Below are 70024 nucleotides of genomic sequence, written 5' to 3'. Positions count from 1 at the left end.
AGGCAGAGCCACAGTTTCTAGGGAAACAATTTTTGTTGCTGACACCAACCTCCATGCAAATCAGGTTTGCTTCACGGGGGACTCAGAGGCGGACAATAGGGTCCTCCCCCTGCAGTGCTTTGCCTTGCACCCCTTACTGGTGTCTTTGCCCTGCCACGGTTGGATGTCTTGATGCATAATTCTGAGTTTTATGCCATCCGAAAAGGGGGTCTGTCATCCTCAGGTTCAGCCATGCCTCTGTCAGCCAAATCAAGTCTGTGATAATGTATTTGCAAAGGTTTTAATGCCAAGGAGTCAATCTGCCGTTTTATAAAATCAGTAATCTTATTAAAAATAAAGGGTCCTAAGGTAATCATTAACAAAAGACTAATAAGGGTCCCATAAGGGGCTCGTAGTGATTCAAGACTATTTGTGGTGGAGTCTATAACCTGTTGTAATTTGTCAGAAAATTCATGGGAGGAATATATAGAGTGTCCTAGCATGTCACCAGCAAGTCTAAGGGAAGCAGTCAGTGGATGTGATGTCCAGGGGAAGAAACACAGCACGTCTGGTCTTCTGGTCAGCGCCAACTGATGAAATTTTCTTCTTCTGGTCAGATGTGGAACAAGCAAAACTAGGAGGCAAGGACCAGGTAGAGAAGAATTGACATGAAAATATAGGATGGTGTTTACCAAAACACAGAGGAGGTACATATACATTAGAAGTCAAGGTGAAGTTCCTTGAACATCGAGGAATATTTTGAGAAAAGTGAGCAGTCAATGAACATGCAAAGATGAAGTCAGCAGTGGTAGGTCAGCAGAAAGAGAAGACTTGGATAGGCTGGTGCGGTTAGCTGGAGTATATACTGCCATGGCGTCCTTTGTGGTAAGGACTTGCCAACAGGGACTCTGTGGATTTTGCAAGAGCAATGTCATCCACCATAATAAAAGGAAAACAAACATGGACATCCAGTGTTGAAAAAGAGAAAAAAGGAAATATGTCTCTGTGACTGGAAAAGTGGGTGGCTTTGTCAATGAGATACAATAAATGGACAATTCAAATTTTTGTAAGTATTAAAAAGGTTTAGTATGTTACTTCATTGACACTTTAGCCAACTGAATCCTGGGGGGTGCATTCTCCTTTTTTTTTAATTGACCTTAAGGGTTTTAGTTTTTCTTGTTTGAGCTGTAGCCCACATAAATTTAGAAAAAATATCAACTGAGAGAAAAAAAAGTTTTTGTTTACTAAACATGGGCAGGTGAATTACATCAATCTGTCAGAGAGCATTGGCTTTTATCAATGGAGATTAATCTTAAAAGTCTGAATAGCAGGATCTTAATTAAACAATGTAGGAGCCAGTAAAGTGCTCTCACTATGGCAGGTCAAGCGTTAAAATTTTAAGAGGCTTGTAAAAAAAATGAGAAAAATTTTAGGATATGAGTGACTTTAGGAGTCATCACACACCCATAAATAAAAAATTAAAAATGTTTAGTTTTAAATCTTACCATATGAGCAGTCAGTTCTTCATGTGCAGATGTACCTATAATTATTTACTTAGGGAGAGAACTTGTACCAAGTTAATTGATGATCTAATGGTTATAATTGACTTGAGTTTTTTTTATATGATTTTAGAAGGCTCTTTATTAGAATATACCAATATGTTATAGAAAGTCAATACCTAATGTGTTGACATGATAAAATGTTTACCATTTTTAGCATTATTTTAAACTGATTAGACAGTTTAAGCACACTATTATACCTTTAGTTTACTAAGATCTTTACTCATCACAAAGCTATCATAAGTAAGCATAGATATAAAACTCTTAATAGATTTTACTCCTTAGAACTCTAATATGGCAACTTAAAAGGCTAAAATAAAACCTCATAGTTTAAATGTTCAAAATATTAATTTTGTTAAATCAGGATTTGCCAAAACAAATCTTTTATCAGACCAAAAACACAATGTATTACCTTAATTTATCAATAATAAACCTCTGGCAGTGTCTTAAAACAAACCAGATAATTTTTAAAAGCAGAAAGATATAAAGAGGAAAACCAGAGAAAAAGCCTCTGGCATGTAAATAATTAACATAATTATTGTGTTATCTTTTACTAACCCAAGCCAGTCTTAAAAACAATTTTAAGTAAAATGTTAAACTTTGTTTGTTAGGATCTTTCTTTATCACAAAGCTATCACACCCTTAGGGCAGCTATGAACAAGGGTGGGTACTTAATTGGTGGGTACTTAATTGATCTTTCACTTTGATTTGGATAGGTAACTTAAAAAGCTAACATAAACCTTATAGCTGAAATGTTAAAATAAATTTTTACTGTTAACATTTCTTTTAGATGACCATTTTACACTAAATAATTTTGTTGAATCACATCTGTTGAATGAAAAATTTTTTATCAGGCCAGGAATAGCACGTTTGACCCTTTTTTTTTTTTTTGGCAAGGCCACTGCTCTACACTGACTGGGTTATTAGAAAGTCAGTTCAAGGATGGAATTAAATTAACAAACAGTGGCAGTTGGTATTGGGGTGCTGGAAATATCTACAATTTTCACAAGAGTGAGAGAGACTGCAGAGGCATTTTACCATGTCTAGATATCTCAGAAAATCTTTTAATTAATGAATTGATGTTGATATTAGCTATCAGAAGGACGAAACTGTCCTATATTTTACTCTGGTAAAGGTGTGCCAACTCTATGAGTCGGGATCTTTAAAACCACATTTAGCTTAACTAAATCTTATTTAAAACTTAAAACAAACTTTAGTTACTTAGGGGTTAACACACATTAATGAAGACAAGGTTAGCACAGACCTAAAACATACATTTTTGGTGAAGAGAAAAATTTTCCCTTTGAAAAACCGCTTTGGTTTTTGGATTCCTAACTCACAGCCTATCTACCCAGGAGGGGCGTTTGTGGCTAGGGAATGACTGACTGCAGTCTTTGCCAATCTGTGGAGCAGGGGCTCTGTGCCACGATTGGCTGTGCGGGCGGAACAGGCGGGCTTAGTTTACCGCCGCCGCGCAGAGAAAAATCTTTGAAATTCTTTTTCTGGGCTAAGGTACATTTTACAGTTTTAAAGAAAGTGGTCTAATCAGTATTATTGGCCAAGTCAAGGACCGGAGCACAAAACGGAGGGGCGGTGGTGTAGGGAGGCAGTCTGGACAAGGAAGAGCGTAGGGGTTAGGGCTAGCCAGTTTGAGCCTGGCGCTGAGTAAGGGAAAGCCAAAACCGGTTTTGATTTGGATGGTTTAGTCTTAGTTTTAGTTTTAGGGATTGGGTTTAGGTTTTTTGGTGAGGCTAAAAATGTAAGTTCTTCTGTAACTGCAGATATTTCTTTCATTTATTGAAGCTGCTCTCTCCGGTCAGCAAGGACCTTGCGGAGGGTGGAAATTCCTGTAAGGGCTCCTGAGCGTGCCCGCCTGACAGAGGGATTGTCAAGGAGAGGGTCAGGCTGGAGAGCAGGGGCACGGATATAGGGAGGAGAATTAAAGGGAGGAGGACACCAATCAGGATTGTAGTATCTGGCAGCCTCTTTTTCTAGCAAAGCCTCATTCTCTGCGGGAAGTGCTTCAGGAGAGGGAGGGTTTTGTAAAACTGGATAGAGGTGGGGGAAAGAATGCTGGGTTTCATTCTCATGTGAATTAGCAATAGGACGGTCAATGGAGGGAACTTTAGTGAGTGCGGTGTAACCTGTAGGGAGGGGGACAGGGCTTTTACATTCATTGGGTGCTGGGAGGCTTTTATTTTGACTGGGTACTGGGGGATCAAGATCAATAATCACAGAAGGGCATGGGGATGGGGACTTTCTCCTGGACGGCAGACTAGAAAGTTGCCGAGGACCTTTTCACCCTCTGTAATAAGGTTTTTAATATCAGGGTGGTTATTATAGATTTTTAAGATATCATTAATTAAATTCCAGTAACAAAAGGCAGAAACAAGTACACGTTCAGGACCAAAAGACTAATAGTGATCGTTAAGACAGTCACCAATTTTCCTCCAACGTTTCTCATCTATAGTGCCTTCCTGGGGGAACCAGGGGCAAATATTTCCAATATAATCTAAAAACTTCTTTAATTCTTTCTTTTTAACCCTATTTCCTCGTGTCTTGAGTGACTCCTTGAGTCCTTTAATGAATAAATAGTTTGCTGAATTCATGTCCCATGGTATTGCTTACCTCAGCCGCTGTGACACTCTCCTCCAGATGCGACTCACGGTCGGGTATTTCCGTGGCGATCTATGCGAGTCTTGGCGTTACCCCCCTCGGGCCGCGGTGACTCAGTGAATTCGGATAGGCCTACCCTCTCTATCAGCGGAGTTTCTAGGTCCAGAAGGCTTCTGCGCCCCATGTTCTGGGCGCCAGAATGCCCCGACCAGCAGGGCGGTGAACAGGGGCTAGGAACCCAATGAGACCTGAAATGATAGGGACACGAGACAAGAAGAATGACAGCAAGACAAGTTTCTGATCAAGCTGCAAAAATTTATTGTGAACACAGGCATTATAAGGCTTTGGGGAAGGAGAGGGAGTGCTGGAGGAGGGGGGAGGGGGAGCAAACTTCAAAGCGGAATGTTCCTTGCAACAAATGGCAGGAACCAAACTGTGTGTTGACTCACTTGTGTTGACTCACTTGATTACTGATAAATGGTTTACCTAAGGGGAAATGGCCTGCCCAGGGGGGAATTAACACTTGTCTTGAGGGGTTCCGTTGTCTCAAAGCTTATCATCTATCAAGCAGAGAAATGGCTCATGGCACACACTCACACACACACTCACACACACACACTCACACACACTCACACTCACACACACTCACATACAACCATACACACACACACACTCACACACACTCACACATACACACACACACACACACTCACACACACTCACACACTCACACACACTCTCACACACACTAACATACACTCACACACACACTCACTCACTCACACTCACAAACACACACTCACACACACTCACACTCAGACTCACACACACACTCACACACTCACACTCACTCACACACACACTCACACACACACTCAAACACACTCACACACACACTCACACACATAGTCACACACACTCACACACACACTCACACACACACTCACACACACGCACTCACACACACACTCACACAGACCCTCACACACACACAGACCCTCACACACTCTCGCACACACTCACACTCACTCACACACTCACACACATACACACACTCTCACACTCACACACACTCACACTCACACACACTCACACACATACTCACACGCACTCACACACACACTCACACACACACTCACACTCACACACACTCACACACACACACTCACACACACTCACACACACACACTCACACACTCTCACACTCACACACACTCACTCACACACACACACTCACACACACTCACACACACTCACACACACTCACATACACTCACACTCACACACTCACACACACTCACACACACTCACTCACACACACACACTCACACACACTCACACGCACACTCACACACACTCACACACACTCACACTCACACTCACACACTCACACACACTCTCACACTCACACATACACTCACACACTCGCACACACACACTCACACACACTCACACACACACACACTCACACACACTCACACACACACTCACACACTCACACACACACACAGTGCTTGCCCCCCACCCTCCCTCTTCCCGCCAAAACGCACCCCCATCCCCCTAAGAAGCAGAGGTGAGGGGGGTCGGGCTGTAGCGCAGCCGGTTTAGCGCATGTGATGCAAAGCGCAAGGACCGGCGTAAGGATCCCGGTTCGAGCCCCCGGCTTCCCACCTCGGGAGTCGCTTCATAGGTGGTGAAGCAGGTCTCTCTGTCCATTTCTCTCCATCCTATCCAACAACAACGACATCAATAACAACCACACAAGGGCAACAACAAGGACAACAAAGGGGGTAAAATGGCCCCAAGGAGCAGTGGACTCATGGTGCAGGCTCCGAGCCCATAAATAACCCTGCAGGGAAAAAAAGAGAAGCAGAGGCGGGGCGGGGAGGGGGTGCAGCAGTGCTTCATGGAGCTTGGTCAGGGGGGTTGAGTGTTTACTGAAGCCCTACTCGCCTGGTGTGCAAGCAGCAGGCTGGGGGCCGGGGCTGGGGGGCTGGCGGTCAAGGGCCAGGGCCCAGGGCTGGTGGGCTGGGGGTGTAGGGCCAGGGGCCAGGGCTGGGAGTCTAGGGCCAGGGGCCAGGGGCCGGGGCTGGGGGGCTGGCAGTCAAGGGTCAGGGGCCAGGGCTGGGGGAGGGCAGGGGGCAAAGAGCCAGGGGCTGGGGGTCAAGGGCCAGGGGCCAGGGGCCGGGGCTGGGGGTCAAGGGCCAGGGGCCAGGGCTGGGGGGCTGGCGGTCAAGGGCCAGGGGCCGGGGCTGGGGGGCTGGTGGTCAAGGGCCAGGGGCCGGGGCTGGGGAGCTGGTGGTCAAGGGCCAGAGGCCAGGGTTGGGGGAGGCCTAGGGGCCGGGCTGGGGGGCTGGGGGCCGGGTTGGGGGCTGGGGACCTGGAGGCCAAGGGCTGAAGGCTGGAAGCTGGGGCCAGGGCTGGGGGCTGGGCCTGCTTCCTCCTCAGAGGGCTGTGGCAGGAGTGAGAGAAGGGGGGTGCTGAGGTGGTGACAGGAGCTTGAGGACCCGTCCCCACAGAACAACCAAACACCTTCAGCAGCCCAGGAACAGTGGGGAAGAGGCCCTGCGCGTGAGCCTTGGCACCGAGGGGCAGCACCACGGATGCTCAGGGAAGCTCCCTGTGGTGGACCGCACCTGCTCTCACACACAACCAGAGGTGCGGGCTGAAAGGACCAGGCGGGCGCCAGGGCCGGGCTCTTCCACGTGTGTTAATGGAATGTGGATCGCCGTGTCGGGGCCCAGGGTGCAAGCCCCCGGCCCCATCAGCAGGGGGAAGCTGCACAGGCAGTAGGGAAGGGGCCGCACTTTCTCCTGCCTCGGTCTCCGTCTGTGTCCCGGAAATAAAGGTATCGATGAAGCGCGAGTCCTGGGGCGGCACGGTGAGCACGAGAGGCCCTCTCCAACCTGGGGCCCTGATTCGACCCACGTGTGCCATGGCAGGGCTCTGTCTCTCCGCGATGGGTCCTTGACGTGACGAGGAGCCAGCAGCACCAGGCAGACCATGTCTGAGTCTGGCACTCCTGAGGAGGGGGACAAGGAGGGTCACAGAAGGAGGGGAGGACAGATCAGCAGGAAAGGGGGCCCAGAGCCTGAGGCAGTGGTGGGTGAGGCCTGAAAACCTGCTGAGGTGACGTGGGGGTCCCCATCCTCTGGGCACCCAGAACCCCACAGCCCTGCCCACCCACCATGGGCTCCCTAAGTGCTGTGCCTAGTGCTGAGAGAGGAGAGACCCCACAGCCCTGCCCACCATACATGGGCTCCCTGGGTGCTGTGCAGGGTGCTGAGAGAGGAGAGACCCCACAGCCCTGCCCACCCTCCCTGGGCTCCCTGGGTGCTGTGCCTGGTGCTGAGAGAGGAGAGACCCCACAGCCCTGCCCACCCACCATGGGCTCCCTGGGTGCTGTACCAGGTGCTGAGAGAGGAGAGACCCCACAGCCCTGCCCACCCTCCATGGGCTCCCTGGGTGCTGTGCAGGGTGCTGAGAGAGGAGACACCCACAGCCCTGCCCACCCTCCATGGGCTCCCTGGGTGCAGTGCCTGGTGCAGAGAGAGGAGACACCCCACAGCCCTGCCCACCCTCCATGGGCTCCCTGGGGGCTGTGCCTGGTGCTAGAAAGGAGAGACCCCACAGCCCTGCCCACCCTCCATGGGCTCCCTGGGTGCTGTGCAGGATGCTGAGAGAGGAGAAAACCCACAGCGCTGCCCACCCTCCATGGCCTCCATGGGTGCTGTGCATGGTGCTGAGAGAGGACACACCCCACAGCCCTGCGCACCCTCCATGGCCTCCCTGGGTGCTGTGCAGGGTGCTGAGAGAGGAGAGACCCCAAAGCCCTGCCCACCCTCCATGGGCTCCCTGGGTGCTGTGCCTGGTGCTGAGGGAGGAGAGACCCCACAGCCCTGCCCACTCTCCATGGGGCGCCCTGGGTGCTGTGCAGGGTGCTGAGAGAGGAGAGACCCCACAGCCCTGCCCACCCTCCATGGCCTGCCTGGGTGCTGTGCATGGTGCTGAGAGAGGAGAGACCCCACAGCCCGGCCCACCCTCCATGAGCTCCATGGGTGCTGTGCAGGGTGCTGAGAGAGGAGACACCCCACAGCTCTGCCCACCCTCCATGGGCTCACAGGGTGCTGTGCCAGGTACTGAGAGAGGAGACACCCCACACCACTGCCCACCGTCAATGGGCTCCTTGTGTGCTGCGCAGGGTGCTGAGAGAGGAGACACCCCACAGCCCTGCCCACCCTCCATGGGCTCCCTGGGTGCTGTGCCTGGTACTGAGAGAGGAGACACCCCACAGCCCTGTCTACCCTCCATGGGACTCCCTGGGTGCTAAGAGGTGATACCCCAAAGCACTGCCAACCCTCCATGGGCTCCCTGGGTGCTGTGCAGGGTGCTGAGAGAGGAGAGACCCCACAACCCTGCCCACCCTCCATGGGCTCCCTGGGTGCTGTGCCTGGTGCTGAGAGAGGAGAAAGCCCACAGCGCTGCCCAACCTCCATGGCCTCCCTGGGTGCTGTGCATGGTGCTGAGAGAGGACACACCCCACAGCCCTGCGAACCTCCATGGCCTCCCTGGGTGCTGTGCCTGGTGCTGAGAGAGGAGACACCCCACAGCCCTGCCCACCCTCCATGGGCTCCCTGGGTGCTGTGCAGGGTGCTGAAAGAGGAGAGACCCCACAGCCATGCCCACCCACCATGGGCTCCCTGGGTGCTGTGCAGGATGCTGAGAGAGGAGAGACCCCATAGCCCTGCCCACCCTCCATGGGCTCCCTGGGTACTGTGCATGGTGCTGAGAGAGGAGAGACCCCACAGCCTGCCCACCCTCCAAGGGCTCCCTGGGTGCTGTGCAGGGTGCTGAGAGAGGAGAGACCCTACAGCCCTGCCCACCCTCCATAGCCTCCCTGGGTGCTGTGCATGGTGCTGAGAAAGGACACACACCACAGCCCTGCGCACCCTCCATGGCCTCCCTGGGTGCTGTGCCTGGTGCTGAGAGAGGAGAGACCCCACAGCCCTGCCCACCCTCCATGGGCTCCCTGGGTGCTGTGCCTGGTGCTGAGAGAGGAGACACCCCACAGCCCTGCCCACCCTCCATGGGCTCCCTGGGTGCTGTGCCTGGTGCTGAGAGAGGAGAGACCCCACAGCCCTGTCCACCCTCCATGGGCTCCCTGAGTGCTGTGCATGGTGCTGAGAGAGGAGAGAACCCACAGCCCTGCCCACCGCCCATGGGCTCCCTGGGAGCTGTGCAGGGTGCTGAGAGAGGAGAGACCCCACAGCCCTGCCCACCCTCCATGGGCTCCCAGGTGCTGTGCTGGGTGCTAAGTGAGAAGAGACCCCAAAGCCCTGCCCGCCCTTCAAGGGCTCCCTGGGTGCTGTACAGGGAGCTGAGAGAGGAGAGACCCCATAGCCTGCCCACCCTCCATGGGCTCCCTGGGTGCTGTGCAGGGTGCTGAGAGAGGAGAGACCCCACAGCCCTGCCCACCCTCAATGGGCTCCCTGGGTGCTGAGCCTGGTAGTGAGAGAGGAGACACCCCACACCACTGCCCACCCTCAATGGGCTCCCTGTGTGCTGCGCAGGGTGCTGAGAGAGGAGACACCCCACAGGCCTGCCCACCCTCCATGGGCTCCCTGGGTGCTGTGCCTGGTACTGAGAGAGGAGACACCCCACAGCCCTGCCCACCCTCTATGGGCTCCCTGGGTGCTGTTCAGGGTGATGAGAGAGGAGACGACCCACAGCCCTGCCTACACTCCATGGGCTCCCTGGGTGCTGTGCCTGGTGCTGAGAGAGGAGAGACCTCACAGCCCTGCCCATCCTCCATGGGGCTCCCTGGGTGCTGTGCCTGCTGCTGAGAGAGGAGACACCCCACAGCCCTGACCACCCTCCATGGGCTCCCTGGGTGCTGTGCATGGTGCTGAGAGAGGAGAGACCCTACAGCCCTGCCCACCCTCCATAGCCTCTCTGGGTGCTGTGCAGGGTGTTGAGAAAGGACACACACCACAGACCTGCGCACCCTCCATGGCCTCCCTGGCTGCTGTGCCTGGTGCTGAGAGAGGACAGACACCACAGCCCTGCCCACCCTCCATGGGCTCCCTGGGTGCTGTGCCTGGTGCTGAGAGAGGAGACACCCCACAGCCCTGCCCACCCTCCATGGGCTCCCTGGGTGCTGTGCCTGGTGCTGAGAGAGGAGAGACCCCACACCACTGCCCACCCTCAATGGGCTCCCTGTGTGCTGGGCAGGGTGCTGAGAGAGGAGACACCCCACAGGCCTGCCCACCCTCCATGGGCTCCCTGGGTGCTGTGCATGGTGCTGAGAGAGGAGAGACCCCACAGCCCTGCCCTCCGCGCATGGGCTCCCTGGGAGCTGTGCAGGGTGCTGAGAGAGGAGAGACCCCACAGCCCTGCCCACCCTCCATGGGCTCCCAGGTGCTGTGCTGGGTGCTAAGAGAGAAGAGACCCCAAAGCCCTGCCCGCCCTTCATGGGCTCCCTGGGTGCTGTACAGGGAGCTGAGAGAGGAGAGACCCCATAGCCTGCCCACCCTCCATGGGCTCCCTGGGTGCTGTGCAGGGTGCTGAGAGAGGAGAGACCCCACAGCCCTGCCCACCCTCCATGGGCTCCCTGGGTGCTGTGCAGGGTGCTGAGAGAGGAGAGACCCCACAGCCCTGTCCACCCTCCATGGGCTCCCTGGGTGCTGTGCCTGGTACTGAGAGAGGAGACACCACACAGCCCTGCCCACCCTCTATGGGCTCCCTGGGTGCGGTTCAGGGTGATGAGAGAGGAGACGACCCACAGCCCTGCCTACACTCCATGGGCTCCATGGGTGCTGTGCCTGGTGCTTAGAGAGGAGAGACCTCACAGCCCTGCCCATCCTCCATGGGGCAACCTGGGTGCTGTGCCTGCTGCTGAGAGAGGAGACACCCCACAGCCCTGACCACCCTCCATGGGCTCCCTGGGTGCTATGAAGGGTGCTGAGAGAGGAGACACCCTACAGCCCTGCCCACCCTCCATGGGCTCCCTAGTTGCTGTGCCTGGTGCTGAGAGAGGAGACACCCCACAGCCCTACCCACCCTCCATGGGCTCCCTGGGTGCTATGCAGGGTGCTGAGAGAGGAGACACCCTACATCCCTGGCCACCCTCCATGGGCTCCCTGGGTGCTGTGCCTGGTGCTGAGAGAGGAGAGACCACACAGTCCTGCCCACCAACCATGGGCTCCCTGGGTGCTGGGCAGGGTGCTGAGAGAGCAGAGACCCCACAGCCCTGCCCACCGTCCATGGGGCTCCCTGGGTGCTGAGAGAGGACACACCCCACAGCCCTACCCACCGTCCATGAGCTCCCTGGGTGCTCTGCCTGGTGCTGAGATAGGTGACACCCCACATCCTTGCCCGCTACATGGGCTCCCGGGTGCTGTGCAGGGTGCTGAGAGAGGAGACACCCCACAGCCCTTCCCAACCTCCATGGGGCTCCCTGGGTGCTGAGAGGTGACACCCCACAGCCCTGCCCACCCTCCATGGGCTCCCTGGGTGCTGTGCCTGGTGCTGAGAGAGGACAGACCCCACAGCCCTGCCCACCCTCCATGGGGCTCCCTGGGTACTGTTCAGGGTGCTGAGAGAGGACAGACCCCACAGCCCTGCCCACCCTCCATGGGCTCCCTGGGTGCTGTACCTGGTGCTGAGAGAGGAGAGACCCCACAGCCCTGCCCACCCTCCATGGGCTGCCAGGGTGCTGTGCCTGGTACTGAGAGAGGAGACACTCCACCTCACTGCCCACCATCAATAGGCTCCCTGTGTGCTGGGCAGGGTGCTGAGGGCGGAGACACCCCACAGCCCTGCCCACCCTCCATGGGCTCCCTGGGTGCTGTGCCTGGTACTGAAAGAGGAGACACCCCACAGCCCTGTCTACCGTCCATGAGACTCCCTGGGTGCTGAGAGGTGATACCCCAAAGCACTGCCAACCCTCCATGGGCTCCCTGGGTGCTGTGCCTGGTGCTGAGATAGGTGACACCCCACATCCTTGCCCGCTACATGGGCTCCCGGGTGCTGTGCAGGGTGCTGAGAGAGGAGACACCCCACAGCCCTGCCCAACCTCCATGGGGCTCCCTGGGTACTGAGAGGTGACACCCCACAGCCCTGCCCACCCTCCATGGGCTCCCTGGGTGCTGTGCCTGGTGCTGAGAGAGGACAGACCCCACAGCCCTGCCCACCCTCCATGGGGCTCCCTGGGTACTGTTCAGGGTGCTGAGAGAGGAGAGACCCCACAGCTCTGCCCACCAACCATGGGCTCCCTGGGTGCTGTGCAGGGTGCTGAGAGAGGAGAGACCCCATAGCCCTGCCCACCCTCCATGTGCTCCCTGGGTGCTGTGCCTGGTGCTGAGAATGGAGAGACCCCACAGCCCTGCCCACCCTCCATGGGCTCCCAGGGTGCTGTGCCTGGTACTGAGAGAGGAGACACCCCACACCACTGCCCACCATCAATAGGCTCCCTGTGTGCTGGGCAGGGTGCTGAGAGAGGAGACATCCCACAGCCCTGCGCACCCTCCATGGGCTCCCTGGGTGCTGTGCCTGGTACTGAGAGAGGAGACACCCCACAGCCCTGTCTACCCTCCATGAGACTCCATGGGTGCTGAGAGGTGATACCCCAAAGCACTGCCAACCCTCCATGGGCTCCCTGGGTGCTGTGCAGGGTGCTGAGAGAGGAGAGACCCCACAGCCCTGCCCACCCTCCATGGGCTCCCTGTGTGCTGTGCAGGATGCTGAGAGAGGAGAAACCCCACAGCGCTGCCCACCCTCCATGGCCTCCCTGGGTGCTGTGCAGGGTGCTGAGAGAGGAGACACCCCACAGCCCTGCCCACCTTCCATGGGCTCCCTGGGTACTGTTCAGGGTGCTGAGAGAGGAGAGACCCCACAGCCCTGCCCACCAACCATGGGCTCCCTGGGTGCTGTGCCTGGTGCTGAGAGAGGAGAGACCCCACAGCCCTGCCCACCCTCCATGGGCTCCCAGGGTGCTGGGCCTGGTACTGAGAGAGGAGAAACCCCACACCACTGCCCACCCTCAATGGGCTCCCTGTGTGCTGGGTAGGGTGCTGAGACAGGAGACACCCCACAGCCCTACCCACCCTCCATGGGCTCCCTGGGTGCTGTGTCTGGTACTGAGAGAGGAGACACACCACAGCCCTGTCTACCCTCCATGGGACTCCCTGGGTGCTGAGAGGTGATACCCCAAAGCACTGCCAACTCTCCATGGGCTCCCTGGGTGCTGTGCAGGATGCTGAGAGAGGGGAAACCCCAAAGCGCTGACCACCCTCCATGGCCTCCGTGGGTGCTGTGCATGGTGCTGAGAGAGGACACACCCCACAGCCCTTCGCACCCTCCATGGCCTCCCTGGGTACTGTACCTGGTGCTGAGAGAGGAGAGACCTCACATCCCTGCCCACCCTCCATGGGCTCCCTGGGTGCTGTGCCTGGTGCTGAGTGAGGAGACACCCCACAGCCCTGCCCACCCTGCATGGGCTCCCTGGGTGCTGTGCCTGGTGCTGAGAGAGGAGACACCCCACAGCCCTGCCCTACCACCATGGTCTCCTTGGGTGCTGTGCAGGGTGCTGAGAGAGACCCCATAGCCCTGCCCACCCGCCATGGGCTCACTGGGTGCTGTACATGGTGCTGAGAGAGGAGAGACCCCACAGCCTGCCCACCCTCCATGGGCTCCCTGGGTGCTGTGCAGGGTGCTGAGAGAGGAGACACCCCACAGCCCTACCCACCCTCCATGGGCTCCCTGGGTGCTGTGCCTGGTACTGAGAGAGGAGACACCCCACAGCCCTGTCTACCCTCCATGAGACTCCATGGGTGCTGAGAGGTGATACCCCAAAGCACTGCCAACCCTCCATGGGCTCCCTGGGTGCTGAGCAGGGTGCTGAGAGAGGAGAGACCCCACAGCCCTGCCCACCCTCCATGGGCTCCCTGTGTGCTGTGCAGGGTGCTGAGAGAGGAGAGACCCCACAGCCCTGCCCACCCTACATGGGCTCCCTGGGTGCTGTGCCTGGTGCTGAGACAGGAGAGACCCCACAGCCCTGCCCACCCTCCATGCCCTGCCTGGGTGCTGTGCATGGTGCTGAGAGAGGAGAGACACCACAGCCCTGCCCACCCTCCATGGGCTTCCTGGGTGCTGTGCCTGGTGCTGAGAGAGGAGAGACCCCACAGCCCTGCCCACCATCCATGGGCTCCCAGGGTGCTGTGCCTGGTACTGAGAGAGGAGACACCCCACACCACTGCCCACCATCAATAGGCTCCCTGTGTGCTGGGCAGGGTGCTGAGAGAGGAGACATCCCACAGCCCTGCGCACCCTCCATGGGCTCCCTGGGTGCTGTGCCTGGTGCTGAGAGAGGAGATACCCCACAGCCCTGCACACCAACCATGGGCTCCCTGGGTGCTGTGCATGGTGCTGAGAGAGGAGAAACCCCACAGCCCTGCCCACCCTCCATGGGCTCCCTGGGTGCTGTGCAGGGTGCTGAGAGAGGAGACACCCCACAGCCCTACCCACCCTCCATGGGCTCCCTGGGTGCTGTGCCTGGTACTGAGAGAGGAGACACCCCACAGCCCTGTCTACCCTCCATGGGCTCCCGGGGTGCTGTGCAGGGTGCTGAGAGAGGAGAGACCCCACAGCCCTGCCCACCCTCCATGGGCTCCCTGGGTGCTGTGCAGGATGCTGAGAGAGGGGAAACCCCAAAGCCCTGACCACCCTCCATGGCCTCCCTGGGTGCTTTGCATGGTGCTGAGAGAGGACACACCCCTCAGCCCTGCGCACCCTCCATGGGCTCCCTGGGTACTGTACCTGGTGCTGAGAGAGGAGAGACCTCACAGCCCTGCGCACGCTCCATGGGCTCCCTGGGTGCTGTGCCTGGTGCTGAGAGAGGAGACACCCCACAGCTCTGCCCACCCTCCATGGGCTCCCTGGGTGCTGTGCCTGGTACTGAGAGAGGAGAGACACCAAAGCCCTGCCCACCCTCCATGGGCTCCCTGGGTGCTGTGCCTGGTGCTGAGAGAGGAGAGACCCCACAGGCCTGCCCACCTTCCATGGGCTCCCTGGGGGCTGTGCAGGGTGCTGAGAGAGGAGAGACCCCACAGCCCTGCCCACCCACCATGGGCTCCTTGGGTGCTGTGCAGGGTGCTGAGAGAGACCCCATAGCCCTGCCCACCCTCCATGGGCTCCCAGGGTGCTGTGCAGGGTGCTGAGAGAGGAGAGACCCCACAGCCCTGCCCATCCTCCATGGGCTCCCTGGGTGCTGTGCATGGTGCTGAGAGAGGAGAGACTCCACAGCCCTGCCCACCCACCATGGGCTCCCTGGGTGCTGTGCAGGGTGCTGAGAGAGGAGAGACCCCACAGCCCTGCCCACCCTCCATGGGCTCCCTGGGTGCTGTGCAGGGTGATGAGAGAGGAGAGACCCCACAGCCCTGCCCATCCTCCATGGGCTCCCTGGGTGCTGTGCCTGGTGCTAACAGAGGAGAGACCCTACAGCCCTGCCCACCCTCCATGGACTCCCTGGGTGCTGTGCATGGTGCTGAGAGAGGACACACCCCACAGCCATGCGCACCCGAAATGGCCTCCCTGGGTGCTGTGCATGGTGCTGAGAGAGGAGAGACCCCACAGCCCTGCCCACCCTCCATGGGCTCCCAGGTGCTGTGCTGGGTGCTAAGAGAGAAGAGACCCAAAGCCCTGCCCGCCCTTCATGGGCTCCCTGGGTGCTGTACAGGGAGCTGAGAGAGGAGAGACCCCATAGCCTGCCCACCCTCCATGGGCTCCCTGGGTGCTGTGCAGGGTGCTGAGAGAGGAGACACCCCACAGCCCTGCCCACCCTCCATGGGCTCCCTGAGTGCTGTGCCTGGTACTGAGAGAGGAGACACCCCACACCACTGCCCACCCTCAATGGGCTCCCTGTGTGCTGGGCAGGGTGCTGAGAGAGGAGACACCCCACAGCCCTGCCCACCCTCCATGGGCTCCCTGGGTGCTGTGCCTGGTGCTGAGAGAGGAGAGACCTCACAGCCCTGCCCACCCTCCCTGGGGCTCCCTGGGTGCTGTGCAGGGTGCTGAGAGAGGAGAGACCCCACAGTCCTGCCCACCCTCCATGGGCTCCCTGGGTGCTGTGCCTGCTGCTGAGAGAGGAGACACCCCACAGCACTGACCACCCTCCATGGGCTCATGGGTGCTATGAAGGGTGCTGAGAGAGGAGACACCCTACAGCCCTGCCCACCCTCCATGGGCTCCCTAGGTGCTGTGCCTGGTGCTGAGAGAGGAGACACCCCACAGCCCTACCCACCCTCCATGGGCTCCCTGGGTGCTGTGTCTGGTGCTGAGAGAGGAGAGACCCACAGGCCTACCCACCTTCCATGGGGCTCCTGGGTGCTGTGCAGGGTGCTGAGAGAGGAGACACCCCACAGCCCTGCTATCCCTCCATGGGGCTCACTGGGTGCTATTCAGGGTGCTGAGAGAGGAGACACCCTACATCCCTGCCCACCCTCCATGGGCTCCCTGGGTGCTGTGCCTGGTGCTGAGAGAGGAGAGACCACACAGTCCTGCCCACCAACCATGGGCTCCCTGGGTGCTGTGCAGGGTGCTGAGAGAGCAGAGACCCCACAGCCCTGCCCACCGTCCATGGGGCTCCCTGGGAGCTGAGAGAGGACACACCCCACAGCCCTACCCACCGTCCATGAGCTCCCTGGGTGCTGTGCCTGGTGCAGAGATAGGTGACACCCCACATCCTTGCCCGCTACATGGGCTCCCGGGTGCAGTGCAGGGTGCTGAGAGAGGAGACACCCCACAGCCCTGCCCAACCTCCATGGGGCTCCCTGGGTGCTGAGAGGTGACACCCCACAGCCCTGCCCACCCTCCATGGGCTCCCTGGGTGCTGTGCCTGGTGCTGAGAGAGGACAGACCCCACAGCCCTGCCCACCCTCCATGGGGCTCCCTGGGTACTGTTCAGGGTGCTGAGAGAGGAGAGACCCCACAGCCCTGCCCACCAACCATGGGCTCCCTGGGTGCTGTGCCTGGTGCAGAGATAGGTGACACCCCACATCCTTGCCCGCTACATGGGCTCCCGGGTGCTGTGCAGGGTGCTGAGAGAGGAGACACCCCACAGCCCTGCCCAACCTCCATGGGGCTCCCTGGGTGCTGAGAGGTGACACCCCACAGCCCTGCCCACCCTCCATGGGCTCCCTGGGTGCTGTGCCTGGTGCTGAGAGAGGACAGACCCCACAGCCCTGCCCACCCTCCATGGGGCTCCCTGGGTACTGTTCAGGGTACTGAGAGAGGAGAGACCCCACAGCCTTGCCCACCCTCCATGCGCTCCCTGGGTGCTTTGCCTGGTGCTGAGAGAGGAGACACCCCACACCACTGCCCACCATCAATAGGCTCCCTGTGTGCTGGGCAGGGTGCAGAGAGGAGACACCCCACAGCCCTGCGCACCCTCCATGGGCTCCCTGGGTACTGTGCCTGGTACTGAGAGAGGAGACACCCCACAGCCCTGTCTACCCTCCATGAGACTGCCTGGGTGCTGAGAGGTGATACCCCAAAGCACTGCCAACCCTCCATGGGCTCCCTGCGTGCTGTGCAGGGTGCTGAGAGAGGAGAGACCCCACAGCCTGCCCACCCTCCTAGGGCTCCCTGTGTGCTGTGCAGGGTGCTGAGAGAGGAGAAACCCCACAGCGTTGCCCACCCTCCATGGCCTCCCTGGGTGCTGTGCATGGTGCTGAGAGAGGACACACCCCACAGCCCTGTGCACCCTCCATGGCCTCCCTGGGTGCTGTGCCTGGTGCTGAGAGAGGAGAGACCCCACAGCCCTGCCCACCTTCCATGGGCTCCCTGGGTGCTGAGAGAGGACACACCCCACATCCCTACCCACCGTCCATGAGCTCCCTGGGTGCTGTGCCTGGTGCTGAGATAGGTGACAACCCACATCCTTGCCCGCTACATGGGCTCCCGGGGTGCTGTGCAGTGTGCTGACAGAGGAGACACCCCACAGCCCTGCCCAACCTCCATGGGGCTCCCTGGGTGCTGAGAGGTGACACCCCACAGCCCTGCACACCCACCATGGATTCCCTGGGTGCTGTGCCTGGTGCTGAGAGGGGACAGACCCCACAGCCCTGCCCACCCTCCATGGGGCTCCCTGGGTGCTGTTCAGGGTGCTGAGAGAGGAGAGACCCCACAGCCCTGCCCACCAACCATGGACTCCCTGGGTGCAGTGCAGGGTGCTGAGAGAGGAGAGACCCCACAGCCCTGCCCACCAACCATGGGCTCCCTGGGTGCTGTGCAGGGTGCTGAGGAGAGACCCCACAGCCCTGCCCACTCTCCATGGGCTCCCTGGGTGCTGTGCCTGGTGCTGAGACAGGAGAGACCCCACAGCCCTGCCCACCCTCCATGCTTGCCTGGGTGCTGTGCATGGTGCTGAGAGAGGAGAGACACCACAGCCCTGCCCACCCTCCATGGGCTCCCTGGGTGCTGTGCAGGGTGCTGAGAGAGGAGATACCCCACAGCCCTGCCCACCATCAATAGGCTCCCTGTGTGCTGGGCAGGGTGCTGAGAGAGGAGACACCCCACAGCCCTGCCAACCCTCCATGGGCTCCCTGGGTGCTGTGCCTGGTGCTGAGACAGGAGAGACCCCACAGCCCTGCCCACCCTCCATGCCCTGCCTGGGTGCTGTGCATGGTGCTGAGAGAGGAGAGACACCACAGCCCTGCCCACACTCCATGGGCTCCCTGGGTGCTGTGCAGGGTGCTGAGAGAGGAGAGACCCCACAACCCTGCCCACCCTCCATGGGCTCCCAGGGTGCTTTGCCTGGTACTGAGAGAGGAGAAACCCCACACCACTGCCCACCCTCAATGGGCTCCCTGTGTTTTGGGCAGGGTGCTGAGAGAGGAGACACCCCACAGCCCTACCCACCCTCCATGGGCTCCCTGGGTGCTGTGCCTGGTACTGAGAGAGGAGACACACCACAGCCCTGTCTACCCTCCATGGGACTCCCTGGGTGCTGAGAGGTGATACCCAAAAGCACTGCCAACCCTCCATGGGCTCCCTGGGTGCTGTGCCTGGTACTGCGAGAGGAGAGACAACACAGTCCTGCCCACCAACCATGGGCTCCCTGGGTGCTGTGCAGGGTGCTAGAGAGCAGAGACCCCATGCCCTGCCCACCGTCCAAGGGCTCCCTGGGTGCTGAGAGAGGACACACCCCACAGCCCTACCCACCGTCCATGAGCTCCCTGGGTGCTGTGCCTGGTGCTGAGATAGGTGACACCCCACATCCCTGCCCCCTACATGGGCTCCCGGTTGCTGTGCAGGTTGCTGAGAGAGGAGACACCCCACAGCCCTGCCCAACCTCCATGGAGCTCCCTGGGTGCTGAGAGGTGACACCCCACAGCCCTGCCCACCCTCCATGGGCTCCCTGGGTGCTGTACCTGGTGCTGAGAGAGGAGAGACCCCACAGCCCTGCCCACCCTCCATGGGCTCGCTGGGTGCTGTGCAGGGTGCTGAGAGAGGAGAGACCCCACAGCCCTGCCCACCCTCCATGGGCTCCCTTGGTGCTGTGCCTGGTGCTGAGAGCGGAGACACCCCACAGCCCTGCCCACCCTCCATGGGCTCCCTGGGTGCTGTGCCTAGTGCTGAGAGAGGAGACACCCCACAGCCCTGTCTACCCTCCATGTGCTCCCTGGGTGCTGTGCAGGGTGATGAGAGAGGAGACACCCCAAAGCCCTGCCCAGCCTCCATGGGCTCCCTGGGTGCTGTGCCTGGTGCTGAGAGAGGAGAGACCTCACAGCCCTGCCCACCCTCCATGGGGCTCCCTGGGTGCTGTGCCTGCTGCTGAGAGAGGAGACACCCCACAGCCCTGCCCACCCTCCATGGGCTCCCTGCATGCTATGCAGGGTGCTGAAAGAGGAGACACCCCACAGCCCTGCCCTTCCTCCAAGGACTCCCTAGGTGGTGTGCCTGGTGCTTCGAGAGGAGACACCCAACAGCCCTACCCACCCTCCATGGGCTCCCTGTGTGCTGTGCCTGGTGCTGAGGAGAGACCCCACTGCCCTGTCCACCCTCCATGGGCTCAGTGGGTGCTGTGCCTGGTGCTGAGTGAGGAGACACCCCACAGCCCTGCCTACTCCATGGGTCTCCCTGGGTGCTGAGAGGTGACACCCCACAGCCCTGCCCACCCTCCATGGACTCCCTGGGTGCTGTGCCTGGTGCTGAGAGAGCAGAGACCCCAATGCCCTGTCCACCCTACATGGGCTCATTGGGTGCTGTGCCTGTTGCTGAGTGCAGAGACACCCCACAGCCCTGCCCACCCTCCATGGGCTCCCTGTGTGCTGTGCCTGGTGCTGAGAGAGGAGAGACCCCACAGCCCTGCCCACCCTCCATGGGCTCCCTTGGTGCTGTGCATGGTCCTGAAAGAGAAGAGACCCCACAGCCCTGCCCACCCTCCATGGGCTCCCTGGGTGCTGTGCCTGGTGCTGAGAGAGGAGACACCCCACAGCCCTGCCCACCCTCCATGGGCTCCCTGAGTGCTGTGCAGGGTGCTGAGAGAGGAGAGACCCACAGCCCTAACCACCCTCCATGAGCCTCCTGGGTGCTGTGCAGGGGGCTGAGAGAGGAGACACCCCACAGCCCTGCCCACCCTCCATGGGCTCCCTGGGTGCTGTGCAGGGTGCTGAGAGAGGAGAGACCCCACAGCCCTGCCCACCCTCCATGGGCTCCCTGGGTGCTGTGCAGGGTGCTGAGAGAGGAGAGACCCCACAGCCCAGCCCACCCTCCATGGGCTCCCTGGGTGCTGTGCATGGTGCTGAGAGCTGAGACAATCCACAGCCCTGCCCACCCTCCAAGGGCTCCCTGGGTGCTGTGCAGGGTGCTGAGAGAGGAGAGACCTCAGAGCCCTGCCCACCCTCCATGGGCTCCTTGGGTGCTGAGGCTGGTGCTGAGAGAGGAGACACCCAACCGCCCTGCCCACCCTCCATGGGGCTCCCTGGGTGCTGTGCAGGGTGCTGAGAAAGGAGAGACCCCACAGCCCTGCCCACCCTCAATGGGCTCCCTGGATGCTGTGCAGGCTGTTGAGAGAGGAGAGACCCCACAGCCCTGCCCACCCTCCATGGGCTTCCTGGGTGCTGTGCCTGGTGCTGAGAGAGGAGAGACCCCACACCACTGCCCACACTCAATGGGCTTCCTGTGTGCTGGGCAGGGTGCTGAGAGAGGAGAGACCCCACAGCCCTGTCTACCCTCCATGGGCTCCCTGGGTGCTGTGCAGGGTGCTGAGAGAGGAGAGACCCCACAGCCCTGCCCACCCTCCATGGGCTCCCTGGGTGCTGTGCAGGGTGCTGAGAGAGGAGATACCCCACAGCCCTGTCCACCCTCCATGGGCTCCCTGGGTGCTGTGCAGGGTGCTGAGAGAGGAGACACCCCACAGCCCTGCCCACTCTCCATGGGCTCCCTGGGTGCTGTGCAGGGTGATGAGAGGAGACACCCTACATCTCTGGCCACCCTCCATGGGGCTCCCTGGTTGCTTTGCCGGGTGCTAAGGGAGGAGACACCCCACAGCCCTGCCCACCCTCCATGGGCTCCCTGGGTGCTGTGCCTGGTGCTGAGGGAGAAGACACCCCACAGCCCTGCCCACCCTCCATGGGCTCCCTGGGTGCTGTGCCTGGTGCTGAGAGAGGAGAGACCTCACAGCCCTGCCCACCCTCCATGGGGCTCCTTGGGTGCTGTGCCTGCTGCTGAGAGAGGAGACACCCCACAGCCCGGCCCACCCTCCATGGGCTCCCTGGGTGCTGTGCAGGGTGCTGAGAGAGGAGACACCCCACAGCCCTGCCCACCCTCCATGGGCTCCCTGGGTGCTATGCAGGGTGCTGAGAGAGGAGACACCCTACAGCCCGGCCCACCCTCCATGGGCTCCCTGGGTGCTGTGCCTGGTGCTGAGAGAGGAGAGACCTCACAGCCCTACCCACCCTCCATGGGGCTCCTGGGTGCTGTGCAGGGTGCTGAGAGAGGAGACACCCTACATCCCTGCCCACACTCCATGGGCTCCCTGGGTGCTGTGCCTGGTACTGCGAGAGGAGAGACTACACAGTCCTGCCCACCAACCATGGGCTCCCTGGGTGCTGTGCAGGGTGCTAGAGAGCAGAGACCCCATGCCCTGCCCACCGTCCATGGGGCTCCCTGGGTGCTGAGAGAGGACACACCCCACAGCCCTACCCACCGTCCATGAGCTCCCTGGGTGCTGTGCCTGGTGCTGAGATAGGTGACACCCCACATCCCTGCCCCCTACATGGGCTCCCGGTTGCTGTGCAGGTTGCTGAGAGAGGAGACACCCCACAGCCCTGCCCAACCTCCATGGAGCTCCCTGGGTGCTGAGAGGTGACACCCCACAGCCCTGCCCACCCTCCATGGGCTCCCTGGGTGCTGTGCCTGGTGCTGAGAGAGGAGAGACCCCACAGCCCTGCCCACCCTCCATGGGCTTGCTGGGTGCTGTGCAGGGTGCTGAGAGAGGAGAGACCCCACAGCCTTGCCCAACCTCCATGGGCTCCCTGCGTGCTGTGCAGGGTGCTGAGAGAGGAGAGACCCCACAGCCCTGCCCACCCTCCATGGGCTCCCAGGGTGGTGTGCCTGGTGCTGAGAGGAGAGACCCCACAGCCGTGCCCACCCTCCATGAGGCTCCCTGGGTGCTGTGCTGGTGCTGAGAGAGGAGACACCCCACAGCCCTGCCCACCCTACATGGGCTCCTTGGGTGCTGTGCCAGGTGCTAAGAGCGGAGACACCCCACAGCCCTGCCCACCCTCCATGGCCTCCCTGGGTGCTGTGCAGGGTGCTGAGAGAGGAGAGACCCCATAGCCCTGCCCCCCTCCATGGCCTCCCGGGTGCTGTTCTGGGTGCTGACACGTGATACCCCACAGCCCTGCCCACCCTCCATGGGCTCCCAGGGTGGTGTGCCTGGTGCTAAGAGAGGAGAGACCCCACAGCCCTGCCCACCCTCCATGGCCTCCCTGGGTGCTGTGCAGGGTGCTGACAGAGGAGAGACCTCACAGCCCTGCCCACCCTTCTTGGGCTCCCTGGGTGCTGTGCCTGGTGCTGAGAGCAGAGACACCCCACAGCCCTATCTACCCTCCATGTGCTCCCTGGGTGCTGTGCAGGGTGATGAGAGAGGAGACACCCCACAGCCCTGCCCAGTCTCCATGGGCTCCCTGGGTGCTGTGCCTGGTGCTGAGAGAGGAGAGACCTCACAGCCCTGCCCACCCTCCATGGGGCTCCCTGGGTGCTGTGCCTGCTGCTGAGAGAGGAGACACCCCACAGCCCTGCCTTCCCTCCAAGGACTCCCTAGGTGCTGTGCCTGGTGCTGCGAGAGGAGACACCCCACAGCCCTACCCACCCTCCATGGGCTCCCTGCGTGCTGTGCCTGGTGCTGAGAGAGGAGAGACCCACAGCCCTACCCACCCTCCATGGGCCTCCTGGGTGCTGTGAAGGGTGCTGAGAGAGGAGGCAACCCACAGCCATACCCACCCTCCATAGACTCCCTGGGTCCAGTCAAGGGTGCTGAGAGAGGAGAGACCCCACTGGCCTGCCCACCCTCCATGGCTCCCTGGGTGCTGTGCATTGTGCTGAGAGAGGAGAGACCCCACAGCCCTGCCCACCCTCCATGGGCTCCCTGGGTGCTGTGCCTGGTGCTGAGAGAGGAGAGACCTCACAGCCCTGCCCACCCTCCATGGGGCTCCTTGGGTGCTGTGCCTGCTGCTGAGAGAGGAGACACCCCACAGCCCGGCCCACCCTCCATGGGCTCCCTGGGTGCTATGCAGGGTGCTGAGAGAGGAGACACCCCACAGTCCTGCCCACCCTCCATGGGTTCCCTGGGTGCTGTTCAGGGTGCTGAGAGAGGTGACACCCCACAGCCTTGCCTACCCTCCATGGGGCTCCCTGGGTGCTGAGAGGTGACACCCCAAAACCCTGCCCACCCTCCATGGACTCCCTGGGTGCTGTGCCTGGTGCTGATAGAGGAGAGACCCCACAGGTCTGCCCACCCTCCATAGGCTCCCTGGGTGCTGTGCCTGGTGCTGAGAGAGGAGAGACCCCACTTCCCTGTCCACCCTCCATGGGATCAGTGGGTGCTGTGCCTGGTGCTGAGTGAGGAGACACCCCACAGCCCTGCCCACCCTCCATGGACTCCCTGGGTGCTGTGCCTGGTGCTGAGAGAGCAGAGACCCCACTGCCCTGTCCACCCTACATGGGCTCATTGGGTGCTGTGCCTGGTGCTGAGTGCAGAGACACCCCACAGCCCTGCCCACCCTCCATGGGGCTCCCTGGGTGCTCTGCAGGGTACTGAAAGAGGAGAGACCCCACAGCCCTGCCCACCCTCCATGGGCTCCCTGGGTGCTGTGCCTGGTGCTGAGAGAGGAGAGACCCCACAGCCCTGCCCACCCTCCATGGGCTCCCTGGGTGCTGTGCAGGGTGCTGAGAGAGGAGAGACCCCATAGCCCTGCCCACCCTCCATGGGCTCCCTGGGTGCTGTGCCTGGTGCTGAGAGAGACCCCACAGCCCTGCCCACCCTCTATGGGCTCCCTTGGTGCTGTGCCTGGTGCTGAGAGCGGAGACACCCCACAGCCCTGTCTACCCTCCATGTGCTCCCTGGGTGCTGTGCAGGGTGATGAGAGAGGAGACACCCCACAGCCCTGCCCAGCCTCCATGGGCTCCCTGGGTGCTGTGCCTGGTGCTGAGAGAGGAGAGACCTCACAGCCCTGCCCACCCTCCATGGGGCTCCCTGGGTGCTGTGCCTGCTGCTGAGAGAGGAGAGACCCCACAGCCCTGCCCACCCTCCATGGGCTCCCTGCGTGCTGTGCCTGGTGCTGAGGAGAGACCCCACTGCCCTGTCCACCCTCCATGGGCTCAGTGGGTGCTGTGCCTGGTGCTGAGTGAGGAGACACCCCACAGCCCTGCCTACTCCATGGGTCTCCCTGGGTGCTGAGAGGTGACACCCCACAGCCCTGCCCACCCTCCATGGACTCCCTGGGTGCTGTGCCTCGTGCTGAGAGAGCAGAGACCCCACTGCCCTGTCCACCCTACATGGGCTCATTGGGTGCTGTGCCTGTTGCTGAGTGCAGAGACACCCCACAGCCCTGCCCACCCTCCATGGGGCTCCCTGGGTGCTGTGCAGGGTACTGAGAGATGAGAGACCCCACAGCCCTGCCCACCCTCCATGGGCTCCCTTGGTGCTGTGCATGGTCCTGAAAGAGGAGAGACCCCACAGCCCTGCCCACCCTCCATGGGCTCCCTGGGTGCTGTGCCTGGTGCTGAGAGAGGAGAGACCCCACAGCCCTGCCCACCCTCCATGGGCTCCCTGGGTGCTGTGCAGGGTGCTGAGAGAGGAGAGACCCCATAGCCCTGCCCACCCTCCATGGGCTCCCTGGGTGCTGTGCCTGGTGCTGAGAGAGACCCCACAGCCCTGCCCACCCTCCATGGGCTCCCTTGGTGCTGTGCCTGGTGCTGAGAGCGGAGACACCCCACAGCCCTGCCAACCCTCAATGGGCTCCCTGGGTGCTGTGCAGGGTGCTGAGGAGAGACCCCACAGCCCTGCCCCCCTCCATGGGCTCCCTTGATGCTGTGCCTGGTGCTGAGAGAGGAGAGACCCCACTGCCCTGCCCACCCTCCATGGGCTCCCTGGGTGCTGTGCCTGGTGCTGAGAGAGGAGAGACCCCACTGCCCTGCCCACCCTCCATGGGCTCCCTGGGTGCTGTGCCTGGTGCTGATAGAGGAGAGACCCCACAGCCCTGCCCACCCTCCATGGGCTCCCTGGGTGCTGTGCCTGGTGCTGAGAGAGGAGAGACCCCACAGCCCTGCCCACCCTCCATGGGCTCCCTGGGTGCTGTCCCTGGTGCTGAGAGAGGAGACACCCCACAGCCCTGCCCACCCTCCATGGGCTCCCTGGGTGCTGTCCCTGGTGCTGAGAGAGGAGACACCCCACAGCCCTGCCCACCCTCCATGGGCTCTTTGGGTGCTGTGCCTGGTGCTGAGAGAGGAGAGACCCCACAGCCCTGCCCACCCTCCATGGGCTCCCTGGGTGCTGTGCAGGGTGCTGAGAGAGGAGACACCCCCACAGCCCTGCCCACCCTCCATGGGCTCCCTGGGTGCTGTGCCTGGTGCTGAGAGAGGAGACACCCCACAGCCCTGCCCACCCTCCATGGGCTCCCTGGGTGCTGTGTCTGGTGCTGAGAGAGGAGACACCCCACAGCCCTGCCCACCCTCCATGGGCTCCCTGGGTGATGTGCCTGGTGCTGAGAGAGGAGAGACCCCACAGCCCTGCCCACTCTCCATGGGCTCCCTGGGTGCTGTGCAGGGTGCTGAGAGAGGAGACACCCCACAGCCCTGCCCACCCTCCATGGGCTCCCTGGGTGCTGTGCATGGTGCTGAGAGAGGAGAGACCCCACAGCCCTGCCCACCCTCCATGGGCTCCCTGGGTGCTGTGCAGGGTGCTGAGAGAGGAGACACCCCACAGCCCTGCCCACTCCATGGTCTCCCTGGGTGCTGTGCAGGGTGCTCCCATGCGGCGCCCAGCTTTGATCCCAGAGCCCCGGCAGGCCAGGCGTCTCCCTGCCCACTGAACTGCTCTGGCCTCTTGACCCTGAGATATTCTTTCCCTCCGGGGTTCTCTCTGGGGCTCGTGTCGGCACTAGGAACCCACTGATCCTGGTGGCCGTTTTTCCCACCTTATTGGACATGACAGAGACAGAGAGAAGGGAGACAGAGACCCTGCACCCCTGTCTCACCACCTGTGAACCTTCCCCCTGCAGTGGGACCAGGGGCTTGAACCCGGGTCTCTGCGCTTAGCACCATGTGCCCTTACCCAGGTGCCGCACTGCTGGCCCCCAAGGATACCCTCCCAGGGAACAGGAAGTGGCTGATTGGCCTCCCCATGGGGGATCTGGGGTGGGCGGCCGAGGACGGGGTGGCAGGGGCGGGTGTAGGGGACGTGGGTCACTAAGGTCACTCACTGTGTGAGCCCATGTGGCTGCGTGGGGCGTGGCCGTCCCCATCTGGCGTCTCCTGGTCTGTGGCGACCTCGTGTGGCCGCGGGCAGCACTGCAGCCCCCCGTCCACTCCCCTCTGGCCTGAGCCCCCAAGGAGGGCCACACCCCAGGGACCCTGCTCCCCCATCATGTCCCGTGGTGACCCTCGCCAGGGACCCCCAAGTGGCGCCGCATCCACCCTGAGGGGCCAGAGCGGTGGGCAGGCCCGCTGGTGGTCACCAGGCAGGGGTCCCGGAGCTCCGGCAGGTGAGGGGACTCTGAGCGGGAGGCCCGTGGGGTCGGCCTCCCAGCCACCGCAGGGAGACCCCCGTCCACCCGGTCAGCGCAGCCCCTCCCCGGGTCACTCACTGCCCGGCAGCCCTGCCCTGTGGCCATCCCCCAAGTGGGGTGCCGGCATCCCCCAGTGAGCGTGAGCCAGGTGGGAACTGCCTTTATTCCAGGGCGCTCGCAGGCCCACCCTCCCCGGGAGGCCCCTGCCCAGCAGGCCACCCACAAGCTGAGCCCTCAGCTAGGGGTGCAGCCCCAGTGTGAGGCAGGAGTGGCCAGCCCACAGTGGCAGGCTTCAGGCCGGAGAAGCTTCCAGAAGGCTGTGGACTGAGGAGCCAGGCTGCTTTGTCACATTTTCCCGGTTCCCCTTGAGTGTCTGGGGGCGGCCCCGGGGCTGCCCTCCTGTCTGACGTGGACGGACAGTCCCCGGAAGGTCAGTACAGGCGGCCTGTGCCCAGAGGGACATCCGTCCTGGCTGGAGGGTGACAGTGTGGATATGAGTGTCACTGGTCACATGGGGCAGGATGGGCCCACACTGGGGTCTGGGCAGTGGGCAGAAGTGAACAGAGGTGGACGGAGGCGGAGGGAGGCACGGTGGCCATGCGGGCAGGTGGGTTTAGTGAGGGCCAGGCAGCGCGGGGGGCTGGGGGTGGCTAGGGGACCCCCTTGGTTGGCTTCTTCTTCTTGGACTCGTCCTTCTGCTTCTGCTTCTTGCGTTTGCTGCCCTCGAGGCCTACGGAGACACGCGAGTCAGAATGCGGCCACGGGGGCTGCTGCCAGCCACGGGACCCACGGGGACTGCCACCACTGGCAACAGGCCCCAAGGGGACTGCCACCACCAGCCACGGGACCCACAGGTACTGCCACCACCGGCAACAGGCCCCACGGGGACTGCCACCACCAGCCACGGGACCCACAGGGACTGCCACCACCAGCCACGGGACCCACGGGGACTGCCACCACCAGCCACGGGACCCACGGGGACTGCCACCACCGGCAACAGGCCCCACGGGGACTGCCACCACCAGCCACGGGAACCATGGGGACTGCCACCATCGGCAACAGGCCCCACGGGGACTGCCACCACCAGCCACGGAACCCACGGGGACTGCCACCACCAGCCATGGATCCACGGGGACTGCCACCACCAGCCATGGGACCCACAGGGACTGCCACTACCAGCCATGGATCCACGGGGACTGTGGCCACCAGCCATGGATCCACGGGGAATGCCACCACCAGCCACGGAACCCACAGGGACTGCCACCACCAGCCATGGATCCACGGGGACTGCCACCACCAGCCACGGAACCCACGGGGACTGCCACCACCAGCCACGGGACCCACGGGAACTGCCACCACCAGCCACGGGACCACGGGGACTGCCACCACCAGCCACAGGACCCACAGGGACTGCCACCACCAGCCACAGGACCCATGGCTATGTGACCTATGGTTACTGCCACCACCAGCCACGGGACCCACGGGGACTGCCACCACCAGCAACAGGACCCACGGGGACTGCCACCACCAGCCATGGGACCCACAGGGACTGCCACCACCAGCCACAGGACCCATGGACACATGACCTATGGTTACTGCCACCACTGGCCACAGGACCCACGGGGACTGCCACCAGGCACGGACCCACGGTCATCGGGATCTCCACTAGGCAGGCCACAGGGACCCACAGGGACTGTCACCAAGTGGGCCACACACCTCCATGGCCCTGGCTCTCGCTGTCCCTCTGTGGGCACGCCCAGCGCTAACACCAACGTCAGAAAGGAGGGCTGGGGACAGCTCACCGGGCAGTGCCTGCCTTGCCACGTGCATGCCCAGGCTCCAGGCCCTGTAGCACTGGAAGCTCCTGAAACCCCAAAGTCTCGCCCCCACTGGCCCAGGGCAGCAGAGGCCACACCCCCGCAGCCAGGGGACACCGCGGCAGCCCACAGGCAGCCAGCCTGGCATTTGGAGGAGGTACCCTCATGGCCCTGGCTCAGCAAGCCAGCCAGTGTGGCCTCCAGGCGGGGACGGGTGTGTGTCCCGTTGCACCAAGCCCGCCAGCTCCTGTGCCCAACACCCGCCCTGCCCACTGGCAGTGCCTCCCAGCCCAGGCTCTTCCCGTGCCTGACCCCTACAGGCGTCCCACCCTACCCTGGCCCTGGGTCTGAGCCCTAAGCCGGGCAGGAGCCACAGAGCTGTCTGTCTGTCTGCCTCTGAAGGAGGGCCCAGCCCTGCAAGGGGCACACAGAGCCCTACTGAGCTGGCCTGCAGTGTGCCGTCACCCTGGCCCCCTCCCCTGCAGCAGCCGGATGGTCTAGAGAGGAAGGGGCCTTAATTCCTGCTGACTCCTGTTAGCAGGATGGAGGGTGCCCTGTCCTCCCAGCTCTGAGGGCCCTTCCCGGCTTCCTAGGGGCCACTGGGCATGGGGGGCACCAGGACCCACCGGGATCAGGGTGACAGCAGATACACAGGCTCGTCATGGCAGCGCCGACCCAGCCCCAGGGCCCTTGAAGCCACCCACCAGGCCTGCCCATACTGACCACCAGTGACCACCTCCCACCACCCTTGGAGGTCGGGTCCTGACCAACCTTGTCAGAAAGAGACTCTGGGCTTGGACGTCGAGGCAGGGCCAGGAGGGGCTGGGGGTGGTGTGGGTGAGGTGGGGAGCACGGGGGTGGGAGGTCATGGGTGGGGCTGAGGGGTGGGTGTGGGTGAGGTGGGGAGCACGGGGGTGGGAGGTCATGGGTGGGGCTGAGGGGTGGGTGTGGGTGAGGTGGGGAGCACGGGGGGGGGCAGGAGGTCATGGGTGGTGCTGAGGGGTGGGTGTGGGTGTGGGTGAGGTGGGGAGCACGGGGGTGGGAGGTCATGGGTGGGGTTGAGGGGTGGGTGTGGGTGAGGTGGGGAGCAGGGGGGTGGGAGGTCATGGGTGGGGCTGAGGGGTGGGTGTGGGTGAGGTGGGGAGCACGGGGGTGGGAGGTCATGGGTGGGGCTGAGGGGTGGGTGTGGGTGAGGTGGGGAGCACGGGGGGGGGCAGGAGGTCATGGGTGGTGCTGAGGGGTGGGTGTGGGTGAGGTGGGGAGCACGGGGGTGGGAGGTCATGGGTGGGGCTGAGGGGTGGGTGTGGGTGAGGTGGGGAGCACGGGGGTGGGAGGTCATGGGTGGGGCTGAGGGGTGGGTGTGGGTGAGGTGGGGAGCACGGGGGCGGGAGGTCATGGGTGGGGCTGAGGGGTGGGTGTGGGTGAGGTGGGGAGCACGGGGGTGGGAGGTCATGGGTGGGGCTGAGGGGTGGGTGTGGGTGAGGTGGGGAGCACGGGGGGCGGGAGGTCATGGGTGGGGCTGAGGGGTGGGTGTGGGTGAGGTGGGGAGCACGGGGGTGGGAGGTCATGGGTGGGGCTGAGGGGTGGGTGTGGGTGAGGTGGGGAGCACGGGGGGGCAGGAGGTCATGGGTGGTGCTGAGGGGTGGGTGTGGGTGTGGGTGAGGTGGGGAGCACGGGGGTGGGAGGTCATGGGTGGGGCTGAGGGGTGGGTGTGGGTGAGGTGGGGAGCACGGGGGTGGGAGGTCATGGGTGGGGCTGAGGGGTGGGTGTGGGTGAGGTGGGGAGCACGGGGGGGCAGGAGGTCATGGGTGGTGCTGAGGGGTGGGTATGGGTGTGGGTGAGGTGGGGAGCACGGGGGCGGGAGGTCATGGGTGGTGCTGAGGGGTGGGTGTGGGTGTGGGTGAGGTGGGGAGCACGGGGGTGGGAGGTCATGGGTGGGGCTGAGGGGTGGGTGTGGGTGAGGTGGGGAGCACAGGGGTGGGAGGTCATGGGTGGGGCTGAGGGGTGGGTGTGGGTGAGGTGGGGAGCACGGGGGGCGGGAGGTCATGGGTGGGGCTAAGGGGTGGGTGTGGGTGAGGTGGGGAGCACGGGGGTGGGAGGTCATGGGTGGGGCTGAGGGGTGGGTGTGGGTGAGGTGGGGAGCACAGGGGTGGGAGGTCATGGGTGGGGCTGAGGGGTGGGTGTGGGTGAGGTGGGGAGCACGGGGGTGGGAGGTCATGGGTGGGGCTGAGGGGTGGGTGTGGGTGAGGTGGGGAGCACGGGGGTGGGAGGTCATGGGTGGGGCTGAGGGGTGGGTGTGGGTGAGGTGGGGAGCACGGTGGGGGCGGGAGGTCATGGGTGGGGCTGAGGGGTGGCTGTGGGTGAGGTGGGGAGCACGGGGGGCGGGAGGTCATGGGTGGGGTGGGGCTGAGACAGGACCCCACTCTGGGCTGTGATGACAGGTGACACTGGGTACCCGTCCCCGTGAGCTGGTGGCCCCAACACCCACAGGCGGCCCCTCACCCCCATCACTGCCCTGTCTGCTTCCAGAATCTTCTTTGACCAGCAGGAAGCGGTCAGTCCTGGTTGGGGTTGCTCACTCTCCTGGCTCAGCCCTGTGGCCGGTGGGCACTGACCCTCCCCCCAGGCCCCTCTCCCCAGGCAGCCCAAGGTCCAGCCGGAGTGGACCCCACTAGAGGCCCACGGGGATGCAGGAGGGGCACAGAGGAGGGCAGGGGCAGGAGATGGAGGGAAGGGCAGGGCAGGGGGCAGAGGGCAGGGAGCAGGGGCAGCCCAGGCTGCTGCGTCCCTACAGGCCCCTTGAGCGGGTCAGCGCCAACAGCTGGAGGTGGACCCTGTCCTTCCATCTGCACCTGCCCCGGGCCAGAACCAAAGTGTCGCTGTGTCCCTCCCTAAGGGCCCCGCGGTGGCCTGGACAGCCGGTGGTGGACACGCCCCAGGTGGACTCAAGGCCTGACGACTGCCTGGGCCAGGCCGGTTTCCACAGCCCACTGGGGTCAGGGGTCATCCTATCCACTTGTGCAGGGCCAGGTGCTGAGAGGCCCGGAACTATCCGCCAGTCAGCATCACGTTTCTCCTGAGCTTATGGAAGCAGGGAGCACGGGGAGGAGACACGGGCGGGGACATGGGGAGGGGACACAGGGAGGGGACAAGGGACAGGACACAGAACAGGACATGGGGAGGGGACAAGGGGTGGGGACAAGGGGTGGGGACAAGGGATGGGGACACGGGACAAGACACAGGGACGGGACATGGGGAAGGGACACAGGGCAGGATCTGGGGAGCGGGCATGGGATGGGACATGGGGAGGGGACACAGGGACAGGACATGGGGAGGGGACACGGGGATAGGACATGGGGAGGGGACAAAGGATGGGGGCACGGGGACAGGACATGGGGAGGGGACAAAGGATGGGGAAGGGACACGGGGACAAGACATGGGGAGGGGACAAGGGATGGGGGCATGGTGACAGGACATGGGGAGGGGACAAGGGATGGGGGCACGGGGACAGGACATGGGGAGGGGACAAGGGATGGGGAAGGGACACGGGGGGGGAGGGAACATGGAGAAGGGATATGAGGGACATAGGAGAGGGGCCGGGGGGAGACACAGGGAAATGGGAGGAGGACACAGGGAGACCACACAGGCACAGCGTGTGTGTGTGTGTGTGTGTGTGTGTACACAGAGGCGCCGAGCTGGGAGAGGGAGGAGTGGTGTGTGCGGACTGGCTCCCACCCAACAACACACGGGCTGGCAGGCTGCACCCCGTTTAATGGCCTCAGGTGAGCCGGCAGCAGCAGCACAGTGAGGCGGGGGCCGTACCTGCCGCGGGCCCGGCGGGGTCCTGGCCACGGGGGGGCGAGCGGGAGGCACCCCGGGGCGGGGGCTCTGCCTCAGCCTGCCCAGCGGGGTCCCCGGGATCCTCCCCGGAGGCAGGCCCTGCCCGGGGCTCCCCCAGCACACCTGCCAAGGGCGTGGCATCCCAGCCTGGGACACGGGGCCCGGCGGGCGGAGCGTGCTTCTCCGGGGGGCGCTGGGCCGGCCGGCGGGGGGGCTGGGGGCTGCGGGCGGGCGTGCCGGGCAGTGCGGGCTGGCCTCTACGCTGGCACTCGGCGGCCAGGGCTTCCTCATCGGGCACACCTGCAAGGAAAGGGCACGTGAGGCCCCAGCACCAGGACCTGCCACCCTCCCTGTGCTCCCCGCCCGTCCCATCCGTGGGGAGGGGCCTGGCCTCACAGGGCCTGAGAAGCCCCCCAGCAGAGGTGGGGACCCCAGTCCACTCACTGCCACCATGTGCAGGGGTAGTGCTGACCTCCGCCTTCCAGCCACCCCAGGCCCCTCTGCTCTGGCCTGGGCCTGCAGGTCCCGTGCTCTGCAGACTGAGCTCTGTGACACACACACACACACACACACACACAGTGCATCTTTTTTTGCCTCCAGGGTTACTGCTGGGGCTCGGTGCCAGCACTGCAAATCCACTGCTCCTGGAGGCCATTTTTTCTCATTGTCGTTTTTGGACAGGACAGAGAGAAACCGAGAGAAGAGCGGAAGACAGAGAGGAAGAGAAAGACAGACACTTGGGAGCCGTGCGGTGGTGCAGCGGGTTAAGCGCAGGTGGTGCAAAGCACAAGGACCGGCATAAGGATCCCGGTTCGAACCCCGGCTCCCCACCTGCAGGGGAGTCGCTTCACAGGCGATGAAGCAGGTCTGCAGGTGTCTGTCTTTCTCTCCTCCTCTCTGTCTTCCCCTCCCCTCTCCATTTCTCTCTGTCCTAGCCAACAACGACATCAATAACAACGATAACTACAACAGTAAAACAAGGCAACAGGGAGTCGGGCGGTAGTGCGGCAGGTTAAGCACATGTGGCGTAAAGATCCCCACCTGTAAAGTAGTCCCTTCACAGGTGGTGAAGCAAGCCTGCATGTATCTTTTTTAATATTTATTTCCTTTTGTTGCCTTTTAAAATTTTTTTATATTTATTTTTTAAAAGACCAGCACCCTTGGTGGTCTTTCTCCTTTTGCCTCATTGCACAGGACTGAGCGAGGCTGAGGGAAGGAGAGACGCCCGCAGGCCTGCTCCGCAGCTCATGACACCGGCCCTGCAGGTGGGAGTGGGGCTCCCACCCGGGTCCTTTCACTCGGTGGCCTATGTGCCCATACATCTAAGAGGTGATGGTTGTGGCCACCTGTGCCGGAGTGGTGGGTGTCCCGGAGCTCTGGGCACAGCGCCGGATGCCAAGAGCCCATGGGCGGCAGCTTCCAGGGGTGGGCACCCTGCGGCTGTGGGCAGGGCTCAGCGGCGGGAGGGCGGGACGGCAGGACGCACAGCCTGAGGGGCTGCCCCTGGGCCTAAGCCAGGGAGTGAGCTCAGCCAACATGCACAGACCCCTCAACCTCAGACGGCAGGAGGAGACGCCCTCTCTCTCAGCAGTGGGGTAAGAGTGAGGACTTGAGGGGCGGGGGGGGGGGGAGGGGTGGATGGAGCACCGGGTCGGGCGCTCACATTACAGAGCACAAGGACCCAGGTTCAAGCCTCCCATCCCCATCTGCAGGGGGGAAGCGTCACACGTGGTGAAGCGGGGCTGCGGGGGTCTCTATCTCCCCCTCCTCTTCAATTTCCAGCTGTCTCTCGCCCATCAATAAATGAATAATAATAAAAAAGAACGCCGCCCACGCAGACTACACTGAGAGTCCCGGAACAGCCAGCCGATGGCGCAGGGAACGCTCGCGTCAGAACGCAGAACAAGGGTGCTGACCAGCGGGGCAGGCACAGACACGGCCCCCAGGAGAGGCGGGCGCCCCCCTCTGCAGGACTGAAGCCACGAGGGCTCCCCGTCTTCACCCTCCTGGGTCCGTTCTCGGGGTGCAGGGCCGACTGACTTCTAACACCATGGCCGCCCGCCCCACAGGACCCTGGGTTCGAGCCCCTGCACCACAGGAAGCTTCATGAGGGGCAGTGCCGTGGGGTCAAGGACGGCGTGACCCTGGGCTCCCCAGACTCAGCCTGAACCAGAACCCAGAAGGGGTGGGGTCCGGGGCCTGGGGCCTGGAGCACGTGGGGACCACATCCTCCTCCCTCCTCCACCCCAGGTGCCGGCACTGGCGGAGTTCTCGGGACAAGGGCCACGACCTCACGGCTCTGCACCAGGCGCTGGGTGCGAGGTGCTCTGCTCCCCCAACCCCACCCCAGCCCAGGCGCAGGGTGCAGGGACCAATCCCGACCCCAACAAGCTACCAGCCGGGCGGCTGGGCTCAGGACAAGCTGAGGCCCCTCCGCACCCCTCACCCTGCACCCAAAGGTGCCTCGCTGACCGTGAGGGCCACGGCCACGGCCACAGCCACAGCCACAGCCGGGAAGCGGCTCAGATGGTGGAGTGCACGCCTCACCAGCCCGGCCCTGCTGGGGAATGACGCAGATGCAGTCACATCTGCCAAGCTGTCCCCTCAGGCTCTGCCACTTCCCACGATAGTCTCACGTGCCTTTCTCAACCAAGCCCGTCCCGACACGTCACTCCTGGTTGTTGCCCTATAAAGCCCTTCTCCTCCCGCCCCTCGTCTCCTTGCCCGCTCTTCACATTGGTGATTAGATGCAAGAGAGGGGGTCTGGGAGGTGGCCATTTTTGCTACCTCCTCGTGGCCCGAACCACTGCGCTCTCACCCAACTCTGAGGTGCCCGTGCGAATAAAGATTTGTGTTCCCTCTTTGCTCCGGATCTCCACTCTCTCTTCTCCCCGGCGCAGCCCGACACCTGTCACCCAGTGTGGAGCTCGACCCGCCCAGACGCAGGTAAGTATACAGCCGCTTGACTCTCTGTGGCCCCGTGTTCCTCTCTGCCATGGGATTCCTTCCATTTTACAAAGAGGCTTCCCAAACCCTTTACTCTGTTCTCATGGGGACAGGCTTTCTATCTCGGAGATGTTTTACTTGGGGCTGCACCGTGGATCCTCTGGGCTATGTTTGCAGCTTTGGGAATATATATAAGGTGCCCTGCCAAAAAGTTAAGGGACCTTGAGGCTGAGATACAAGAGTTAAGGGATACTGTCTCGGCGCATACCCACCCTAAGCCCTCTGCATTTTGCACCAAGAATTCTGTTTTGGCAGACATGCGTTCAGTTTCTCTGGCTGCCGCTGCCGCTCCTCCAGTGGCTTCCACTTCCGTGACTCCTCCCCCCCGTTGCTACCTGGTTATCAAAGCAAGTCCACACCTTCCCGGTAAATGTGTCCCCCAATAGACAAAACCCTCAGGTGTGGGATCCATACTCCTCCAAAGAACTTAGGGAGCTCAGGCAGGCAGTTAAAGATGACGAAGTTCATGCCCCATGGACCAAGTCCATTTTACGAGGCTTTCTCCAGCACCTTAATACCCCCCAAGATTGGAGGGACGTAGCTTGTGCTGCACTCCCAGACCCCCTCTACCTGCAATGGGAGGCATGTTTTCATGATGAATGCTCAAAGCAATCCCAGAGAAATAGTCAGAATCAGCTGGAGTGGAATTCTGATGCACTGTTTGGAGCGGGAGAGTTTGAAACCAGAATTCAGCATGCAGAAGCCAAGTTTCCAGTTGGTAATTTTGAACAGGTATGCATCTGTGCGTCACAAGCATGGGAGAGACTAACCCCACCCACAGGAGCGGCCTCGGTCCCCATTAACTCGCTTCACCAAGAAACCAATGAATCCCTAGCTAACTTCATTGCCAGGATGTGGTCAAGCTTAGAGAGATTGATTTATAATCCTGAAGTCCGTTTTCTCTTCCTGCGTTCTATTGTCTGGTGTTGGTATCTTCTAATTCTGCTTTTAAAACCCCCTTCTGTTTCATTTGGTTTAAATCCCGCCTGCTTAACACTGCATTCTATTTACATAACCACTGCCGTCTATTTACATAAATCACTTTTACATTTACATAAAGCACCACTTTCCCTCCAGGGCATTGGTGGTTTAGTGGTAGAATTCTCACCTGCTCCACCCCCTCTCCTTGTCACACCCTGATCCTCCCCTTGTCACACCCTGATTTTCACCAGTCACTTTTCTCTCCACCCTCTCTGCGTCACATCCTGTTCCCACCCTACTGGGCTAGCATATTTATAAGGACAAGATTGTTTGCAGTTGTTAGTTTAGCTTAGCTCGGCTTAGATTGTGCTGCGTCCTGCATGAATAGATACTGCCTACAGCTCAACCATGAGTCCCTGGTGGTCTGTTACCCGCCCATGCCCGTGAAGGCAGCCCGGCGAAAACGACAGTCTGGGATGGCATGATTCCAGAATTCTGTCAGGCATGCCTCAGTCTTAAACACCAACACCCAGATAATTGGATTTTAGCGACACAGGAACTTAGATCAGGCTCTTATGAGGCACCCATTATGACACAGGCTTATGCAGTTACCTCACATAAGCAAAACAGGGCCTGCTTTCAGTGTGGTTGCCAAGGGCATTGGCGTAACCAATGTCCAGATAAGCCGCAACCACGCCTCCAGTCAGGACAACCCCGGCTCCAGTCAGGACAACCCCGCCTCCAGTCAGGACAACCCCGCCTCCACTCAGGGCAACCACGGCTCCAGTCAGGGCAACCACGGCTCCAGTCAGGGCAACCACGGCTCCAGTCAGGGCAACCCCGCCTCCAGTCAGGGCAACCACGGCTCCAGTCAGGACAACCACGGCTCCAGTCAGGACAACCACGGCTACAGTCAGGACAACCGCGGCTCCAGTCAGGGCAACCACGCCTCCAGTCAGGGCAAGCACGCCTCCAGTCAGGGCAACCACGGCTCCAGTCAGGAGAACCCTGCCTCCAGTCAGGGCAACCACGGCTCCAGTCAGGGAGCCAGAGACCACGAACACCTTGTCCTAGATGTCAGAAAGGTTTTCATTGGAAGAGAGATTGTTGGTCCATGTTTCATAAAGATGGCACACCCCTGAATGGTACAAATTCGGGGCCTGAGATTTTGTGGACCACTCCCTACTATGACAGTAAAGATTGGCAATATTCCTTTTAAATTTTTGATTAACACGGGGGCAGAAGAGATTATTTTAAGGTAAGCAGAGGTTCCCCAAAATTGGGAACTCCTCCCAGGACCCCGTTTACACGGAGTTTGAGGGTTGACCCAAGCCTTTCTCACACGAGATTCGCTCATGTGGGAAGACCCTGAAGGGACTACCAGACACTTCCGCCCTTTGGTAGCTGATATTAGCACCAACCTACAGGGCAGGGATCTTCTGGAATGTCTTGATGTTAGGATATCCACAGACGCCTCTGCAGAGCGTAACACTCGTTCCTGCGAGACCAGGTCTAATCAGCACCCCCAATACTAAATGCCACTGTTCGTAGCCAAACACCCTGCTTAAGCTGGCTTTCTAATGAGCCTGTCTGGTTGGAACAGTGGCCTTTGCCTAGGGATAAACTAGAAATTTTAAAAGAGCTCGTCCGAGAGCAATTGTCCTTGGGACACATTCGTCATTCTCGAAGCCCATGGAATACTCCTGTCTTTGTGATTAAAAAGCGCTCGGGAAAATGGCGCCTCCTCCAAGATCTCCATGCAGTAAATAAAACCATGCAGGTCTGGGGCTCCCCCCAAAGGGGTTTGCCTCTTGCTTCTGCAATTCCCACGGGAATTCCAATCATAGCTATTGATATACAAGATTGTTTTTTCTCTATCCCCTTGCATCCGCGAGATTGTAAACGTTTTGCCTTCTCTGTTCCTTCTATTAATAACGCCAGCCCTGCTGACAGATTTGAATGGGTGGTGCTGCCCCAGGGCGTGGTCAATAGTCCTACAATTTGTCAGGAGGCTGTTAAATCTGCCCTTTTTCCATATATCCATAAGGGCCTTAATGTTTTTCATTACATGGATGACGTATTAATATAGGGAAAATTAGATACAGATCTCTGTGCCCAACGTGATGTTCTCATTCCTGCCTTAAAGAAAAGCGGCCTTAATGTAGCTCCTGAGAAGATACAGCTAATTCCTCCAATATCTTTTTTAGGTTCAGAGATTTCTCTAATGCAAATTCGTCCTTTAAAACCTAGTGTTACTTTTCCTCCTAACCTTACTCTTGCTTCTTTACAAAGTTTTCTTGGAAATTTAAATTGGCTTAAGCAGTATCTTTATCTGCCTACTAGCTGCCTCCAACCACTGTTTGACCTGTTAAAAGGAAACAAACAGCCCTCCTCAAAATGTAGGTTAACTCCCGAGGCCTCCTTGGCACTGGAAAGGGTTAACCAGGCCCTCCAGGACATGCACCTTGTTCGATTCTCCCCCTCCTCTCCGGTAAACCTTCTAATCTTTAACTCTACGCCCACAGTAGTAGGGGCATTGTGGCAAGACCATGGGGTTCTCGAATGGCTTCACATGCCAGTAGGAGGAGCTCCAAGACTCCTCACTGAGATAGATGCGTTAGCATTCATGGTTCGCCAAAGAAGAAACAGATCGGTGCAAGTCTTAGGAAGGGAACCGGATTTAATTATTCTTCCATTTTCTCTCACAGATACAGAGTGGCTCATACGCCATCATTCTCGCTTTGCCATAAGTTTCACGGGGTTTCCAGGACAAATAGATAACCATTTTCCCTCTAATAAATTGATAGCTTCTTTACCTCTTCTGCCTCTACTAGCACCTAAACTTTTCTCTCGAGATCCCATCCCCTCTGCTCCTACAATCTTTACTGATGGCGGAAAAAAGGGAGCTGCTGCCCTTATATATTACCCAGACAAACAATCTCCTAAACCTCTCTTTACTGAGCTTCCTGAGAATTCCCCTCAGTACAAAGAACTTTATGCTGTTTTCCTTGCATTAAAATCTGTACCAGAATCCTTCAACCTTTTTTCTGGCAGTGTGTATACTGTTAACTTACTTCCATGGCTTGCTCGTTCGTATGTGAAAATTGATGACAACCCACTTTCCCCTCTCTTGATTCAAATCGCCTCTATGCTCTCTTCTCGAACCCAACCACTGTATATTCAACACCTTCGTTCCCACAGCCCTCTTCCTGGTTCCCTGTCCGAAGGGAATGCTGCAGCTGACCGCCTTGCCTCCACAGGAACTTTCCCAGTCTCTGTCTCTGATCCTGCTGACTTTCATTCCCTAACCCATGTTAATCTTAAAGGCCTTCGAGCTCGATTTCCTGATGTTCCGTTACCACAGTTAAAACATATCCTAGCTACATGCTCTTCCTGTGCAAGTCTCATAAAAACACCTGCTATTCAGACTCTTGGTGTTAACCCCCGAGGCTTAAAAGCCAATGCTCTTTGGCAAATCGATGTCACCCACATACCAAACTTTGGCAAACAAAAATATGTGTTCGTCTCAATTGATACCTTTTCTAAATTTATGTGGGCAACAGCTCAGACAGGAGAAAGCTCTAAAAAGCTTATAGGCTATATGCTCTCCTGTTTTGCTGTAATGGGCTTACCTCCTCTTCAACTGAAAACTGACAATGAGCCTATGTTAACCAGCAAACAATTTAAAGATTTTTGTTCCCTCTGGAACATTACTCATACCACAGGCATTCCCTATAATCCACAGGGACAAGGCATTGTCGAAAGGCCCATCAAACCCTTAAGGCTCAATTAAATAAAGATAAAGGAGGAATGTACCCCCCCAATATCCAGCTAGCAAAAGCCTTAACTACGTTAAATCTCTTTAATATTTACAATAACTTGGACCTATCTCCTATTATTCTTCACTGGCAAACACCATCTACCCTCCCAGCTACTAAGGTCAAACGGAAAGACCCACCTGATAAAATTTGGAAAGGGCCTGACCTCTTACTGACCGTGGGGAGGGGTTGCGCATGTGTTTTTCCACATAATTACTCAAAACCTCTCTGGCTTCCTGCCCGCCATGTCTGGCAATACCCGCATGATGGCGCTGCTATCCCTGAGGAACAAGAAAAACTGCAAGAGGACTGGATGCAGGATGTACCCCAGGACCCGTAATACGACATGGCGGAATCTGAAAAAATTGGCTCACAGAGCCCTCTCTCCTACCCCTTCTCTGAATGTCTCATGCTATGACTGGCCAGTTGTGTTTTGTGAGTGTGTTAAATGACCAAAAATTTTTGTGTGACCCATTTTGCTCAGAGTACTCTGAAACTTAATTGAATTTATATAAAAATGCTGTATGCAGCTAAAGTTTCTGGAGACATCCAGAAACATTCCAAAGAAATTTTTTTCCTCTCTTTTGATTTTTCCTATATAAGTCTTGGTATATAAGTGCTTAGTCTTAAATTGTGTGAGTAAAGACAGATCTAAATTTGTTTTTTAAATGATACGTTTTCATAAAAGTTTTTCTCCTCCTGTGTGTTATAACTAAATGTTTATGGGTATGCTTCAAGTTTGGTAAACACTAACTTAACGGTTAAAGTGTAACCTTGAAGCTACATTATTATCAGGCAAGGTAAAATTAATTTGCTAAAAGTAACTATTTAAGGTGAAAGTCTAAATGTTTAACGTGACAATACATTCCCAAAACTAAAATACAAATTCTCTATACAAGACACTTTTGAAGGGCCCCAAAAAGTGCCCTGTAAGCTATCTTGTGGAAATTAATCCACAACAGATCTGGCATCAATCTGGCACTGTAAATATTAAAACCATTGTCACTAACATGCATTAACTCTCTAAGTAACCTGAGTCTGTTTATAGTCCAAAGTAAAAATGGTTAAAAAATCAATATATATTTTAACTAAAATTGGTGTAAAGATCCTGCTGTCGAGACTGCTACAGGTCACATTAGATGACCTTTTAACAAAATTATAAAGATACTTAAACCAATTATAATCATTGAATCATCAATTATAGTAAACTTCTAACTTGTTAACAAGTTTTGTTTTTTTTTTCACAAGTAACTGACTACAACTATGTCAAAGCCTTCACATGAAGAAGCATCTGCTTATATGGTAAGGTATTAAACTATAAGAAGTTCCTCCATACACAACTTGTGTGAATTAACAACATTCACATATTCTTCTACACTTAACTGGTGTATCTCGTCTTGCTACTATAGGCCTGCCTTTGCCAGCCAACAATTTCAAGATGTTTCCCTTTATAACATCACCCATGCTGCAGACATCCCTTACTACCCCCAAAGACAAATGGTTGTTGAGAAGGCCCGCCAAACACCTAGGCCCAATTAAGTAAAAAAAGAAAGATACATCCCCCAATACTCAGTTGGCTAAGGCACCAAACATCTTTTTCTATAAAAAATTCAAATCAGATGCCCTGCTAACCACGAGAAGCAGATTGTGTGTGTTTCTTTCACAGGAATCCTGGGAAAAACCATCTGGACCCCTGCACACTCTGACATCGCCCACTAGACGGCACGACTACAGTGATACACCCCCCGAAACCCTAGATGTCACCTGACGCGATCTGAAGAACCTGATTCACAGACTCCAAGGACAGAACTTTCTTACTGCCTGTCTGCCTTTCCTGCTTCTGCTTTGCCTGTCACGTTTTGGCAGTTCCAGTCCACTCTCTACAGTAAAGGAAAATTCCGGTGGCTGACCTTCCCCATAGAGATGACGTGCAGCGTTTCATCCCCTGGCATTTCTCCTGGTCATCTGCATTGGACTGAGACTTCTATCGGACTTGCTGGTATACCCTTTGGACACTTTACACAATTTTACAGCAGCTTCGTTCCCTTCACGCTGCTGGTTTGTCAAAGACTGACCCACAGTAGTTCATGAACTTTGCAGCCTGTTGCCTTGAGAGCTATACAACGCCAAATAGCCCCTCCGCTTGGCAGGCCACGCCCTTCCACCTGCAGGTCCTGTCCTTTGATGCAAGAAACACCCTCCCATTACTGAGTCCTGCCCTTTGAGGCAGGAAGCGCCCCCTCATTACAAAGCCTCGCCCCCCCCAGGGGCAGGAGATGCCTCCAGAGGCAGAACCCCCCACCTCATTACTAATCCCTGCCCCAGAGGCAGCGGACACCCCCAGAGACAGGGAACGTTCCTTTGCGCACCAAGCCTCCCCTTGGCATCACACTGGCTCTTACTGCTCCCCTACTTGTCCCTTCCTGTTTTGTTTTATCATTCAGGTTTATGCCCAAAAGGTTTCTGTTCACCCCTACACCACTATTCCTCTGTCACAGATAGTCTTTTACAGATATTAAACCATCTTAATGCAATGACATGATAGATAGGGAAAGATGTAAAAAAAATTGTGAGATGGTGGAGCCTGGCAGAGCTTAACCTATGAGTCCCTCCAGGTAAGTCTCTCTCTCTACATGAATCTCACAAGGTTGGCGGCCATGTAAGTCTTCCCTCCCCCACAAAAAGGTCCTACATCTCCCCACCTGAGCACAGCATTCCTTAAAAACATTTAAGCCTGCTCCACTCTATATTTCCTATACTGTGTCCATTAGATATAAAGGAAAAGGGGAGATGCTGGGGAATTATGGAGATGCAGTCACATCTGCCAAGCTGTCCTCTCAGGCTCTGCCACTTCCCACGATAGTCTCACAGTGCCTTTCTCAACCAATCCTGTCCCGACACCTCACTCCTGGTTGTTGCCCTAAAAAGCCCTTCTCCTCCCGCCCGTCTCTCTTGCCTGCTCTTCACATTGGTGATTAGACGCAGGGGAGGGGGTCTGGAAGGTGGCCATTTTTGCTAACCCAACTCTGAGGTGCCCGTGCAAATAAAGATTTGTGTTCCCTCTTCGCTCTGGATCTCCTCTCTTCTCTGCGGTGCAGCCCGACACAGCCCGAAGCCCCTGGATGTCTGGGGGGCTCCATGAGGGCTGTCTCTCCCTGTCTCTGTCTCCAGCAGTGATGCCCAGAGACAATGGTGATGAAAGAGCAAAGATAAACGAACCAAGCCCTGGGGATAGTGATGGTGGGGAGAGGACAGAGAAGGGGGGGAAACAAGGAGGGAGGAGAGGGGTAGGAAGGGGGTGGGGAGGGGAAGGGAAACAGAACTGGAGATGGGGGACAGGGACAGGCAGGGAGAACGAGGGGGAAGGGGAGGTGAGGGAGGGTGATGGGGAGAGGGGAATGGGGACGGGGACAGGGCTGGGCGGGGGGTGAGGCCGAGTGCCCAAGGGCTGCTGCCCCCACAGCCGGGAGCACCCCCTTGTCCTTGCTCCCATGGTACCATGGGTGTGGGTGCCCGAGGGTGTGAGCCACAGGCTCTTGGCACCAGGTGGCGGGACCCCAGCGCCCACTTGGCAGGGCTGCATCCCGGCCTCACTCAGACCCGCCCCCCAATTCCACACACCATAGCTCACCCAGGGGCACACGCGTGCACACGTCTCGCAGAGGTCGGGGTCAGGTGACAGAGCTGTCCCTAAGGACGCCCCCTGGGACGTGGCCCTGAAGGGGGCAGGCTGAGGCAGGGCCCAGGCGCCGTGGACGTTAGGACAGCCCGTCACCCTGCGCAAGGTTCCATGTTCAAGCCCCAATCCCCACCTGGAGGGGGAAGCTTCTCTCTGTCCCTCACCCATCCTATCAAATAAAACCCAAAAGATAAAAATGGCCGCCGGGGGCTACGGACTCCGGGCACCAGCACCAACCCCGCGGCAGTGGACAGTCAGAGGCCCTGGCCCAAGCAGGGCTCTGAGCGCCAGCGTGCAGTGGGCAGAGCACCAAGCTGAGGCCGAGCCCAGCCCCCCACACTCCCCGAGTCGCAGGAGCTGTGAAAGAGACGGAAACGGTGGCGGCACCGGCACCTCACAGGAGCCCCACGGTGCCACCCTCAAGCCCCCGCCCTGTGGGCAGGCTTCCTGGGCCGTAGGTGACACCTGTCCCGGCCAGGACGGCGCAAGTGGCCCGGGAAGGGGGTCCACTGGGCAGTCAGCACCCTCAGGGGGAGGACAAGATGGGGCAAGCTGGGGGCCGGGACAGGGGGGTGACGTCAGCCCGTTGGTGGACGCCGTGTCCTCGGAGCCGCTGGGAGTCAGAGGCTGATGGCCAGCGGGGGGACGAGAGGACGGTCAGGCGCTGGATTCAGCGTAATCAAGGGAGTCTGACCCAGGGACTGTGGCCACAGGGACGGTTATGGGGACCCCAGACAGGGCAGTGAGGGGGCTGCCCACTCCCGCTCGGTGAGATCCTGGGCAGCTCTGGGCCCTCGAACCCAGCGCCCCACAGCACCCAGACAGGTCGGCTGAGTCCCAGGCCGTGCCCACACCCGACACCCACAGCACTAAACACAGCACCCACAGCATGGAAGGAATCAGGGTGGCCTGGTGCTCACTGAGGGACCAACCCAACCCAGCTGCCTCAGCCCCATGCCAGCATGGGGTCGCGCCCTCTGCCCCTCTGAATCTTTATTTACTAGACAGAAATAGAGGGGAAGGGGAGACCCCTGCAGCCCTGCCTCTCCACTCGTTAAAACTTCCCCCTACAGGTGAGGAGCGGGGGTTCGAACCCGGGGCCTTGAGCCCGGCCGCCTGGCCACCAGCACCACGCCTCACGGCAGCCAGCCTACAAAGAGCCAGGACGGCCCGGCACCCGTGTGTGCCCGTGCTGGGGGGCGCCCTGGACGGGGTCTGTCTCTCATGGGGTAGGAACATGGCCACAGCGAGCCCCGGGGGGACAGAACTCCGGGAGGGGCCAGGTGGGCAGTGCAGAGGGCAGGGCTCAGTCCTGGGAGTCCAGGAGTCCCGGGTTCGAGGCCAGTGCATGCGCTTCACAGCAGCAGACAGGGCGAGGGCAGCATGGGAATAAAGACAAGCAGAGAACAGCGGCCGGGGTCAGCTCAGTGGGCAGAGCACAGGCTGGCAGGTGGGGCCGGGTCTGACCCGCGCGTGTGCGGGAAGCCCCCGCCTCCCTCACGTGACGCACGGGACTGTGGAACCCTCACGGGTGAGGATTCTAAGGTTTTCCACACAGGTGCGAGTTCCCCACTCCCTCCAAGAGCCTGCTCCCCTTCCAACTCATGGGGGAGGAGGAGGGCTAGGGGAGGGGGAGAGGGAGGAGGGAGCCTGGGGGAGGGAGGGGGAGAGGGAAGAGAGGAAGGGGAAGGGACGAGGGGGAAAGGGAGGAGGGGGAGGGGGAGCTGGGGGAGGGGGGAGAGGAGGAGGAGAGGGAGAAGGGGAGAGGGAGGAGGGAGCCTGGGGGAGGGAGGGGAGGAGGTGGAGAGAGGAAGTAGGAGGGGAGAGGGAGGAGGGGAGGGGGAGTGGAGAGGGAAGCTGGGGGGTGCACCTGCCACGGAGTGGCCCCTGTGGGCTCCTCACCGCTAAGCTGTGTCCCCAGTGTGGCCACGGGAGGGAGGAGTCCCTGAGGGGCAGCCAGTCAAAGCTCCACAGGTGTGAACAGGTGGGGGGAGGGGCAGCCAGCCCTGCTGAGGATGGGAGGATGGCGATGGCCCCCAGGGCTTGCAGGACACAGCCTCCCTCAGTCCTGTCCCTTCCCCTCCCCTCCTTTCTGGCTCCTCCGGCCCCCTGCCCTCCACTCTGTTCCAACCCCTCCCGTCCCCTCTCCGGCAGAGGACAGAGGAGCCTGGCCGCCCGTCCCCCAGAGCCACTCGGGATGGCACCGTGTCTCGCTGTCCACACCCACATCCCCGACCCCACCACACGCACTGTGCTCGCCACGAGCCGGCCTCAAGCCCACCTGGACTGACGACCAGCGCAGCGCAGCGCAAGGCCAGGCGCCGTCCTCGGGGTCCTCACCCTCCCGGAGCGCCGTGTCCCCCACAGCCGGCCGGGACCCCGGGACCCGGCACGTCCGCACAGGCCACAGGCCCCACTCGGGGAATAATGCACCAAACACGCATCCATTTATTGTCGTTTTCAAAAGCGAATGACAAAAGACCCAATGAACCAACTTTACTTGTTTAAACCTAAGCTTAACGTTACATTTTAGACAATTGTCAAAACTCACTGAACCGCCAGCAATCATGCACAGCTAGGAAACATCCCGACTTATGTTAGACCAGAAATGTGTCCCCATCCGCGTGTCTCATCGTTCGCTACTAAACACGGAAAAACCGAGCTCTGCGGGTGGCCCGCCCGGCGGCTTCACAGCAGGCCGACACACAAGCAGGTCCGTGCTGGCGGCAGCGCAGGCGTTCGCGGCCTCGGATCGCGCCCAGAGAAAGCAAAGTGCGGAAGAGATTTACAACGGTTTCCGAGACAAATGGTCCTATCACGTGGTCCCAAAGATAAACTCAAAGTCTATGACAAGTGGGGCTCCGGTGAGGCTTATAAACACTGAGGCTACAGTCAGACTGAGGCGGGTGCGCCTGGGGTCTTCAGAGAAGCTCCTGCCGTCCTCGCCACGCTGCTGTTAGGCTAGCGGCTACAGCCCGGCTACTTGCTATCCAAGCACAGCAGCTGCTCCTTACCGTTTATCGTCAAGGACTTTAACTGGCCGTCTTCCTCCACCTCCACTCTCTCCTGACCGTTCTCGACGACCCTGCGGGCGGACGGAGGGTTCAGAGCGTGAGTCGTGTGCACGGGAGCCCGGCCGGGGAGGCCAGCGGCTGCCGCCTGTGCAGCTCCAAGCCAAGTCTCCTCGCTCAGAGGCTGCCGTGCGCGGGCCAGGCCGGGCCACCGTGCTGGACGGTGCCCACAAGCGTGCTGGCTAACAGGGGCTGCCCCCCCACCCCACCCCCTGGGCCGGCTCTCAGGCCGCCACCAAGGTAAACCGCTCAGTCCTCACGGCTGTGGAGAAGCTGCTTGGCGCCTCCCCACTAAGACACAGTTTACTGTCAAAGCGCAAGTTCCCAGGCCCGAGCGCCAGGCGAGACACCCAGAGCACATCACACGGGGCGGGCAAGGGGAGGGGCTGCCGCCCGGCCCTGCCCACCATCCCCTCCGTGAAGCCGGACTCGAGACCACGGTACCTCTTTGTGGTGATTTTTCGGCCGTTGACGATTTTCGTGGAGGTGGACACAGACTTGAAGGAGCCCGTCCCCCCACCTCCACCGAATGACGTGGAGGAGAAGGAGGTGATACCGCCCTGGCCCAGGGATCCAAAGGAGCTGAAGCCTGCGGGGGCGGGGAAGAAGTCAGAGCTCCCTGTACTGGGGTCACGGCCACCCGCCCGGCCCTCCCGCCACCCAAGAGGGCCCCCAACCCGGCAGCAGGCCCACGGCCCCCGTCCGAGACCCAGCACTTCAGCAGACGTGCCCACCAGGCCCTGCGCCCCGGGAAGTGGGGGGGCAGTGTGTGTGCGCACGTGCGAGGGCACTCACTACTGAACCCCTCCCTCGACCTGACCGCCCCCACCCCGCAGTGCTGGTGGCACCCCTCAGGGAACACCACCAGACACAGACGCTGAACCCTCACCTCTATGAGTCACCCACAGTGGGCCCATCGGTTGGCCTAAGGTCAGGAGCAACCGCGTTTCCCGTCCCCTCCAGACCCGTCACTGGGCAGCGCACCCCACGTTCTGGGCTCAGCACCCATGTTGTGACATCCCGTGGCCTAGTGGCTCCCGGGCCGGGGAACGAGGGCAGAGCCTTTCATAAGTGAGGTTTAAGATTTGTAAAGAGGCGGCATGTGGGGGCTGGGCGTCAGCTTGCCCAGCACAGCGCACACGTGAGAGGCCCTGGGTTCGATCCTCAGCCCTGGGAGCATCACAAGTGGCGGGTGGTGCTGCAGTGCCTTCCTCCTTCCCCTCTTCTCACTCACTCACTCAGATAAACCCACACATGGTGGGGTGGAGAAGGCAGGGGCTGCGCACTGAGACCCAGCAGTGACCCCAGAGGTGAAAACGTGACTTCCTGCTCAGCACACACGCTTACTCGCACACACACTCGCACACACACTCGCGCACACACACACTGGCGCGCACACTTAACTCGCGCGCGCACACAGACACTTGCGCACATGTTTACTCGAGCACACGCACCTCAGCTGGTCTGAACGCTCTGCCTTCCTCTCCCTCCCCCTTCGTGTTCTGAGCAGCTGAGGAGAACTTCAGGGGACAGACCTTCAGGGGTGGCCCTGAGGGGGAGTCTAAGCACAGGCACGTACCTTGATCGAAGGCAGAAAATCCCCCTCCAAAAGACGGGAACCCGCCAAAGGTGGAGAAAAACGAGCCCGCTCCTCCTCGGTTCCTGCTGCTGCGGGGTCCCCGCCGCCCGCCGAAGAAGTCCTCGAAGGGGTCTTCTGCAGACAAGCAGAGAGGGCCTTGGCGCCTGCGGCGGGGCTCCCGGTGCCAACCCCGGTCCGGAGCGACTCCAGTGCCCGGCACGGGAGGAACGTTCCAGCCGGCCCCTCGCGGGACAGACCCCAGACCGGGCGGCCGGGCACTCAGGACCCGAGGAAGGGCCGGCCGAGGCCGAGACCGACTCTGAGCTAGTGCACTGGCAGAAATGGCCCACGGCCCCGGGGCGACCCCCGGGGACCCCGGCCCTGAGCTCCAACCAATGGGGCGACATCTACAGCACTGAGCGGACACAGGAGCAGTCACTCCTCTGAGGCGAGCAGGCCCGAGCTGTCTCCAGGGATGGGGGTGGGGAGCAGGGGTGCAGGCAGAGTCCAGGCCACCTTCAGAGACACGAGTCTGTCACCTGACGGGACGAGCATGGCGAGGGAGCTCCCATAAGCAGCTCGGCCCATGAGGGAACTGCTGAGTGGACACCTCGGCCAGCTGCGAAGCTCGCGCGGGGGTTAGGGGGATGGAAGGACTTTCTGGAAGACCGGTGGTTGCTGGTGGACGTGGGGCCCGGGCCAGCAGGCAGAGCCGAGAGGACCCCCAACGCAACGCAACCCAAATCCACCCGTCACAGCAAAGCTCCGGGCGGTTCCTGCCGCCCAGGTGTGTGTGGGGTCAGACGACCCCCAGGACCTCCCCATGGCATCCAGTCGGCCGGTGATCACAGCTCACGGGCGCCCCACCCCGGGCATCTCCCCTGGCGTCCTGCGAGCAAAGCTGCATGAGCCGCACGGGGGCTGAGGAGAGGTGCTGACCCCGGCACGAGGCACCCCTGTCGACAGCTCCACAGCCCGCGTCACCTGGCCCCAGCCCAGCCCAGCCCAGCCGCCGACAGCCCCCAGCACGGAGCAACCAGGAGCAAGACCTCGCTGCGGGGACCAGACATGCAGATCCACGGCGCCCGTGGAGGGCCAGAGTGGGACCCGCTGTTGCTCACAAGCAGACAGACTTCCGTGGAGGAAGAAGCCTGCTACTCAACCGCAGCCCCAATGGTGCAAGGTGAAGGGCAGGCCCGGTGAGGACGCCAGTGCCCACCTTCATGCATGGCACCGCACAGCTGCTGGCCCTGTGCCCGTCCAGAGCCTCTGCCCTGAGGACCCTGGCCCGTGTGCGCCAGAGGGCAGCGCCTAAGGTCCCGGGCACCACAGGGATGGTGGCACCAGGCGGCATCTCTATCTGGGGAGGAAAACGGGGAGAAAGAACGAAAGAGGAATAGAAAGCCAGAACACCAAAACCTTGGTCTGGAGGCCCGGGCTTCTCTGCTGCCCGGGCTTCTCTGCTGTCTGTCTGTCTGGGCGTGTACATGCATATAAATAAGACTGGCTGGAGCCTGCAGCCCTGGCAGCAGCAAGGAACACAGCCTAAGGGGGGGGGCTACAGAGGTCTAGGGGGGCCTGGGGGCCTAGAAGGGGTTGGGGTTCTAAGAAGGGTTGGGGGGCCTAGAATGGCCCGTGGCACCGGACACAGCCCACGGCCGGGCCCAGGCCTGAAGGGGAAGTGCATCCCAGGACGGCCCAGGAACTCAGCGCTGGGGTGGGAGACAGCAACGTGGTGGTGCAAAGCCTTTCCTGGCTGAGGCCCGGAGGCCCTGGTTCAATCCCCACCCCTGAAGAGTGTGGAGCGCGGCAGGGGGAGGGTCGGGCACGGGGGAGCGCCGCCCACGGGCTGGGCCGCCCTCGGCACCTGGGGCCTGGGCAGAGCCGGGGCTCCAGCCTGGCGCTCTGACCTTAGTCTCTGGTGGACACTGCCCTGCGGTCACTGGCCATGGACCGTCCACAGACCCGGCCGTTGGGGACAGCGCGCAGCAGCAGGGGCCTTCCACCCGCCCGGGGCAAGGCCCGCAACACCACAGAGGCCGGGGAGCCGGGAGAGAGCGAGGGCCCAGCACGAGGTCACAGGGGGCCTTTATTCCAGGAAGCTGGGGTCCCGGGGCCCACGCCCAGCAGCTGCTCATCCTCCTCGCTGAGCGCGGCATCCGCGTCTGCGTCCTCGCCCGACAGGCCCTCCAACTCCTCGCTGGGCAGCTCGCCCCAGCCCCGACTGCCACGGCCACTGGCCTCCTCGTCACTGAAGAGCTCGAGCTCCTCGCTGGAGATGACGTCCAGGGGCCCGCTGTCCCCGCCATAGTCACTGGGGCTGTCCCCGCCACTCAGGCTGTCCCCGCCATTGTCACTGGGGCTGTCCCCGCCACTCAAGCTCTCCCCGCCATTGTCACTGGGGCTGTCCCCGCCACTCAGGCTCTCCCCGCCATTGTCACTGGGGCTGTCCCCGCCACTCAGGCTGTCCCCGCCATTGTCACTGGGGCTGTCCTGTAGGGTCTCCTCACAGCCCAGCACCTCCAGTTCCTCGCTAGGCTCCAGTTCCTCACTCGTCGCCTCCTCGAACCCTGGAGAGCAAAGTCGTGCTCACCCCGGGCCGGTCCGGGCACCCCCACTCTGCACAGGGACCTGACTTCACTGCACTGGGGGCTCCTGGGCTGCCGGGAGGGGGGGGCTGGGCCTCCCCTGCACCCACACCACCTGCCCTGCACCCAGACTCACATCTCCTGCACCCACAGACTCACATCTCCTACACCCAGTACCACGTGCCCTGCACCCACAGACTCACATCCCCTGCACCCAGACTCACATCTCCTGCACCCAGTACCTCCTCCCCTGCACCCAGACTCACATCTCCTGCACCCAGTACCACGTGCCCTGCACCCACAGACTCACATCCCCTGCACCCAGACTCACATCTCCTGCACCCAGTACCTCCTCCCCTGTACCCACAGACTCACATCTCCTGCACCCAGTACCTCCTGCCCTGCACCCTCAGACTCACATCTCCTGCACCCAGTACCTCCTCCCCTGCACCCACAGACTCACATCCCCTGCACCCAGTACCTCCTCCCCTGCACCCAAACTCACATCCCCTGCACCCAGTATCTCCTGCCCTGCACCCTCAGACTCACATCTCCTACACCCAGTACCTCCTGCCCTGCACCCTCAGACTCACATCTCCTGCACCCAGTACCACCTGCCCTGCACCCACAGACTCACATCCCCTGCACCCAGTACCACCTGCCCTGCACCCTCAGACTCACATCTCCTGCACCCAGTACCTCCTGCCCTGCACCCAGACTCACATCTCCTGCACCTGCACCCAGTACCACCACCCCTGTACCGACTCACATCCCCTGCACCCAGTACCTCCTGCCCTGCACCCACAGACTCACATCCCCTGCACCCAGTACCACATCCCCTGCACCCAGTACCTCCTGCCCTGCACCCATAGACTCACATCCCCTGCACCCAGTACCACATCCCCTGCACTCAGACTCACATCTCCTGCACCCAGTACCACATCCCCTGCACCCAGACTCACATCTCCTGCACCTGCACCCAGTACCACCACCCCTGCACCCAGACTCACATCTCCTGCACCCAGTACCACGTGCCCTGCACCCAAAGACTCACATCCCCTGCACCCACAGACTCACATCTCCGGCACCCAGTACCACCTGCCCTGCACCCAGACTCACATCTCCGGCACCCAGTACCACCTGCCCTGCACCCACACCCCCTCACAGGAGCAGCAGGGTGCTCCAGGGGTCAGCTGGCAGCCCAACCCAGCAGGGAGGCACCACAGGAGTGGATCTAGTCTGGGTGCCCACATGGGTGCCACTAGGGAGGATGCACCGCGGGGGCTGAGGAGCGGGGTGAGCGTGGGCCTGCCCCTAGCAGCCCAGCCGGCACCCGTCTCTCCGGGAAGCAGCGGAGCCTGTCTGGAGCATGCCGCCAGCCCACGGGGCACTCACTCGGGTCTGCGCCAGGGGGCGGCACGGTCTCGTACACGCAGCAGCCTCGCGGCGGCCTCCTCTCCTGGGTGCAAAGCCCAAGGGCCCGGAAGTGGAAGCCGCCTACAACACCTGGGGACGGGCGTGGGCAGCAGCGTCACCCCAGCGTCACCCAGGCTGCGTGGCACCCGGCCTGGCCGCCCACCGCACCTCCCTCCACGAGCCACAGCGAGCAGCCCTTCCGGCTCCTCTGAAGGCCGGACGCCGCTCTGCGCCCCCCTATGCCCCTCTCCCAGAGAAGCGCCAGCCAGAAGTCCCCCAGGCGAGGCCCAGCTACACCTCCAGGCGCTTCACAGGCGGGAGGCCGGTGCTCACGGGGCTACCCGGCCCTGCCGACCCAGAGCGGGCACCCGCAGCCGCCCCTCAGAGGCTCCTCGCCCGGCAACGCCAGCAGAGCCGAGCAGACAGGTGCAGGCTCCCTCTTCTCACACCGAGACACGGTGAGCGAGGCTGTGGGCGTCTGCACTCGAGGCCCCACCGTGCGCTCGCACGAGCCTCCTCTCCTGCCGCGCCGACACCCCTTGCCATCGGTGCTTGCTCCAGCTGCCCAGCCTGGGTCGGGGTCCCATCACCCCACGGGAGCTGCCAGGCGCAGGACGAGGCTCGGGCCTCGGGGTGAATGAAGGGTGGCCACAGCCCGAAGGAGCCCCAGGAGCCCTGGCCGGCAGCAGGCGGGCGCAGGGAGGACACGTTCCGGGTCTCCCCGCAGACAGACTGCTGGGGGCCTCCAAGCTCCAGGGCAGCGAGCAGAGACCCGGGCCTGGCCCGTGGAGACCCGGCAGCGGCGTCAGAGCACCTCCACGGAGCGGAGCCGCCGGTGCCACATCACCGAGCCCTCAGCACGGGCAGAAGAGAGGTCTGCGGCGGGGCTGCCCCGTCCCGCACCACTGCCCGGAGAGGGAGACACGGCCACGGAGGCCCCCAGAGGGACGGGACCCGGGCAGGCCCTGCACTGTCCTGCTCCGGGAGGCCAGGCTCCTAAGCCCTGCCGCCGAAGGGCGCCTGCCTGGGCACACACCGGGCACTCACCAAAGAAGTCGAACGAAAACGGGTCCCGTCCTCCAAAAAATTCCCTGAAGACGTCATCTGGGTTCCGGAATGTAAAGCCGAACTCAAACGGACTGTCAAAGTGACTTCCTCCTGCAAGGGGGCGCAGTGGTCAGCGGGGCCAGAAGGGAGGGTGCGCCCTGACATGGGGAGAAGCCGGAGGAGCCCCAGAGCCGGCTCAAGGGCAGTCAGAGCTGTGGGGGTGGCCGTGAGGCCAGCTCTCCAAGACCCCCTCACCCCTCCCAGCCAGCACGAGGCCTGACACCACACGGTGCCGCAGACGGTGGCTGCCGACTTCCGGTTCCCGAGGGGGCCACCCAGTCGCTGTCACTCAGCCAGCTTCCCAGAAGCCCGTCAGGAGCGAGGGGGCGGCCCCCGCAGGGCAGGGCCCATGTTCACCATGAGCGAGAGAGTCTGTGAAAGACCCAGGTGAGCGAGTCAGCTGAGGCGGGGGGCACAGGACCGATGACCCTGCAGGAGCCGCTGGCCTGACAGGCAGCCGCCTTGGTCTCTGCACGGAAGCCATGGCACCGGGAGTAGGCTAGGTCAGCAGCATCTCCCACCGGCCCGCCCGCCCCGCCCGCCCCGGAGCAGTGGGCAGACGCACCTCCACCTCCACCTCCGCTGTTCAGCCCATCTTTGCCGTACTTGTCGTAGATGTCCCGCTTCTTAGCTGAAAACGGAAGAGCAAACGTCAGAAAACCGAGTCCTGTTTCCGAGGTCTTCCCTACTCGTCAGAGAGAAAACCAAACGTCACTCTGACACACCTGCCGCTGGGATCGAACCCAGGACCTCCTGCACGAGGGTCCCACACTACCTATGCACACCGCCCACACCCCCCACACCCCGGCCAGCCCTCAAGTGGTCCAGCACCGCCATGGCGGAGCAGCAGAGGCTGAGGTGACTGCCCCTCACAGGCCCAGCGTCTCAAAGGACGAGGGGAGAGGGGCCTTCCTGCAGCAGCCCGGGCTGGGCCTCTGGGGAGTGTGGAGGGGCAGGGCGGGCAGCCCCCAGGGGATACCCCACGAAGGGAGTGAGAACAAACAGCTGTGGCCGAGAGGTGGCTGGTGGGAGGACCTTGTTCAAGTCCCAGCATCAGGTGCATCAGAGTGCAGACCCTGCTCTCTGTTAGTACACAGAGCTCTGGGGACACCTCACTGAGTGACTGTTAGTACACAGACCTCTGGGGACACCTCACTGAGTGACTGTTAGTACACAGAGCTCTGGGGACACCTCACTGAGTGACTTAGTACACAGAGCTCTGGGGACACCTCACTGAGTGACTGTTAGTACACAGACCTCTGGGGACACCTCACTGAGTGACTGTTAGTACACAGACCTCTGGGGACACCTCACTGATTGACTTAGTACACAGAGCTCTGGGGACACCTCACTGAGTGACTGTTAGTACACAGAGCTCTGGGGTGACACCTCACTGAGTGACTGTTAGTACACAGACAGCTCAGGGGGACACCTCAGAGTGACTGTTAGTACACAGAGCTCTGGGGACACCTCACCGAGTGACTGTTAGTACACAGACCTCTGGGGACACCTCACTGATTGACTTAGTACACAGAGCTCTGGGGACACCTCACTGAGTGACTGTTAGTACACAGAGCTCTGGGGTGACACCTCACTGAGTGACTGTTAGTACACAGACAGCTCAGGGGGACACCTCAGAGTGACTGTTAGTACACAGAGCTCTGGGGACACCTCACCGAGTAACTGTTAGTACACAGGCAGCTCGGGGGGACACCCCACCATAATGCAGCACTACAGGCCCCACTCACCATCTGATAGCACCTCATAAGCCTCGGCTACTTGTTTGAACTTTCTCTCTGCTTCTTCCTTGTTCTCAGGATTTTTATCTGGATGCCACCTCAGTGCCAGTTTCCGGTATCTAGGAGACAGAGTACTGATGACATCTGTGCCAATCTCGTGACCTTCTAGCCGACCAACCCACCAGCCCAGACCAGGCCCCGTCCAACCCGAGAAGGCTGGAGCCCTCGGCGCAGCAGAGGCTGGCCACCAGCACCCTGAGGTGACATCATGCAGCTTTCTCGGCAGCACCCTGAGCAGCGCCCCTGGCTGAGCCTCCATGTGCTCTCAGCCCCGAGCACGCAGCATGGGTCCGACGCGGGCTGACTGTGCATCTCGGGTGCTGAGGGCACAGGGAGGGCTCTCACCCCACGCACGCACGCACACCCAGCGGCAAGGCCGGCCCTCCCAGGGTGCGAGGCCAGCTCCGATCTGCCTGACAGCGGCCATCACCCGGGCACAGCAGGATGGCACTTCCCAGACATCGGCGGCCTGGGGCACGCAGAGGGGCTGGGGATGGCTCAGATTCTGGGCCAGTGGAGGATCTAGCCACAGCAGCTCTGGGCCGAGCGCCCCGTCAAATCTGTTCTCTCTCTGCCCTGGGCAGAGTGAAGGGAGAACCCGCTGGGCCCTGGCAGCGGCACAGGGAACCCGGTGACCCGTCCCCAGTGACAAGGGCCGGCTGCCAAGGTCCCAGAAGGTCAGAGGCTGCCTGCCACCGTCCCACTGAGCCAGGTCGGCACCCTGACAGGCGGCACTGCCCGGGTCCGTGACGCAGCCTCCACTTACGCCTTCTTAATGTCCTCGGCCGAGGCGTGTCTCTGCACGCCCAGGACTTCATAGTAATCCACCATGTTTCACGATGCTGGAACGGGTCCTAGGAGACAGAGGAGAGCAGTCGGATGCAGCTCTGCAGGGGGGCCCCGGGCACCGGGCGCGTAGATGAGACCCCCTGCCCCTCGGCAGCTGGTACACAGGGCGCCGGTGGGGGCGGGTCACAAGGCGGGCAGGTAAGACCCCAGCCCTCGGCAGCTGGTAGACAGGACGCCGGTGGGGGTGGGGCTATGGGCACAGGCCAGGCAGGCGGTGCCCCCAGGCGGCTGATGCTGAGAGGACTAATAATAGCCGCAGAGCAGGGCCAGCAGGCGGACGGCCCACCTGACCCCACTGACAGCCAGGGGCCTCCTGCGGTACCCCCAGACAACAGCAGGAGGCCTCACCTGTGCCTTAGGGCGGGCAGGGACCCTCCCACGGGAGGCGTGACCTCTCATCCACAGTGCAAACAGGGTGGGTGCCCGGGAGGCCCAGCCAGGCACCACTGCAGACAGCCTCTCCCTGCACGGGGCAGCAGTGGTGTCTGGGGCCCGGTGGCACCCACACGGCTCCGGGAAGGAAGCGGCCGGTGTAGGTGCCGAGGAGGGAGCACCCAGCTCCTACACCCCTGGCGAGGCAGCTACAGGCGGCTGAGGGGAGCCACGCACCCAGGAGCCCCGCCCCTCACGGCTGCAGGGCGGCACGTTCTCGGGCGGGAGGGGGCAAGTCTGGACGAAGGGCACCGACAGCTCGCTTCAGACGTGAGCTGAGCTGAACACGGCACGACACCAGGTGAACTAAGTCACAAGAGCACTGGAGAGCGCCGGGTGTGGGTGCAGGGAGAGCTGGGCCGGGTGCCGGGTGCTCAGCCAGTCAGCAGGCACGCCAGCGTCAGAGCAGCTGAGAGCAAAACCAGGCTCTCCTGAGAAGTTAGGCGTGAGGGGAGGGGCAGCATGCCTGGCCGAGCATGCCCGCTCCCATCTGCAAGGACCCAGGTTCAAGGCCCCAGTGCCCAGCTAAGGGGAAAGCCTCCTGGTGGTGAAGCATGCCTTCGGTCGCACCCCACCCCATCCTCGCTGCCCTCGTCTGTCCTACCTACCGAACAGAAGAGGAGAGAAGTGGCCCCTAGGAGCAGTGCAGAGCCCCAGGATCACCCCAGTGGCGACATACGGAGACCTTATAAAGAAGGTGCGGGGGAGTCGGGCACAGCGGGCTAAGCACATGTAGCACAAAGCGCAGGGACCGGCGTAAGGATCCCGGTTCGAGCCCCCGGCTCCCCACCTGCAGGGGAGTCGCTTCACAGGCGGTGAAGCAGGTCTGCAGGTGTCTATCTTTCTCTCCCCATCTTCCCCTCCTGTCCACTTCTTTCGTGCTATCCAACGACAACAACAACAATAAAAAACAAGGGCAACAAAAGGGAAAATAAATAAAAATTTAAAAAAAGAAAGCGTAAGTCAGGCGGTAGCGCAGCGGGTTAAGCGCAGGTGGTGCAAAGCACAAGGACCAGCGTAAGGATCCCGGTCCGAGCCCCCAGCTCCCCACCTGCAGGGGAGTCGCTTCCCAGGCGGTGAAGCAGGTCTGCAGGTGTCAAAAAGGGGGGGGGGGGGAAAGAAAGGAAAAGAAAAGAAAAGAAAAGAAAAGAAAAGAAAAGAAAGCAGGGCAGGCATGCAGGGCAGAGCCGTGGCACCCAGTCTCGGGACATCGGCTCTGCCCACAATCAGGTATGACCACAGGTCTCTCCGACCCACCGACGCGCACTCGGTGGGTGAAGCCAGGAGAGGAGGACCGGGGCGTCGCCGCAGCCGTGTCTCAGGCCACAGGGAGCTCCGCATGGTGAAGGCATCTCAGCCGGGGTTCTCGCCCTGGGGACACAGTCTAGGGAGAGGAGCCCTATGACCCTCCCCCCTCCCCAAACTAGGGCACCACATCAGAGATGTTACACGCCACTGTGCCTCTTCCTCAGAATGCCTCCCTGTCCGCCAGCAGCAGCCAGCTACATCCACAGACTGACAGCGGGGTCAGAACAGGTGGGTGAAACCTAGAAGTCCCCCAAGCAGGGAGCCAAGGTGGGCAGGTGCTTAGTGATGACACAGGCAAACAGAGCAAGAGCTGGGCAGAGACAGCGTCGTCGGGGCTGGGGAGACGGCGTCCTGCGATTCCTGGCTGTCTCTATCCAGTAACAGAGACAAGATGAAGTCTCTGCGACCTGTGTTCTCACCACAGACAGACACAGCGGGGATCGCCGCTCTAGCGGCCGCAGGGAGAGACACTGGACCGAGCCGAAGCACGAAGCAGGAAGCACGCTGATGGACCGATCGCCTCGGGTGGGAGCACAGGACCATGTGCCAGGGACCGGCCGCCGAGGGCACCGTGACCCCGTGACCCAAGCGCAGACAGAGCGAGCGGCGGGGAGGCTGAGCCGAGAGGCAGGGCAGCCCCCACGCGCCTCTGGCCACCCCCAGCTCAGACCCCCGTGTGGCAGGTGTCCCTCTGCCCCTAAAGTCAAAGGGAAGCTTGACTTGCACCCGCTCCTGCAGGCACCTGGCGAGAGACGGGGGGGGGGGGAGGGAGAGGGAAGAACATCAATCTGGGGGTGCCACTCTGCAGCCAAGCGCAGGACTGGTGTCACCCATCACCAAGTCCAATCCCGCCTCACCTGGGCCCGGAGGGGGGACACACCCCCAGCCCAGGACGGCTTTGTGCGGCCTGCCCCCCTTACCTCACAGCCGTGGTCAGGACGCCCCCCAGGCTCAGAGGCCGGCGCCCACCCCACCCCCCAAGATGGAGGTGCAACTCTGCCCTCTGGACTGAGCCCCCGGTCGCAGGCCAGGCCCCGCGGTGCTTACTCACTGGGGGTGGAGGCAGAGACAAGGACGCGGTGCTCCCCTGGGAAACGGCTTTGCGTGAGGAGCAAGCTAGGCCCTTGGTCTCCAGGTGAACGGGGTGTGGTGCTGACTGCCTGAACCCAGGCCCTATTTCAGGGGCCACCTGAGGGGAAGCCCCACCCATTCACCCAAGATACAGGCCCTCCCTCCCTGCAGGACAGGGGCAGTGCTGGGGAAGGCGGGGCGTCAGGGGTCAGGCCGAGGGAAGCGGCAGAGACAGCACATTGGTGACGCAGAGAGACTCTCCTTCCTGATGCCCTAAGGCCCCAGGTTCGACCCCCAGCACCACCATCAGCCAGAGCTGAGTAGGGCTCAGGGGGAAAAACTCTAAGATTAAAAACAGTCAGCAAAAAGAAAGACCTAAAGAAGATACCATAAAGTACTTAATCAGATAGTTTCGACTTGGACCTGGACACCCTCCTCACCTACTCCCAATTTCCCTTCCCCCAGTCACGCCAAGGCTAACCTCGTCAGACAGTAAGGACGGCAGACGCCAGACAAGGGCAAGAGAGCAAGAGACCGGCTCACTTAGTGATGGTCGTTTGGTCGCTCCCGGGCCACCCCATCACCCGGGGCCTAGTCAGGGGTCCTGGGTTCCCACACAGACGAGGGGGGCCCAGACCCTCACAGACCCCTCTCTGCACCATCACTGCTCACTGCCCTCAGGAGCGTCAGCACGAGTCCTGGGGCCTCTCCAGGCCCTGCCCTCACTGCAGAGCAGAATGGCGGGGACGCCCCACTCTCTGCAGGGAGGCCGCTCAGCCTGCTCTGCCCCTCGAGGGAGACGGGTCCTGACACGAGAGCAGCCTAGAAGGTTCCAGCTGTGCCCATGGACTGCGAGCTCAGACTGACAGGGACTCGGAGGGTCACACGGGTTCCTGTGCTGATGGGAACAGATACGGGCCCCGACCCCCCGGCCCCCAGAGCCCTGCTGCCCCTCTGTGACCCTAAACACACGACTTCCTGCCCCGAAGCTGGGGGTTTGAACCCGGGACCTCAGCCTCTGCACCCCCTCGGGCTCTGGCGACCCACTTAGCCCGCACGGCTCCAGCCGAGGACCCGGGTTCGAGCCCCGCTCCCCCTGCGGGCCTCGTCCAGGCGGAGGGAGGAGCTGACCTCTGGAGAGACAGAGAACCCGCCGCGGGGCCTCATGGGGGATGCTGGTGATAACAATGCTGATGGCAATGGTAACAGTAATGGAAGCTTCACGAGTGGTGGAGCAGGGCTGCAAATGTCTCTCTCCCTGCCTCCTCCTCCTCCTCGCAATTTTGATCTGTCCTTTCCAGGAAAAAAACAAAACGGCTGTAGTGCCGGCACCAAGCCCAAGATAACCCTGGCGCCCGGGAGGCGAAGGGAAAAGAGTGGGGCGGGCGGGCTTTCTGGCCGACTCACCTCGTGGGTCTTCTCAGGCTGGGCTTTAGGGCCGTCTTTCCGGCCCCTCTCTCGTGTCTCCCCGTCCCACAGCCCTGCTGAGCTCCGGCTGGTGGTGGAGTTGGGCTGGAACCCGGGGGGTTGGGGCCTCAGGCAGGAGCGTCTGCAGACCCCTGTGCTGGGCCATTACTGTTATTATTATTATCACTATTATTATCACTATCGTCTCCCCAGAGCCCCGCTGAGGAGCGTCTGCAGACCCCTGTGCTGGGCCATTATTATTATTATTCTCACTATTATTATTACTATCGTCTCCCCAGAGCCCCGCTGAGGAGCGTCTGCAGACCCCTGTGCTGGGCCATTATTATTATTATTCTCACTATTATTATTACTATCGTCTCCCCAGAGCCCCGCTGAGGAGCGTCTGCAGACCCCTGTGCTGGGCCATTATTATTATTATTCTCACTATTATTATTACTATCGTCTCCCCAGAGCCCCGCTGAGGAGCGTCTGCAGACCCCTGTGCTGGGCCATTATTATTATTATTCTCACTATTATTATTACTATCATCTCCCCAGAGCCCTGTTGAGGGAGTGTCTGCAGACCCCTGTGCTGGGCCATTACTGTTATAATTATTATCACTATTATTATTACTATCGTCTCCCCAGAGCCCCGCTGAGGAGGCGTCTGCAGACCCCTGTGCTGGGCCATTATTATTATTATTCTCACTATTATTATTACTATCATCTCCCCAGAGCCCTGCTGAGGGAGTGTCTGCAGACCCCTGTGCTAGGCCATTACTGTTATTATTATTCTCACTATTATTATTACTATCGTCTCCCCAGAGCCCCTCTGAGGAGCATCTGCAGACCCCTGTGCTGGGCCATTATTGTTATTATTATTATTATCACTATCGTCTCCCCAGAGCCCCGCTGAGGGAGCGTCTGCAGACTCCTGTGCTGGGCCATTACTGTTGTTGTTGTTGTTATTATTATTATTATTACTATCGTCTCCCCAGAGCCCTGCTGAGGGAGTGTCTGCAGACCCCTGTGCTGGGTCATTACTGTTATTATTATTATTATCATCACTATTATTATCACTATCGTCTCCCCAGAGCCCTGCTGAGGAGCGTCTGCAGACCCCTGTGCTGGGCCATTATTATTATTATTCTCACTATTATTATTACTATCATCTCCCCAGAGCCCTGTTGAGGGAGTGTCTGCAGACCCCTGTGCTGGGCCATTACTGTTATTATTATTATCACTATTATTATCACTATCGTCTCCCCAGAGCCCCGCTGAGGAGCGTCTGCAGACCCCTGTGCTGGGCCATTATTATTATTATTATCACTATTATTATTACTATCATTTCCCCAGAGCCCCGCTGAGGAGCGTCTGAAGACCCCTGTGCTGGGCCATTATTATTATTATCACTATTATTATCACTATCATCTCCCCAAAGCCCCGCCAAGGGAGCGTCTGCAGACCCCTGTGCTGGGCCATTACTGTTATTATTATTATCACTATTATTGTCACTATAGTCTCCCCAGAGCCCCGCTGAGCTGGGAGGAGCGTCTGCAGACCCTGTGCTGGGCCATTATTATTACACTGTTATTATTATTGTTATTATCACTACTATTATTACCATCATCTTCCCAGAGCCCTGCCGAAGGAGCGTCTGCAGACCCCTGTGCTGGGCCATTATTATTATTATTATCACTATTATTACTATCGTCTCCCCAGAGCCCTGCCGAAGGAGCGTCTGCAGACCCCTGTGCTGGGCCATTATTATTATTATTCTCACTATTATTATCACTATCGTCTCCCCAGAGCCCCGCTGAGGAGGCGTCTGCAGACTCCTGTGCTGGGCCATTATTATTATTCTCACTATTATTATCACTATCGTCTCCCCAGAGCCCCGCTGAGGAGGCGTCTGCAGACCCCTGTGCTGGGCCATTATTATTATTCTCACTATTATTATCACTATCATCTCCCCAGAGCCCCGCTGAGGGAGCGTCTGCAGACCCCTGTGCTGGGCCATTATTATTATTATTCTCACTATTATTATCACTATCGTCTCCCCAGAGCCCCGCTGAGGAGCGTCTGCAGACCCCTGTGCTGGGCCATTATTATTATTCTCACTATTATTATCACTATCGTCTCCCCAGAGCCCCTCTGAGGAGCGTCTGCAGACCCCTGTGCTGGGCCATTACTGTTATTATTATCATCACTATTATTATTACTATCGTCTCCCCAGAGCCCCGCTGAGGAGGCGTCTGCAGACCCCTGTGCTGGGCCATTACTGTTATTATTATTATCACTATTGTCTCCCCAGAGTCCCGCTGAGGAGCGTCTGCAGACCCCTGTGCTGGGCCATTATTATTATTATTATCACTATTATTATTACTATCATTTCCCCAGAGCCCCGCTGAGGAGCGTCTGCAGACCCCTGTGCTGGGCCATTATTATTATTATTCTCACTATTATTATTACTATCATCTCCCCAGAGCCCTGTTGAGGGAGTGTCTGCAGACCCCTGTGCTGGGCCATTACTGTTATTATTATCATCACTATTATTATCACCGTCTCCCCAGAGCCCCGCTGAGGAGCGTCTGCAGACCCCTGTGCTGGGCCATTACTGTTACCATTGCCATCAGCATTGTTATCACCAGCATCCCCCATGAGGCCCCGCGGCGGGTTCTCTGTCTCTCCAGAGGTCAGCTCCTCCCTCCGCCTGGACGAGGCCCGCAGGGGGAGCGGGGCTCGAACCCGGGTCCTCGGCTGGAGCCGTGCGGGCTGAGTGGGTCGCCAGAGCCCGAGGGGGTGCAGAGGCTGAGGTCCCGGGTTCAAACCCCCAGCTTCGGGGCAGGAAGTCGTGTGTTTAGGGTCACAGAGGGGCAGCAGGGCTCTGGGGGCCGGGGCGCCGGGGGGCCGGGGGGCCGGGCGGTCGGGGGGCCGGGGGGTCGGGGGGCCGGGCGGTCGGGGGGCCGGGGGGTCGGGGGGCCGGGGCGCCTGGGGGCCGGGGGGCCGGGCGGTCGGGGGGCCGGGGGGGCCGGGCGGTCGGGGGGTCGGGGCGCCGGGGGGCCGGGCGGTCGGGGGGCCGGGGGGTCGGGGGGCCGGGCGGTCGGGGGGCCGGGGGGTCGGGGGGCCGGGGGGCCGGGGGGCCGGGCGGTCGGGGGGCCGGGCGGTCGGGGGGCCGGGGCGCCGGGGGATCGGGGCGCCGGGCGGTCGGGGGGCCGGGGGGTCGGGGGGCCGGGGGGCCGGGCGGTCGGGGGGCCGGGGCGCCTGGGGGCCGGGCGGTCGGGGGGCCGGGCGGTCGGGGGGTCGGGGCGCCGGGGGGTCGGGGGGTCGGGGGGTCGGGGGGCCGGGCGGTCGGGGGGCCGGGGGGTCGGGGGGCCCGGGGGGTCGGGGGGCCGGGGGGTCGGGGGGCCGGGCGGTCGGGGGGCCGGGCGGTCGGGGGGCCGGGGGGTCGGGGGGCCGGGGGGTCGGGGGGCCGGGGGGTCGGGGGGCCGGGGGGTCGGGGGGCGGGGCGGTCGGGGGGCCGGGCGGTCGGGGGGCCGGGGCGCCGGGGGATCGGGGCGCCGGGCGGTCGGGGGGCCGGGGGGCCGGGCGGTCGGGGGGCCGGGCGGTCGGGGCGCCGGGGGGTCGGGGGGCCGGGGGGCCGGGGGGTCGGGGGGTCGGGGGGCCGGGCGGTCGGGGGGCCGGGCGGTCGGGGGGTCGGGGGGGTCGGGGCGCCGGGCGGTCGGGGGGCCGGGCGGTCGGGGGGTCGGGGCGCCGGGGGATCTGGGCGCCGGGGGGCCGGGGCGCCGGGGGATCGGGGCGCCGGGCGGTCGGGGGGCCGGGGGGTCGGGGGGCCGGGCGGTCGGGGGGCCGGGGGGCCGGGCGGTCGGGGGGCCGGGCGGTCGGGGGGTCGGGGCGCCGGGGGATCGGGGCGCCGGGCGGTCGGGGGGCCGGGGGGCCGGGCGGTCGGGGGGGTCTGGGGGTCGGGGCGCCGGGCGGTCGGGGGGTCGGGGCGCCGGGCGGTCGGGGCGCCGGGGGGTCGGGGGGTCGGGGGGTCGGGGGGCCGGGGGGGCCGGGGGGCCGGGGGATCGGGGGCCGGGGGGTCGGGGCGCCGGGCGGTCGGGGGATCGGGGGCCGGGGGGCCGGGCGGTCGGCGCGCCGGGGGCCGGGGAGGTGCGCGGCGACCCCAGACCCGCGCGAGCAGCAGCAGCCGGGACCCGCGAGCGCAGCGCCTCCGCCGCCGGTTGGGCCGGGCGGGCAGCAGCCAGGAGCCCCCGACCCCCACCCCGACCCCGGGACCCCCCCGACCCCGACCCGACGGCACCGCACCGCCCCGGCCCGCGACCCCCGGCCCCAGCCCTTGGTCCCCGCCGCCCTGGGCCCCTCCCGCCGTCCCCCTCCCGCTGTCCCGGCCTGACCCCCGCCCCTGCCCCCTGCCCCCTGCCCCCTGACCCCGCGCGCCCCTCACCGAGACGGGCCTGGCGGCGGCGGTGACAGCGAGCGTCCCTCGGCGGCGGCGGCGGCGGCGGCGGCCGGTTGCGCTTCCCTTTCTCTCCTTTCTCCACAACAAACAGGAAGTGCGTCACGCGACGGCGGCGCACGCACGTCGACTTCCGCCCGGCAGTGCCGTAGCCGCGCGTGCGCATGCGCGCCGGCCCCGCGCCCCGCCCCCTCCCCTGTAAAGGTCCCGGCGCGTGCGGGGCATTGCGGCTGCGCGGAGAGGGAGGCGGCTCGGGCGGGGCGGGGGGGGGCACCTGGGCACCTGGGCTCCTGCCCACCTGGGCTCCTTCCTGCACACCTCCTGGGCACCTGAGCACCTGGCCACCTGCTCACCTGAGCTCCTGCTCACCTGGGCACCTGCCCACCTGGGCTCCTTCCTGCACACCTGGGCACCTGCCCACCTGGGCTCCTTCCTGCTCACCTGGGCACCTGCCCACCTGGGCTCCTTCCTGCACACCTGGGCTCCTTCCTGCACACCTGGGCACCTGCCCACCTGGGCTCCTTCCTGCACACCTGGGCACCTGCCCACCTGGGCTCCTTCCTGCACACCTGGGCACCTGCCCACCTGGGCTCCTTCCTGCACACCTGGGCACCTGCCCACCTGGGCTCCTTCCTGCACACCTGGGCACCTGCCCACCTGGGCTCCTTCCTGCACACCTGAGCATCTGAACACGTGGGCACTTGCACACATGAGCACCTGCTCACCTGGGCCTCTGCTCACCTGGGCCTCTGCTCACCTGGGCACCTGCTGACAGGGGTACCTGCTCACCTGGGCACCTGCTCACCTGGGCCTCTGCTCACCTGCACGTGTCCACCCCCGAGCATCTGTGCACATGGACACCTGGCTCCTGCACTCGGTTCAGAGGCAGGTGTGGTCGCTGATGCCTGTCCCACCCCGCACTGCCCGAGGTCACGTCCTTTGCAGGTCTCCGCCCTGGTCACTGACCTACAGAAACACGAGCGCAGCAGAAGAGCCACCGTCCTGTCCTGCCGTGGAGCCCTGCCCGCGGACCTGGAGCAGGTGAGGGGCCGAGGGGGCAGTGAGGGCCCGGGGAGGGTCTCCGAAGGGGAAAGCCCAGGCATGGGGGCCGAAGGGGAAGGGGCCGACCTCCACAGGCTGGAGAGGCGGCCTGCCGCAGGGTGCCCCCCCCCCCCCCCCGGGCTCCGGGGCTCAGCCTCTGCTCCTTCAGGCAGCGGAGGGGGAAATGGAAAGGAAAGCAAGGGGGTCGGGCGGCGGTGCCCCTGTAAGGACCAGGATCCAGCCCCGGCTCCCCACCTGCAGGGGGAAGCTTCCCAAGTGGTGAAGCAGGGCTGCAGGGCTCTCTCTGTCTCTCTCCCTCTCTGTCTCCTCTCCTCAATCTCTCTCTGTCCTGTCCAAGAAACATAGGGGAAAAGGGCCGCCAGGAGCCGTGGCTCCTAGTGCCAGCACCAAGCCCCAGAGAGGCTAGTGCCAGCACCAAGCCCTGGAGGCAAAACAAGCAGACACTCTTGCAGCTGGAGAGGCAGAGTGAGGGTGTGAGGACCCCAGCTTCACATGAGCCAGAACCACACTACAGTCCCCACCCTTCAATTAATTTTTTTAAAAGTGGAGGGAGGGAGGCGGGCGGTGGCGCAACGGGTTAGGCGCAGGTGGCGCAAAGCGCAAGGACCGGTGTCAGGATCCCGGTTAGAGCCCCCGGCTCCCCACCTGCAGGGGAGTCGCTTCACAGGCGGTGAAGCAGGTCTGCAGGTGTCTGTCTTTCTTTCCCCTCTCTGTCTTCCCCACCTCTCTCCATTTCTCTCTGTCCTGTCCAACAACAAACAACAGCTATGACAACAGTAACAACTATAAGGGCAACAAAGTGGAAAAAATGGCAGTGGATTCCTAGCGCAGGCACTGAGCCCCAGCAATAACCTCAGAGGCAAAAAAAAAAAAAAAAATGAAGGAGCTTTTTTTCTGAAGCAGAGCACTGCTCAGTTCTGCCTTGTAGTGGTGTTGGGGACTGAAGCTTTCATGTCTCAAGCATAAAAGTTCTTTTTTTTCTTTTTAAAGATTTTATTTATTGAAAAAGATAGGAGGAAAGAGAAAGAACCAGATATTACTCTGGCACATGTGCTGCCGGGGATCAAACTCAGGACCTCTTGCTTGAGAGTCCAAGGCTTTACCACTGCACCACCTCCCGGACCACATTCTTTTTTAAGTATTTTATTTATTTTATTTTTGAGAGAGATGCAGAGAGAGAAAGACACAGAGAAACACCAGAGCATTGCTCAGCTCTGGCTTATGGTGGTATGGGGGATTGAACCTGGGACTTCGGAGCCTCAGGCATGACAGACTCTTTGCATAATCACTATGCTATCTACCCCTGCATGAAAGTTCTTTTGCAGAGGCCAGGCAGTGGTGCACTCTGTTGAGCTCACATGTTACCATGTACAAAGTCCCAGGTTCAAGCCCCTGGTCCCCACATGAGGGGGGAGTGCCCCACGAGTGCTGAAGCAGGGCTGCAGGTGTTTCCCTCTCCCTCTCTCCAACACACTCCCCTCTCTCCATATATATATATCCTTTCCCTCTTGACATCTGTCTCCATTCAAGATAAAGTATTTTTAAAATAAAAACAAATAAACAAATAAAAATAAAAAAGAAATCCCTTTTGCCTAAACAGAATGCTGTCTACCCAAGCTACAAAAACCATTTCACTTTGCTTCATATTTTAATTATTTGTATGTGGGAGAGACCAGAGCACTGCTCTGGTAACTCTGGTAAAACAAATAAATAAAATGATAAATCAGAAAGAAACCACTCTGGGGCTCACTGGGAAGTGGGACTCCCACCCTCAGTAGCCCAAGCAGGTTGCCCAGTGGCGCAGAGCAGAAGCAGGAGCATCTGGCAGGCTCGGACCCCAGCCCTCTGACACCTGTGTGCCTCTTCAGTGCCACCCACGTGGAGCCAGCCACCCAGACGGAGCCCTAATGCAGTCTGGCCCAGCCTAGACTTCATGCCTGATTGCATCTCTCTCTCTCACACACACCAGGCGAATCCAGGCCTGACTGCATCTCTCTCTCTCAGTCTCCCTCTCCCTCTCTCTCTCTCTCTCTCTCACACACACACACACACACCCCAGGCGAATCCAGGCCTGACTGCATCTCTCTCTCTTCCTCTGCATCTCCCTCTCTCTCTCTCTCTGTCACACACACACACACACACACACACACACACACCAGGCGAATCCAGGCCTGACTGCATCTCTCTCTCTCTCTCTCTCTTTCTCTCTCTCTCTCTCTCTCTCACACACACACACACACCAGGCGAATCCAGGCCTGACTGCATCTCTCTCTCTCTTTCTCTCTCTCTCTCTCTCTCTCTCACACACACACACACAGGGCGAATCCAGGCCTGACTGCATCTCTCTCTCTTCCTTTCCCTCTCCCTCTCTCTCTCACACACACACACACAGGGCGAATCCAGGCCTGACTGCATCTCTCTCTCTTCCTTTCCCTCTCCCTCTCTCTCTCTCTCTCACACACACACACACACACACACACACACACACACACACACACACACGGCGAATCCAGGCCTCCTGACTGCATCTCTCTCTCCCTCTCTCTTTCTCTCTCTCTCTCACACACACACACACACACACACACACACACACACACACCAGGCGAATCCAGGCCTGACTGCATCTCTCTCTCTCCCTCTCTCTTACACACACACACACACACACACACACACACACACACACACACACACACCAGGCGAATCCAGGCCTGATTGCATCTCTCTCTCACACACACACACACACACACACACACACACACACACACACACACACACATACACACACACCAGGCGAATCCAGGCCTGATTGCATCTCTCTCTCTCACACACACACACACACACACACACACACACACACACACACACACATACACACACACCAGGCGAATCCAGGCCTGATTGCATCTCTCTCTCTCACACACACACACACATACACCAGGTGAACTCTAAGCTAGTCAGCCAGCAGCTCCCGGCTCTCCAGTGGGCGGCATCCCGTGAGTCCCCATTCATTGGGGAAGCTGACGATCCTTCCTAGCCGACTGAATCCACATGGATCCCAGTCACTTTCAAAGCCAGCAACAAGCAGCTCCTGACAGCTTTCAACCTGACGCTGTGGACTGGCTACGGAAGAAGGGCAAACACTGGAAGAAGAAGTGGGTGGCATCCCTCCTTCCCTGTGGGGCAGCCTGTCCTCCAGCCAGTCCTCACTGGCCGTAACAGCCCACCCACCCACCCACCCGCAGCCCTGGCCTCCCCGGAAGTGCTGAATCACCCGGAATGCTGAATCAGACTGGTTTTCTTTTTATTTATAAAATAAAAAATATCAACAAGACCATAGGGGTACAATTCCAC

At 60.8% G+C, this 70024-nt stretch overlaps 2 protein-coding genes across 5 annotated transcripts; both read right to left on the bottom strand.

The window, feature by feature from the left end:
• Positions 1–27589: 27589 nt before the first annotated feature.
• Positions 27590–65752, bottom strand: DNAJB6 (DnaJ heat shock protein family (Hsp40) member B6). Of its 4 annotated transcripts, none has more exons than XM_060196859.1 (10): positions 65600–65752; positions 56853–56940; positions 56036–56145; positions 54853–54918; positions 54228–54338; positions 49177–49311; positions 48042–48186; positions 47541–47611; positions 33085–33402; positions 27590–28175 (listed from the first exon to the last, which is right to left on the bottom strand). In XM_060196859.1, the coding sequence occupies exons 2-10, from the start codon at positions 56915–56917 to the stop codon at positions 28096–28098; spliced, it is 1101 nt and encodes a 366-aa protein (XP_060052842.1). In that variant the 5' UTR covers positions 56918–56940; positions 65600–65752; the 3' UTR covers positions 27590–28095. The 4 variants fall into 4 exon arrangements, with proteins under 4 accessions (XP_060052842.1, XP_060052844.1, XP_060052843.1 ...); XM_060196861.1 differs by having other exon boundaries at positions 33226–33402; XM_060196860.1 differs by having other exon boundaries at positions 49177–49308.
• LOC132539742 (basic proline-rich protein-like) lies at positions 64019–65777 on the bottom strand. The gene is made up of 2 exons (XM_060195687.1): positions 65704–65777; positions 64019–65609 (listed from the first exon to the last, which is right to left on the bottom strand). Exons 1-2 carry the CDS (start codon positions 65775–65777, stop codon positions 64019–64021), a joined length of 1665 nt encoding a protein of 554 aa, XP_060051670.1.
• Positions 65778–70024: the final 4247 nt, after the last annotated feature.

The sequence above is a fragment of the Erinaceus europaeus genome, chromosome 8, assembly GCF_950295315.1.
Source record: "Erinaceus europaeus chromosome 8, mEriEur2.1, whole genome shotgun sequence".
NCBI classification, from domain to species: domain Eukaryota; kingdom Metazoa; phylum Chordata; class Mammalia; order Eulipotyphla; family Erinaceidae; genus Erinaceus; species Erinaceus europaeus.
This window is presented reverse-complemented; position numbering and strand designations above follow the sequence as displayed.

Excerpts from the sequence above, each read along its gene's own strand:
- DNAJB6 (XM_060196859.1), bottom strand. The coding sequence starts at position 56,917 with ATGGTGGATTACTATGAAGTCCTGGGCGTGCAGAGACACGCCTCGGCC. Across the intron at positions 56,146-56,852 it reads GCCGAGGACATTAAGAAGGC|ATACCGGAAACTGGCACTGA; the intron begins GTAAGTGGAGGC and ends TCTGTCTCCTAG. Across the intron at positions 49,312-54,227 it reads GTTTTCGTTCGACTTCTTTG|AAGACCCCTTCGAGGACTTC; the intron begins GTGAGTGCCCGG and ends GCTTGTCTGCAG.
- LOC132539742 (XM_060195687.1), bottom strand. The coding sequence starts at position 65,777 with ATGCGCACGCGCGGCTACGGCACTGCCGGGCGGAAGTCGACGTGCGTG. Across the intron at positions 65,610-65,703 it reads CGTCGCGTGACGCACTTCCT|GCCCGTCTCGGTGAGGGGCG; the intron begins GTTTGTTGTGGA and ends CGCCGCCGCCAG.